This window comes from Miscanthus floridulus, unplaced genomic scaffold, assembly GCF_019320115.1.
Source record: "Miscanthus floridulus cultivar M001 unplaced genomic scaffold, ASM1932011v1 fs_313_2_3, whole genome shotgun sequence".
NCBI classification, from domain to species: domain Eukaryota; kingdom Viridiplantae; phylum Streptophyta; class Magnoliopsida; order Poales; family Poaceae; genus Miscanthus; species Miscanthus floridulus.
Window position 1 is genome coordinate 1 of NW_027096567.1, and position 60000 is coordinate 60000.

A 60000-nucleotide genomic window follows, 5' to 3' on the forward strand; every position below is an offset into this window, starting at 1 on the left:
TCACATCAAGAAACTAATTGCTGAAGGGCGTGGTCCTCAGTTTAGTATTGATGAGCAAGGGGTAGTAAGGTACAAGAATAGATTGGTGGTTCCATCAAATGAGAAGGTTAGAAGGAAGATTTTGAATGAAGCTCATCATTCCAAGTTGTCTATTCATCCTGGCAGTAACAAGATGTACCATGATTTGCGCCACTTATATTGGTGGTCCAATATGAAGCAGGATGTCACCCGGTATGTCGCGAAGTGCGACACCTACGAGAGAGTTAAGGTAGACCATATGCGTACCCCAGGATATTTGCAGCCCTTGCCCATTCCTGTTTGGAAATGGGAAGATATTTCCATGGATTTCATTGTGGGTTTACCCCGCACATCCAAGGGCTATAACTCTATTTGGATCATTGTGGACCGCCTTACCAAGTCAGCTCATTTTCTCCCAGTTGATTCTAGATATTCAGCTAGACAGTATGCCAAGATGTATTTTGACCGGATTGTGACCCTGCATGGAGTCCCTCTCACTATCATCTCTGATAGAGGGTCCATCTTTGTCTCCTGCTTTTGGGAGCAACTCTAGGAGTGTCTTGGTACTAGCCTCATTCGAAGTTCAGCCTACCATCCACAGACTGACGACCAAACCGAAAGGGTAAACCAGGTACTAGAAGATATGTTGAGAGCTTATGCCATTTCTTTTCCTGAGAAGTGGGACGAATGCTTGAAATTAGTTGAGTTTTCCTACAACAATAGTTATCAAGAAAGCATTCGTATGGCACCCTTTGAAGTTCTGTATGGAAAGAAATGTAGGATACCACTTAGCTGGGTTGAAGTGGGAGACCGTGGATATTTTGGGCCTGATTTCATCAAAGAAGCTCAAGACCAAGTCAGTATTATTCAGAGTCATTTGAAGGCAGCTCAGAGCTGATAGAAAGGTTATGTGGACAAGCGAAGAAGGCCTTTGCGGTTTGCAGTTGGGGATTATATGTACCTCAAGGTGTCTCCTATGAGAGGGGTGCACCGGTTTGGTGTCCATGGCAAGCTAGCTCCTCGATATGTGGGTCCTTACAAGGTTGTGAGGCAGTGTGGCCCGGTTGCTTATCGTCTCTAGCTCCCAGATATTTTATCAGCGGTACATAATGTGTTTCACATGTCTCAGTTGAATAAGTGTTTGTGGGTCCCTAATGAAGCTATGGAAATTGAAGGACTTCCCCTCCGGCCTGACTTGACTTATATTGAGCATCTTGTCAAGATCCTGGACGAAAAAGAAAGAGTGACCAGAAATAGTGTGGTGAAGTTCTACAAGGTTCAGTGGGAAAACCACTTGAAGGATGAAGCATTATCCCCATCTTCTCTCTGGTCACTAAGGTAGTTGCTTGCATTGAAATGTATTCGTTATCTCTTTTACCACACTAGGCACATGAAATCTCAGAACGAGATTTTGTTTTAGGGGGGTAGATTTGTAACACCCTCGGTGTTACACTGTAAATCTTTTGCTAAAACATGTCATGAGCATCATGGTTATGTGTTAATGCATGTAATATAAAGGGTAGATCATTTTTTGTAACTTGAAACGATCATCGAAAACGCAAAACGAAAGTTACATTTCATAGTCAAGTTATATCACTTAGGGTTTTAAAACCAATTTTTATTGAGCGAAAATGCTATAGAACACACATACGGAACTTTAATAGAGTTCAAAGTACAAACCTTGTAGATGACGGTGAAATACCTACGGTCGAAAAATGAATTCACTAGCTACTGTGCTAATAGCTTGGAAATCGAATTTGACGCGAATCCGATCGAGACTTAGCAAAATTCTCAAGTTGAAAGCAGTGTGACGATCCGATATTAGTGAATTAAATCTAGAAAACTTAGCTCAAGGCTTGTGCTATATTTTTGCTCAGTGGTTTGCACCTAAGTCTGTACTTCCTAATGGTAGCAAGGTTACTTTGATTAGGGCTTGACTTGATCACTAATTAATTGCATTAGAAAGCTAAAAAATAGTAACTTGGCAACCTAGCTTTAGCTCCAGATGTCAGTCGGCAATGCTAGCTTGGTAGTCTCCTATCTACCTCTCCACTTCACCTTGGTTCGAGCGGATAGGTCCTATTAGTAGCTTAATCAACCCTCTTTAGCTTCTTCGAGATGGGTAAGCTTTGGGTAGGCTAGTTGGGCCGAAATTGGAGCTTAAAAAACCATGCACACACTCATGTCTCCACCGCCTGTCTCTGGTGCATGGTCACCTTGTGCCCGTGCTCGCCGCGGTCGTCCCGGTCATGCCATGAGCACGTGGTCACGTTGCTGGTGTCTGGGCTGTCCTCGGCCTGGCCACGGCTGGCCTGTAGCTTGGCCGATCCTGGCTGTTGTCGCGCAGTGCTGTAGCTGCTCGCCATCGCGTTGTGCTGCATCCACGGTCATGTTGTGCTCTGACCGCCACTGTCGCACAGTCACTGCTACTGCTAATCTTTCATGTCTGCACGTGCATGGGCTTCCCCCGCCTACCCATTACCATCACATCCGCGTTCCCTACGATGCTACAATGCTGCCTTCCCCCAGTCCGGTGCCAGCCACTGCGACATACATGGTTGAGCCACCGTCGGCTTGTATTTATGGCAATGCGGCCAACCATTCCTGAGCACGTTTCACTGATCCCCCAACGGCCTGTAGCACGTGCGCGCTTGAACTATGAGTTGACAGCCATGTCCTACCACGGCAACGACGAGCCAAGCCATGTCTGCTCTTTCCCCTGTTTCCTCTGCCGCCATGGTCGTCGGACCCGCACCTTCAATTCGGCATGGTGGAGTCACCTTGGTCCAATTAACCTTGCCCACGGCTTTGCTCTGTAGTCAGCCAGCCACCCGACCCCATCTTGCATTGATCCTTGTCGTGACATGCTCCAATTTGGAGCTTTCTTCCCGCTGGGTCGATAAGACCATATCGACATGCGTCGGCGGCAAAGCCCCCACTCCAGAACTGCTTGCGTTCGATCTGTTGCACCGCCAGCCTTGCCTCCACCTACCCATCACCCGGCGCACCTTTGTCGAGTTGCTACCACCTCCTAGATGCCCCTAATGTGGTCTTGCCGCCGTGGTGCACCACCGCACCGTCCATGAGCACGCGGCCAGCTTGGCTTAGGCCGCCTCCGGCCGAACCACCACCTCGGCTAGGTCCGTGGTGAGTTCCTTGAGCTTACGCGCTACCCCTATTGCTCTGGTGTTGTTGTAGTTCACCGAAATGTCACCGCTTTTGCTACAGGAGTTCCGCCGCCGTGGTCTGGTTTTACTATGGCGTCCTGGCTCATGTTTTCATCGCCCAGCGTTTCGCGTTTGCACCTATGCAAGTACCGGCTCCTTAGATAGGGCTGGGTGGGTCCCGGTTGCCCGACGGGGGACGCCGTGCGCGACCAGGTTAGGGACCCCCCGATGTGAAGATAGATTGTTTCAAGGGCCGTTGTGCGTAGTCGTAGACTGAAGGAATAGTGCGCTTAGTGCTCGCGCTATTACCGGGTAGCCCGAGGGCGTTTTCGCAAAATGACCAGAGCGCGCGGGCCTCCCCGTTGCGGGCCGTCGCCGCGCTGTTGGGCCGCGCCCACGTTGACCGTGTCAGTGGATCGCACATGCGCGCGTGATGCGCGGGAGTGGGTCGCGCCGCTCGCTCGTGGGCCACGCGGGTTGAATTCAGTTTTCCTTTTTCTAGTGAATTAGTAAAGGATTATTCAATTTAGTTTTGAGCTGATCTTTGGAAAATTATAGTAAATTTTGTAGGTGTCCAAAAATAGTGAAACAAAATTTGTTAGGTTCACAAAAATGTGATCTATCGGTTGGTGTACTTGGTTTACAGTTATCTGTGATAATGATAGACTCATTAATTCATTTAGGAAAGCTTAGCATTATTTAGCTTAATATTTGTAGGAATTTTTGTGGCAAATTGGTAATAGCTTTGACCATAAATTTTTACAGTAGATTCATTGTATTATTATGTGCTCACTGTAATTTTTGTAGCCTTAGAATAGTTTGATAAATATGGTAGCTAGTACTCCTTGTTTTAGTATATATATAGTAAATCGGTATTAAGAGTAAGAATGCCTTTAGTTGCTAAGTTAATACATGCAATATTTCATACCTGTTTAGTGGAAATGATAGGCAACTTAGCGTCTTAGTCGGTAGAGCTAATTTAGTAGCTTGATAGATGCATTTTATTTTAAGAGTTGTTGTTGCCGTATTACTAAATGTTGCATCATCATTTCATGTATGTAGATAACGAGTTGGTAGAGTTCGTGCCTGCGGACGAACAGAAGTATGAGGAGATCATTGAAGAGTACGAGGAGGAGATTCTCGTTTAGGAGGAAGCCCCGGAGCCATCAGTTGCTGACTTTGTGGACGCCTTGCCTGCCCAAGTCAAACCCCTATGCATAACCCTTATTTTGAAGGATCACTAAATATATATATATGATGTGCATTTACGTTACAGGCATTTTATGAAAACTACATGCATAGATATACCTACCTATGAGTCCTACTAGTATAGGTCGAGTAGCTGCTATGCTCAGGATTTTGGTAGCGTGAGTAACCTGTCGTTACTCACAATAGGTGATTATTAAGATCACTCATGATAAAATGGTGGAAAGGAAAATAGAGACCGGACAGGGATATGGTTTAGGTATTGGTGGGTGTAAGAGGTTGTGTCCTACGGCCAATGGGGCATAGCTTGGTTACACTTTTTCTCTGTCTGTGTCAGTTAAGGACCGATCGTTGCATTGGACTCTAGGCAAGTCACAGACTTATTATCCTCAGCACATACTTGTGTATGAGCGCAGGGAAGGCTTGTTGCTCTCTTGTCGTGGGTTCCGGCTCTTTCCGGACCGACTGATTGGAGGCGGGCATGGTGGAGGTCTAAGCACCGCACTGAGTCCGGGATTTAGGAGCGGGGGCTTGGAGTCCAAGTTTGGACGGGGACCTAGACCCCTTGACAGGAGAGTGGTGGGTTGGTTCTGCTTGTGCCTGGGGTATAAGCGGGGCGTGTGTTTCGGGGTACACAGCTGGGCACATTGATTCATGAATCGTCGGGCGATCTGATACGACTTGTCTACACTCTAGCACCGTAGTAAGAACTGAAATAGGAAAGGTGGTGAAATAGAACTATTTGCTAAACTCTTGCTTGAAAGTAGAACATGTGCTTACATAGAATGGCTAGATAATAAAATAATCATGACTTCTATTAATAAACTTACATAAGGATGCACTATTAGTATTGCTTCCTACAAAAAGTAAACCAGTAAACCATAAAGCTTATCATATTTCTTGGAGTCGAGAAATTATTTCCACTAGTCGGATAAGTCTTGCGAGTACATTGTGTACTCAGGGTTTATTTACCTCTGTTGTAGGTACTGCTTGAGGAGTAGCCGTTGTGTGAAGGATTCTTCTGGTGGGCACAGACGGATCCTTGTATATTATCGATGGATGTTTCTTTTCATTCCGCTGTTAATTTTCGTACTCTGAATTTGGTCCTGTAATAATGTATTTCTAAGAACTCTGGATGTATGAAATAGACTAACTAATGTAAACTCGTTCTTATTATTGGGTTCTTGTGGATAAATGTGGATTATTCGGGCTCTCCCTTGGGGTGTGCTCGACGGAACCCGTCCGATGTAGCTTGCTGTCGGGGTGCTTAGTGTCTGGTGGAAGACGAGTGCCTCCGAAGGTGTGTTATTTCGGGCGGTTCTGCCACAAAACGCATGCTGCAAGCGTATGTTCCAAGTGTTTCAGAGGTATGTTGCAAGTGTTTTAGATGGATGTTGTAAAAGTAGATCGGGATGTTTCATATGTTACAATGGTTATACACGTATATTGCAATCGTCTGTTCCGAATGTTTCATCATTGTTTTCAGACATTTACTATAAGTGTGTTTATCTGGATGTTGCATTTGTTTTCACACATATGTTGCAAGTGCTTTTATATGAATGTTGCGTATATTTGCAAGGGTTTTCAATTGTCTTTCAGGTGTTTTTTTTCAAGTGTTTCACAAGCATATTTGAAGTGTTTTATCTGTCTTCAAACGTATGTTGTAAGTATTGCATCTACATGTTTCAAAAATAGATCAGGTATTGCACATGGGATGTCCGTGGAAAGCGAGAGGGGGTGCGAGGGGTCCCCGCGCACAGTTTGGTGGCGCGAGCGACGTCTGGGCAGCGCGAGCCCCATGTGGGCATGCGGCGTGTTGGCGCGAGCATGGGTGTGGAGCGCGGCATGTGCGGGAAACGAAGTGCAGGCGTCTGGACATCTGGGCGCTAACACTACGGATCTAAAAGTTGGTTAAAATTAGCTCTAGTGTATCCAAACAAGAGTGCTAATGATAGATGACTAATTTTTAACTAAATCTTCAACTAGTTGCTAGCTAACTGGCTAGCTAACTATAACTAATTTAAACTAAGTTTTAGCCGTAACTAATAACCAGTCATTTGTATCATGCATGGCCTGTATATACTCCATATCTATCGATGGACCTAACTGTTGCACGTGTGCAAGAGCAGCCGGCCTGAAGAATACTCCCACTTGGGCGCGACCGCGCGAGAAAAAGAGGGAGCAGAGTCCTAGTCGGATACATACAACCTCTACACGTCAGTCACAGCCTCACAGATTCTGGGCCAGTAGGGTCATGCATGACGTGCACATTCCTAAAGGATGATTGTTTATTACCGTAATTGGAGAATTTTGACTGTCTCTGTATCTCCATCCAAGCGCGTCCGGATACTTCATCGGTCAAGTCACGAGATATCCCCACGTTCGGTCAGCCCACGTGCCAGTAACAACATCTCGGTGTGGAGTAACATGAGACGATCCTCTTTTTAATAATAATTACAAACACCAATGCTACAGCCGCACGTAGTAGAAAAAACGATGCTTCGGATTGTCTCTCTCCTCGTATAGCATCGAATTTGCTATATTGTAGCTACCGATGTTTGGTTAGAAAAGCATCGAGGTTTCAATATGCATCGATATGTTCAGTCCTTTGAGCAAATAATAGTGTTCCCTTCATTTCAGATTTTAAAACGTTTTAGTTCTTCTAGATGCATAGTTTTTACAATCCACTTACGTATACACTGTGTTTAAATAAATAGTAAAAACAGTGTACTTTAAAAGTTAAAACGTTTTATATATAATTTAAAATAGGGGAATTTTTCTAGTACACGATGGAGAACGAGAAAGAGAGAGGGAGGGATTTCTGGTTCACACGCGAAGGAAATACGAGGGATGGGGTCCTTGGCCACGAGTGAAGGCTCCACGTGGGTCTGGGCATTGACGCCCCATTCTGCGATTTCGGGCATTGTGTGTAGACGTGGAGGTTGAAAGAATATTTCAAACCTTGGCACACTGCGGGCGCTCTGTTTTAACTTTTTCTAGTTATATATCGTGCCTCCTTGATTCTAAATTGTAATTCACTATGGTTTTATTCTAAATCCTGTTTCCTTTTTGCAAATCATAGTGTAGCTACAGACACTTGTACATACACACACTCATCCCTTGAAACACATTTGTACATCTACACCTATGAGTACATTTGATAGACTAGATTAATTAAATTAATTTATTGAAAAGATACAAAACAATATATCTAGAATATCAAAAAAAATTGTGAATATCTAGAATATCAATTTAGTTTTACTAAATTGTTCATTACACATATGTTTTGACAGAGCAACCATAGTTTAAAATAAATGAATTATGCCAAATTTCTAAAACATGCACATGCGTGAACCTAAGCTGTTCCACGTAGTTTTTTTTTAATAATTGTCTGAATTAAACCGCCTTTTGAGACGGTTAGAAAGTTTGAATCTAGCTAAACATTTATATGACTGGTTTCTTATGGCAACCACATCTAATAATTGTCATAGCCACCTCTATATTATATGACAGGTTTTTTATGTCAACCGCGTCTAAAATTGTCATAGCCGCCTCTATAAAAAAAAATCAGTTTTCTGTGATGTGTTTCTCGCTCTTACCTTACCCCACAATTTACGGGATCAGAGGAAAATGTAGGGAAAGTTGCTCAGACGTTGTCCTAACTCATAGCCACATTTGTCAACAGAGCTACTTACAAATACACATTTACACCAGCAGACGGGGGCTTCCGAATTGTGAAAGCCAACAAGAGAACACTGCTATTCTGCTAAGTTCTAAACACAAGAAGCAAATGGACGCAAAGAAGAAACGCGTGGCGATCGTCGGAGCCGGCCCAAGCGGCCTGGCGGCATGCAAGCACGCGCTGGCCAAGGGCTTCCGCCCCGTGGTCTTCGAGTCCGGCACCGCCGTCGGCGGCGTGTGGAACCGGACGCTGGCCTCCACGAGGCTGCAGACGACGGCGTCCGCCTACCGGTTCTCCGACTTCCCCTGGCCGCCTGCGTCCGCGGACGACGAGGGGCTCTCCTTCCCGCGCCACGACCAGGTGGCGGAGTACATGACCGCGTACGCGCGGCGCTTCGGCGTGCTGGAGCGCGTCCGGTTCGGCTACAGGGTGCTCGGCGCCAGCTACGTCGGGGCGACGGAGCAGGAGGTGGCGGCGTGGGAACGCTGGTCCGGGAATGGCGAGGCGTTCGGCGACGGCACGGGCGAGTGGCACCTCACCGTGCGGCACGGCGATGGCGACGGCGACGGCGAGGGCGAGTCGGAGGGCGGCAGCACTCAGGTATGTCGAATGGCTAAGACGCTAAGGCCATGTTTAGTTTGCAAAAATTTCTGTCTCCTACGGTAAAAGAGCATGTTTGGACATATGCATTGAGTACTAAATGTAGACGAAAAAAATAATAATTGCACAGTTTTCGGCGAAATCGCGAGACGAATCTTTTAAGCCTAATTAGTCCATGAAAAGCCTTAAGTGCTATAGTAACCCACATGTGCTAATGACCGATTAATTAGTATCATTAGATTCGTCTCGTAGTTTCCTGATGGGTTCTGTAATTTATTTTTTTATTAGTATTCAAAAACCCCTCCCGATATCCTTCCGACACCTCCGATGTGACACCTAAAAATTTTCGCCTCCCCAACTAAACACACCCTAAGTCAATCATTGCCAGAGATGAAATGTGGTGGTAGGTGTTGCACGGTCGGGGATAGTGTACGTTTGCTTTCGTCTGGACGTATCCATCGACTATCGACCAGCCAGCAGAGAATCCCGAATTTTGGTATATTGGTCTCCTTACCATCCAAATGACGATTGAGACCGAGAGTTTCCGTCCCAATGCAAGGTACTCTTCTAAAGGAAAACTTTTTATCCACTCACTGCATGCCCACATGGATTGGTCACTGATCCAATAATCCGCCATGCGCTACACTAAAAAAGCATTATGTCTTTATTCGACTTTTTTTTTTTTTGCGAACTTAAGCTTTGCATTGCACTACTGCCGAACCAGTTTTTGCAGACGGGCAGAATTGATTTTCCGAGGCTCAAATCCTTCGCTTGTGTTAATCCCAATTTTGGAAGGCAAGCACCATGCCGGCTTGTGCTAATCACAATTTTTGGAGGCAGGCATTGTAACCGTCTGCGAAAATAAATCACACAAAATTAAAAAAAAAAAAAGCTCACTGGCGAACCCGAGCCCACCAGCGCCTCCGCCGACTACCTCGCCGGATCCGCTGATGCCGCCGGCTTCCACGAACCACCACCTCGCGCTTGGATCTCGCTGTCGTCTTCACACGCTCGGAAGGCCGCACGGCTGCTGAAACGGAGACCGCCACGCCACCGTGAGAAACCCTAGCATGCCGTGAGGGAGGCCGTCGCGCCGCCGTCTTCACGCCGCCACGAGAAACCCTAGTGCGCCACTGCGAGGCCGATTAGATCTCGCCACGCCGCCGTGTCAGGCCGCCTCGCCGCCTCAAGGCCGCCACCCCCTCCGCGAGTCTGATTTTAGCAGAGAAGAGAGATGGATGCGAGAGAGTGAAGGAAACCCTAAAGTCCCTCTTCATATATAAACCCGGTAAGGTGGAATGGGTCGCGACTTCCATGGGTTTGGTTGGTCCTTGGTCTACTAACGGAGGCGGGCCTCTTAAGTGGGCCGCCTATGAAAATAGAGAGGCCCGCCTACGTAAATCGATTTTATAAGACGAGCAATTATGACCGCCTCCGTAAATAAAATGTCCGCCTCTGTAAATCCATTTGGCGAGGCGGTCAAATAAGATGTCCGCCTCCGAAAATCCTCAGGTATTTTAGAAGGCACCTACTGTACATTTTGTGACTGCCTCCATTAATCAAACAACTTGTCTCCTAAAATCAATTTTTTAGTATTGTTACCATATTAGATAGTCGACTTTGATAGTTATTACTTTCCATAGTTTTATATCAACGAAAACTAAAAGCATTTTAAAAGCCAAATAACCATATACTCCCTTCATCACTGAATAAATCAATTTCTAGAATTGTTCTAAATCAAACTTTCTAAATTTGATCAGAGTGCAAAGATTTATAACATGAAATTAGTGACATTAGACTATACAACATAAATATATTTTCATAACATGCTTACTTGTTTTCATAAATATTTGTGTTTTAAATATGAAAAAAAAACTTAAGATAACTTTAGAATTTGATTTATCCAGGGACAAATGTAGTATATATGACTATAAGAGCCAAGTGTAGTATACGACTATAAGAGCCAGTTGCCAGTTGGAGCTTTCACCATAGGGTGATGCTAGGCTTGAGTTACCTAAAAACCGTTTCTGTTTGGAGACAGGATTGGACTAAAATAAAGAGCTAACTCTTCCAAACATCCTCACCATGTTCACTTATCGTATCAGCCATGCTTATCAGTCATGATACAGTGTTTTTCTCTCACAACAAAACAGCATCAGCCGACTTATAAGCCACAGAAACGATCAAGCGAACAGGGAGTTAAAAGGCTAAATCTAAAATAGGTCAGCTAAGTTATTGCCACACTCTCTATAGCCAAAATGTTGCTGGGAGCAATTCCAAGAGACTCTATATCCCTCCTAATTTAGATGAATTGAAATTTTGGTGAAAAATACACTCCAACCGCTTTTTTAATTGGATCTCCAAATATAGGCATCATTCCGGATTTCTCAATAACGAAAGATGGAGAGTGAGGATGTGATTGTCTAAAGTACACACAAGATATCGAAAAGCTATTAAAGGGTACAAATATATAGAAAACGATTTTTTTCTCAAATGACTCAAAACGATGATTTAGAGAGTAAATTTTAGAAAGATTCTTGGAGATAGATGCTCTAATTATTAGCTACTATATGTAAACAACCCAACTATTAGCACAACGACAAAAAAAATATTATATTAGCTCTCTCACTCTCACCTAGCAAAATTTGCAAGCAAACACGTCTTAGCCGATGAACGAACAGCGGCCATCCGTTTGTAATTATCAACAATCCAGAATGAGTGTTTACTATTTATATGTATTCATTCGTCACTGCCGGCCTCTCCTCGCATAAAGAACGCGCTACTTGCCAGTGCCGGCAGGCTCCTATCCTTGTCAATGTCCCCTCCTAGGTCCTAGCTGCCTCTCCTTTCTTGAAGCATCTCCCATGCTGTTCATCTCGTATGACCAGCAGCCATCATTTGCATGCGACCCGCGCGCTTCGTCGCTTCGCTTGTCACTATCGCGAGGCTAGCTGCCTCCCGAACCAATTAATTGATGAAAAAAAATGGCGCATTCCAATCTTGGTGCTCTGTTCCATAGATCTACAGGTTCGATTTCCTAATCCTCTGTATCGGGAGGTATGGCGTGGCGAAGCTCCCGACGTTTGCTGACGGAAGAGGCCCCGAGGTGTTCCGCGGGCGAGTGCTCCATTCCATGGAGTACTCAGCCATGGCGCACGCGGACGCCGCCGAGCTGGTCAGGGGCAAGCGTGTCGCCGTGGTTGGCGCCGGCAAGTCGGCCATGGACATCGTCGCGCAGTGCGCCGAGGCAAACGGTGAGATCGATACGATCGGACTGATGCTTTTGCATTGCCTGCCTGCTGCTTCTACGTCTTTGCAAATTACTAAAGCACATCATTTGCGTTTGACAGGTAGCAGGTACCCGTGCACAATGGTCTACAGAAGCGCCCATTGGATGCTGGATCCTAAACTTGCTATCACCACCTCGGCTCGATGGACCGAGTTGATGGTTCACAAGCCCGGAGAGGGGTTCGCGCTCAGCCTTCTCGCCACGGCACTCACTCCACTGGTAACACTCACTAGCAGTCTATGTCTAGCACTAGCTCATGTCATGCAAACACACACTGTGACACTGATCGATCGACTCCATCCATCCTGCTGCAGCGATGGCTTATCTCGAAGTTGGCCGAAGTCTACTACAAGAGGACCATCCCGATGCAGGAGTACGGGATGGTCCCGGACGGCAGCTTCTCGCAGGGGAGCCTGGGCTGGCGGATAGGCGTACTCCCGGAGGGGTTCTACGACCGGGTGGACGACGGCAGCGTGGCGCTCACGAGGTGCCGCGGCTCCGTCGGCTTCTGCGCGGACGGCCTCGTCGTCCTGGACGACGACGACGACGGCGTCGTGGTGGGCGCCGACGTGGTCATCCTCTCCACGGGCTTCCACATCGACCGGCCGCTGCGGGACGTGTTCGCCTCCCCCAGGTTCGGCGAGATGGTCGCGCCGGACGACGGCGGCGCGGCCGCGGTGCTCCCGCTCTACAGGCACTGCGTGCACCCGCGGGTCCCGCAGATGGCCGTCGTCGGGTACGTCGAGAGCGGCTCCAGCATCTACCCCTACGAGATGATGGCCAAGTGGGTGGCGCACCTGCTCGACGGCGCGGTCCGGTTGCCGCCCGTCCGCGACATGGAGCGCGACGTGGCGGAGTGGGCGCGGTGGGGCCGGTGGGCGAGGCGCGCGTGCGGGGGATTCTTCCTCAAGTCGTGCATCGCCTCCGTCACCACGTGGTACCACGACCAGCTCTGCCGGGACATGGGCCACCGGCCTAGGAGGAAGGCCGGCCTCCTCGCGGAGTGGCTACAGCCGTACGGCCCAACGGACTACGCCGGCATCCAGTGAAAGCTGTACTGTACTGTACGAAGGATAAGGATCCAATCTTTGATCTAACTTCAAGCTGGGCTACCAAATTACGTACTCATTTGAATACGCTAGGCCCATATTCTTTACTCCAATTGGGCCCACTTATGCTGCTACCATAAGAAAGAAAAATTCATGAAAATACGGCGGCGTGAGTTTGTATTATAATGACAATTTTCCTTATGTTTATTTGATCGGACGCCTTTACTCATGATTACTTTAGAATCACAACACAAGATGTAGACATTCACACATACTATAAACGTTCGTACGCACATCCTACGTATTTCTATGAGCATTTCTAAATAATTGAGCTGTTAGATTTCAGGCACCTATATCTATATCCACATGTTTTGACTCTGAAAGAAAGTTGAAGTGACTTATAATTTAGAATAGAGATAGTACTATTTATAAAATATTAAATAGCCAAAAAAATCCTCAAAATGTCCTCGTGTTGCATTTAGCGGACGTACCACATTCCGTTGCAACGCACGACCACGTTTGCTACTAAATATATATTCATGAAAGTATGAGATTGAACTTTTAGATTTCAAGCACCTCGTTTGCCAGCGAAAGAATAAGGATGCTAAATTTTATAATACACCGATGATGCGAGTGGGCAGATTAACCGCTAAACTAAGCCTAGTTCGCTTAACCGTAGACCATTTCCTGGTAAAGACAGCCGATGAAAGGCTAGCCTGGAGGATCTTTCTCTTTGAGTTATTTTAGCGTAGACGCTGAATTTAACTAGTTTGACGTACGTACTCATTCAGCTACTTTAGTTTAAACCAGAACATACAAATTACGCTCCAAAAGTTACCCCGTACGTCAACAAGTGCCGGGAAATTATATTCCAGGGGAAATTAGGCCAATTACTGTCAGCTTGTCATAGGGCTTGAAAAGGCACGGCCGATTTTTTTTTTGGCGTGTGTTCCCGTGCTGCACGCTTGGGAGGCTGAGAATTTCGTGCAAGCTTCGTCTCCCGGTAGTAATAACAATAGATAAAACTGGAGATGGTAGGCCAATTCTTTCCAAATTGCATGTAACAACTCATCTCTTTTTTTTTCCACACGAGATACAAAAGGGAGTTTTTTTTTTTTCTCAGATGTACGGTTTTTTTTCAATCTATGAACAGTACCATGGGGTTAATTAGGATCCAACCTTCTCTATGCAGTTCCGTGTCTTGGCTTCGTCTGCCTATGGTCGTCCCCTGCAGCTTACTTGCCACGGCCATGCAGCCGCTGCCCAAGGGCCTGGTTCATTGGCACGAGAGACTGGGGATTAAACTGTAGTCCCATACGTTGTTTGGTTTAAGGGACTAATCTGTTGTACAAAGACCATGATACCTCTATTCAATACACAAATCAGCTAGGGGTTGTACCCCTGTTCCCGCGCTGCTTTTTCTGGTGGTGGTGGTGGTGGTGCTGGCCGCGCTGCTTTGATTTGCCTTGCCGCGCTCCTGGCAGGCTTTCCTCTCCCCAAATCATTCATATATTGAAAAGAGTGTTCGTGCAGTTCATAAATATTCAATATTACAAATCATCATACCTACGATCTCCTAAATAAACCATCAGCTATCCAATCCCGAAACTGATTCATATTTCGATCTTCGTCCCCTTGACGTATGTCTATTTCCTTGGGAAGAAGATGATGCTTCGACCATTGGAACGTAGTTTTCATCCTGATCACACATATCAAAGTCCGTATCCGCTAAAGCACTCTCTCGAATGAAAATTATGAACGGCCATACAAGCCATAATTATTTGGCTTTGCTTTGGCATTGGATAACTCGACAAATCTAACAATATCCTCCACTTCATCTTTAAAACTTCAAAAGACCGCTCGATGACATTTCGAAGTGAAGAATGCGAATAATTAAAGAGCTCCTTTTTACCTCTTGGCATTGGTCCTTGCCGAAACTCTTGGAGATGATACTTCGTTCCCTTGTGCAGTGCAAGATGACCCATTTGGTTCGGGTAACCCAAGTCGACAAGATAAAACTTCCCTACGTAACCATAATTTTTTTAAGTAACATGGAATTAAGACATAAATGCAGTTGCAAAGGCAATCCAAAATGTGTTCAAGTTCCCTAATAAACAGCAGTAAGTAAATCAAACAAGTCAATGGCTAATGGACATGTCACAGCTTAAGTTGCCTAATAAACAGCAATAAGTAAATCAAACAACTCAATGGCCAATGGACATATCAGCTTAAGTTCCCTAATAAACAGCTATAAATAAATCATACGAGTCAATGGCCAGTGGACATGTCACCGCTCAAGTTCAGCAGCAATATATTGCGCAGAATCAACCACTAGCTCACGCAGTCACATTCCTTCCTTTCTCGCCACTGGAAGCACGCTGCTCCTGCAGGCAGTGATGCCCCATCTATGAAAGCAAGCACGTTGCTCCTGTATGCAGTAGACAGCGATGCCCACATCTTCTACTAGGCAGGTTCTTTTCACTCTCCCGTCATCTATAAATGGTTCTGTGCAGGATTCCAATCAAAGTTTCTTCACCTTAGTACAATCAGTTTCAAGTAAACTAATCATAGTGGATTGCTGTTTGGAGTAGAGATTATGCAAATTTATCTATTTGGCATATGTAAATCAGTCGAATAAGAACATGCATTGCTCATTTCTACAATTGGTCATACACTACTAATATTCACTAACATGTTCTTTTAGGTGGTTGCAAGCATGATCAGAACTTTACCATGTCCTTTAAGCAACATCTAAAGGTTGTTGTCACGACTCATTTCACTGTAAAAGGTTCTGGTAATTATTTTTCTTAAAAAATAATAATGTTGTTAAGGTGTAGGATCTGTGTTGTTCTTTCAAAAAACATCTAGAACTGCACAGAAGCAGCTTCATTTCATAAATAGCACTCCTCTACACTTATACAACTCTTTGTTGTTAATCAGTAACAGTGCATGAGAAGTAGGTTAACTGAGAGAAGAGCGAAACCTATGTAGTAGTGCCAGATATAGTTTGAGTGTGTGTAATGGCTAATTATCTTAGATGTAGTGCCTAATATAGCTGGAGTGTCTGTAATTGGCAGTTATATTTCAATATCATTTCAGCTCATGTATTTTTGAAATATTAGCTATTTGCATGGCTACCGGTAAGATTGCAACCACACCACAATATCTACTGCATCACTAGCACACATATTGAACCACGGGTAAGCATTGCACTTGCATGGACTAAACCTACATAAAAAGATCCGCCGAGAGTAACAGTGGCTAACACAACCTAGGTGAAACATGAAAAGATCCGCCCCGCGCTGCTTTCTTCTCCGGCTTTGGCGCGTCGGATGTTGTGACCAGCGTGCACAAGCTGCTCCTCTATCGCGGGGGCGCGCGGGTGCCGACGTGCCGTGGCCTACTGGCCTCGGGCGAATAGGATGCAGTCATCGATGCGTTCTGCAAGACTTCGGCGTCACCGTGTACCGCCCCGTTCATTTGGCAGATAAGCCATGGCTAAAAGTACAGTTAGTTGATTTGGTGTGAGAGAAAAATACCCGCATGCGTTGGCGGCTGGGTGCCAATATCCATTGGATGTCCAAAGTTTGACTCATCTGGGATCCAAAATCCAAGTTTCGTTTGTACTCAGAGGCATGTGTGGATGTCCAAATCCAAACGCATTCTGTTGGACAGAGTCCAAGGAAGAAAAAAATCAATTGGATGTTAAACGAATCTTGCACCCTGAACATTGGCCCCTCGTTCTGCGAGGTAATGGCCACATCATCCCAAATTTCCGGCCGTGGATCTCCGGCTGCTTTCGCAAACCGTCAGGCCAGAAGCAATTCCAGACCCTTCTCCTCCTCGCATCCAGCCCACCGCCGTTCCTCCTCCCGCTCCCCTCCGTGCGCCTCGTACCGTCGTCGTTCCTCCTTCTCCCTCCGTCCGGCTCTCACCGCCGCCCGCGGCTTTCTCCGCCTGCTGCGGATCCACGGTCTCCCTCCACCAGGCCCTTTCTCGGGAGCTGCGAGCGCATCCGTTCCTTTGGGCTGTGGCTGCTCCGACCTCCGACCGTCGGGGTCGAGGACATCCCAGACCCGCCGTCCGGACGCACTCCCCTGTCTCCTACAGCGTCTCTGTTGCGAAGGCCCGAGAGCCGCAGCCTCCATCTCGCCGCACCGGCGGCTGACAACCCAAGACGAAGGGGATGACGGCCACGACATTCTGGCTACCTACAACGACCTTAGCCGCAATGTCGCACCGGCAGCACCCACCCACTGACTCCTACGCAGCTGCGCTGGACTCGACGTCGGCATGGATGTCGTACATGATCTGTTCGACTGAATGCTCATGAGATAAACTGTAAACAGCCGCATGTTTTGCTTGTATGGCTGTGCCGACACCTGTCTTCCATGTTTATGTCATAAATGATGCTTACCAGTTTGAGCTTGACTGTTTGATGCATGCTTGTTGTAAGCTCGAAATGTGGCCAAGCTCAAGATGGTTGATGGTACATATTCTACATACTCAAATGGATTTCAATTTTGTTTGTTATGTATTCATGTCCATGCATACCAGCTGTTCGATAATAGCCTTCGCATACCAGCTAAATGCATCCAACTATCATTTTTTTTAAATCACTCTGCTTGGATCCAATGTCCCATAATAGCCTTCGGATAGACATTCATGCTAATTCCACTTGCCACATTATATGATCTCTAATTTACACGACGTCAAATTATTTCTAAGTAGTTTAAAAAAATTATTTTTAAGTGATAAACAAGCAAATAATCAGCTTTATCTGTGGCTAAACTAAATTTCAACTTGAAACTTTCTAATTTTGGAGTTCATTTGGCAATATAAATCACTGCATGTAGAAATAATTTGAGCATCGCCAATTGTTTTTTCAGAGAGCCATTATAAGTAAAACATCTATCATATTATCGAACTACACATGAAACTGTTTACTTTTGCTGCTGCTATAAGAATACATAAACGTTGCAAGGTAAAACTTCTGTACAAAACATGATCCCATTTTCAAAAATCATCGACATGTTTGAAATAGTTTTTGATATTATGATGATCAAAGTGTAGATATCTCCCTTTGTAAAAGGCATGGTCTACCAGGCCAGCCGATGGCGCCCGTGCCTCAGGCAGATAACGGCAGCACAGCCCATATCTTGCGCTCCTGCGACGGGCAAGGAGATGGTGACGGCGGTTGAGTCTAAGGAGGGCAGTAGCAGTGCCAACGGGTGTCCCCTAACCGGCCGCACCATCTCATGCACAGCTCGATGCTGACATCATCGAAACATCCTGCTAAACGATCATACCTCCTACCCTTCAAGGTAATGTTCATTGTCTGATATCTTCAGTTATGTACCTCTGTTATATCGCTTAGCAGGATGTATGTGTTGACTACCATCTCGGCTTGTTTTTTTATTCTTTCGAGGAGCTCATATGTCCCCCCTTATCTCGTCACAAGATGGATACTGATAGAAATTATCTCATGTTCAGTTATTTGGCTCAGGATTCATGCCATCAAATCGGTGAGCAACTGAGCACCTTAACCTGTGATAAAGATGTTGTCGTTTCTATTTCTGTGAAACTGGTTTCCATGATCTTTTATTCTGGATATGTTTACTTTAGTTTTCTCTCAATTGTCTACAATTTGGAAATTTTGTTGATTGCTAGTTGTTACCTAAGAGCTGATCATGTCATATATACTTAAATTAATGGTAATAACTACACCATACCTCCTTTCCAGTTTTCCTCTCTCTCTCTCTCTCTCTCTCTCTCTCTCTCTCTCTCTCTCTCTCTATATATATATATATATATATATATATATATATATATATATATATATATATATATATATATATATATATATATATATATATATATAATTATATTTTACTTTATGCAACAGAATGAGAGAGCCATATATTATTTTTTGTAGCTTTCGAACAACCCAACTATGCTAATTTGAAATGCAAGAAGTACAGCCCTCACTTTGTGCCAAATGCCAAGACGCTATAAAACATGCTGTGTAACAATCATCGCCATACATGTGCGAAGTGAATAATAAGTCAGCTTAAACTCTCGGCGCGTTCGGCCGGCTGGGGCTGGGCTGGCCAGCGCACTCACAGCGACACTGTTCATATGAATACTGTTTACAGACAGAACAATATTTTTTCCTCACAACAATTAACCAGAACAGTATTTTGGCTTATTTTTCAGTGTGCCGAACAGCTTGTCTAAACTAAGATAATTCTGTTATTTGAGTAAAGTCCTTAGTTCAAAAATGAAAAAATTATCATATTAAAACATATATATGCTTACTGAACTTCACTTGTTCTATTTTTCTTTTATGTGAAGCTTAAAATATCATTAGAAGATTATTAGGGAGCATTGGTTGTCAAATTACTTTCTAGATTTAGGAGGTATACCCCAAGGAGACATTCATGGACCAAGGAAGGTAGCTATATATTTGCTATCTACTGACAAAAATGACATGGCTACGTGAAATCAACTGACCAGCACTCCGGTACGGCACAGCAAGGCCCGAAGACCGGCACGCTACAGGGCTGATAAGCCAAGGCCAAATATTCGTGTGGGTCACATGCCGCACCCACATCTTGCGGGCTGAGGAGAGGGCCGGCATGCCATCCCAACTCCAACGGAAAAAGGGCCCGACCTCCGTTACTTGCAGAATCCTTTGCCCACACGGGATCCTGGTCCACCTCAGCACCACCGCCTCTATCCCTTGTGCGCCACCGCCAGCCCCTGTCAACTTGTGTAGTAGTACTATCTCCTAGGACTTTATATTTTTTAAAGAAAAGAAGATTGCAATGTTTTTTTTTCTTGAAAATAGCCATTCGATGGTGCAAATAAGAGAAAACAATACATTTTATAACAAAGAAAATACCAGTCAACATCAAGTAAATACTACCTCCGTCCACAAAAGAATGCAATTCTCGGATTTTGATGAGTCAAACAGTTTAAACTTTAACTAAATTTATATAAAAAAGTACAAACATATTTTTATACAAAATAAGTACAATTAGATTAGTTATAGAATATTTTTTTTTCTAATAAATTTATTTAGAGACATAAATGCTAATACTATTTGCCATAAACTTAGTTAAACTTGATCTCAATTGATCGGCACGATACCATAATTGTATTCTTTTGCGGACAGAGAGAGTATGATCTTCGTGTATTTTGGCCTTGAGTTATTGGGAGTCATGCAGAAGTAAAAGACATACTTGCCTGATAAGCCTCATGGTCCATTGATGTTCAGAGAGAGAGAGAGAGATCCATTGATGCTGAGAGAGAGAGAGAGTTAATTCAACAAGAACGTCTTCTGATATAAGCTCCGTTCGTGTCGCTAAAAAAATAAGTCAAAACACTATTTTGGTTGAAAAAATAAATTGAAAAAGATGGATTATAAAAGAAGCGAACAGGGTCACGAGATCAACTTTGAATGACATCTCTCTTCTTCCTTATACTCGTAGATGCTTATTAAAAAAAGAAAGTTGCATTGATTTATCAGGCTGCTTCAATCGTAAGTTGATTCTTTGTTTTATCCAAGAAATTAATCCGAAGTTGACTAGTGTATACTTAAGTTCACCTAACTAAACTATTCAAGAAAATTTACCAAAATATATTGGTCACTCAAAGACTGCAGTCTGCAGCCGACAGGTGCTAGTCTAAAACTAAATGTGTGTTTTGGGATCATTTTTTGGTTACGGGGAGGGTGATTTCCGTTCTTTGCTTGGCTTGTAGGATTTGGGACGGTAGACATGGATGGTAGTCAGCCGGTTCGCTTGGTCATAAATGATCGTAAATTTTTAGTTAGAATAGTATTTTTCTCTTCCACCAAACCAGCCAGCAGTAATAATTCACGATCGTATATGATCATATCAGCACTAGCCGAAGAGGTTGAGTATTTACAACGTTAGCTCCGATAGTGGTAGACTGGTGGGACCTATTTTTAGTCACAAATATAATTTCTTTCACCTCCGTAAGAGCAACTCCAACTCCAGCAGCAGCCCTTAAAATCAGATCCTCTACTTTTGGTTTGAGAGCTTGCCCCTCATTTTTAAGGGTTGAATTTTTTTCACTCCAACTAAAGCTGCTATGGTACAATATTTTTCTCTCACAACAAATCAGCTTCAACCGGCTTATCTGCCGTAGAAACCATCAACCGAACTGCCCCAGTTGTCAAGTCCCTCAAACCTTCACTATATGCAATGACACATGAGACCCAGTTGTCAGGTTCTCGTCCACTGAGCTACCGTTACCCATCGGGAAAAACCACCGAGATGAACGACATCTGAGTGTCGGGGTTGAGGAGCGGCTACTTGCCACTCAGGATCCGAAAGGAGGAGCGGCCGCTCGCCGCCGGGAGGAAGGGGAGCCGTGACGGGGAGAGCGCGTGGCAGCCGCACGTGGGGAAGAAGGGCGCCACAAGGAAAAGCGGGTCGCCCTTCCTCGAGACCTCGACCCCAGCACCACGCCGCCCTTCCTCACACCCTCCCCCACCGTGTCCTTCTCCTTCGTCTCCCCCACCCTCATCCGCCGTCCTCACCGCGCCGCCCTCCCTCAACCCCCCCCCCCCCCCACCGCGCCGCCCTGCTTGCGCAATATACGTCCTGTTTGTTTGGCTGATAAGCTATGGCTCCGTTGACTAGTTTATTGTGAGAGAAAAATACTGTTCGTTAGCTGAAAAAATACGGCTTATAAGTATTGATAGCCCGGTGACGGACTGACGGGGAGGAACTGCGCCGGCACGAACTTGGGTGGGACGGGAAGAGAACTGCGCCGCGCCGCGCCGTGCCGTCACCCGCCAGGCCACCATCATCAAAACGGTGTCCAGTTCTAACCCGATTGGAATCCGACGTGGCTGGCCCCATCGGACAGTGGCACAGACTTCCTTTGCGCGCGCATAAATACGCGGTTTCCCAGGGTGACCGACGCAAGTAGCGATAACTCTGCCCCTGTCCGCAGGGTCTAATACGAAAAAGGCGATTTGTTATCAATCGAACCAAGCAACTATCGCTTCCGTCGCCGGCGAGCCTCCTCCTCCTCCTCTCTAACCGCCGACGCCGACGCCGACGCCGCCGCGGAAGGGGAAGCGATGGGGTTTTTGGACGGCCTCCGTCTCGACACGCTGCTGAAGCGCGTCTGCAAGTCGCTGCTCAAGAAGCGGCTTGGGGATCTGATCCTCGGCGACCTCGACCTCGATCAGTTCGACATCCAGCTTGGCCGCGGCACGCTGCAGCTCAACGACCTCGCCCTCAACGCCGAGTTCATCAACCGTAAGGTGCGTTTTCTTCCGCGCCCTTCCCGCCTGCTCTCGCGGCTCCCGCGTCTTGTTCTCCCTCCCATGTGTATTGGAGCCGTCGCAGTTCGCTTCCGATTAGGCGCAGAGGGAGGTTAGGTTTTGTGATGGTTCCATCGCCGACTGCCGCTCGCCTGTTTTCTGGGTGATCGAATTGTGGCGTGTGGAAGTTAAGAACTTGGTACTGAAGTTAGGAATAATTTGATTTGATTCCCGGGTGGGTTTAGTTGTTTCGTTTTAAATCCTGATCGTGATTGGCCACTGTTTTGTGGCGCGAATTCTAGTTGGTATTGAGGCAGGGGTTTTGGCTATTTTCGTGCTGGACCTGAAGGCTGGTGGGGAAAAGAAGTGGAGCTGTAGAAATTTTTTTGATTGATGTCTGTGTCAATTTTGGTCAATCTCAATTTGTTGTTCTATTGTATACTTCAGTAGTTTTTATTAGTTTAGTTTGTACATGCAAGTTTATGGAATAGCTGCAAAATCTGATCTTGGGGGCAGGAGAAGAGGCTATGCACCTTTGTTGCAGTGCATTCATACGAAGCATCCTAAATTAAAATACATTACAATGTAAAGCGTGTACACACCGAAATGCTAAGGGTGGCTAGTGTTAAATTCAATTTAACAGAAAGTATCATGTGGCCAGTTAGTCTATGATTTTACTTGCTGTTATCTGTAGGTTCAATACTCTTTGTTCACTATTTTTCTTCTCATTTGATTCATTGTGGTACTTAGCATACCACAATCATCTCTTATTCGAATGCCAAAAAAAAGTTGTGGAACCTGCAGAAGTTAAATTGTTTGCTTCCTGTCTTAAAGTGAAATAATCAGTTAATTTTCTGTATTATTTCAGTTATCAGGATCTCCTATTACGCTGAAAGAAGGATCGATAAAATCCCTGTTAGTTAGATTCTCTGCTAGCTGCAAGATTGTTGTTGAAGAATTGGAGCTTCTGCTTGCTCCATCTGTTGCAAGTGAAGCTGATGATGTGCATACTGAATGCTCTGTCTCTGGTAGTACTAGTGACACACAGACACTAGTCAAGACCCAAAGAAATGAATCTGATAGTAATCAGTGTTCCACTTCTGTATCTCGAGATGTGGATGAAGGTGTAAAGAGAATTGCCAGTGCGGTCAAATGGTTTCTGACAAGCTTTAATATCAAGTTAAAGAATGTCTATGTCGTATTTGATCCTCAAATCAGTTTGAATAGTAGACTCCCAGAAACTAGTCGATCTCTAGTTTTCCGAATTAAAGAGGTGGAATTTGGAACCCAACTTGGTCTATTTAAACTGGACAACTTTTTAACTTTCCATGAGGCGGTCATTGAGTTTTTGAAGATGGATGATGTCGATGCAGTGCTTCAAAATGATCCAATTAGAGGAACAGCTGACATTTCGGCACGTCATAGTACTACTGCAGTATTAACTGGTCCCATTGGTGGCTTCTCCGGTAAACTCAACTTAAGCATCCCATGGAATAAGGGGTGCTTGAACTTTGAGAAAATTGATGCAGATGTATCAGTTGATTCATTAGAATTACGGTTACAATTCAGCAGCATCCAGTGGATCATGAATGTATGGGATTCTCTCCAAAGAAAGCCAGTAGACGAACAGAGTTGTGTTCATAATATTGCAGATATCTCTATTAGTTCTTCCAGCTCTGCCTTCTGTCCACCTGCTTCAAGCTCTTTGAAGCCAGGTTCAGATTCTGTGATAGCCACCAGTGAATACTTGGCACAGAGCACATTTTATCAAAGCAAGCAGGATAAAATTCAGGATTCTTTCCTTACAAGGGCACATGTGATAACAGACTGGATGGAGCCTGTTGCCCGTAAGGATCTAGGCGACCCTGATTCAGATTGTGATGAAAGGTTTGTTTCTGCCCTACATTTCATTCCTTGAAATTCTAATTAACTCTCATAGTGCACCTTGGAATTAATTTTGCCATATTATTGTCAATGTTGCTATACCACAATTTGCTTCTGTTTCTATATTTTGTGAATATTAGACCAGCTATAAGGTCTTCAAAATTAGTCCATTGGTCTGTGCATGCTTTCCATCTGTAAACACTAAACAGCTTTTCTTTCATTTCTTTTCATTTATGGCCACCACAGAACACACTTATTGCTATCTTCTTTCTCGAATTGTTCTTTACTGCATTCTTTGAAGCCCTGTATTAATAATTTATATAAAACAGGGCAATTTGCAGAGGGCCATTGGCATTATTTGCTTGAGTATTTCTCTGCACCTTTGATATATAGCCAGGAGTTTTAGTGGTCAAATGTGCTAGTTCTCTTCTTTGGCTTTAGCATAAATTTCCCTTTGCTTTGGCACTTAAGTAATTCTTCCATAAGAATTTCTTTCTGTTTTCAAAGTTTCATTTATTTTTATTGTTGTGGGAAGCATGCTATTTTTTTAAAAGAAGTTGTTTTTGGGATGTTCTAATTACTAATCCCTTGTTATTTCTGACAGCATTGATCAGTTCTTTGAATGTTTTGAGGAATTGAGGAACTCCCAGTCAAGTTTAGGAAACAGTGGTATATGGGACTGGACGTGTTCAGTGTTCAATGCCATAAGTTTTGCATCCACTTTAGCTTCTGGATCTGATCAAGTTCCTAAAGGTATTCATTCCAACTTTGGTGTATTACTTTCAGTTTACTAATGCTTATGCCATACCTTCCACTCTTCTTGGTTTTGGTTATGAATGAATAATGTGGCTTCTTCATCTGCCATTTTCTTTGACTCTTGAAACTATCCATGTTAAATAGATTGTTTTTCTTAGGAAAAAAAGTGGCATCCTTTACATGGACAGTCTCCAAAACACAGCTTTTCCTGAACCAATAAATTATGATATCATGAAAGTATTTATCAAGCTGAATCTGTACATGCTAAACTTTAAACATTCATCGAGATATTGTTGGTCAAGCTTAAAGTTCATTTACTGCTTGTGTCCCAATAGGGCAACTTTTTTTTCTTGTGACTGGAATATGTATCAGACTGTCAGCACCTAAGTATATCGATGAATGATGGAACATGCTCTGGACCTCTGATTCAATTGATGGTATTGTTAAAAAACGTTTTTTCTTTTCAAATTAGTATTAGAAATTGAAAAAACGGATTTTAATTAACAGAGTAAAGTAGTTGACTGAATGTACTGAAAAAACACCCTTAACATTCGACGCAGTTCTCAATTCATGCAAAAACACAGTGTTTCATCAAAAGCTTATATACCATGTTCTAAGTTTGCCCATTATGATGTTGATCGCACTTCTTTATTATGAATAGCAACAGACGTGACTTAAGAATAATAGCTTACTGACACTATCATGGTCATCTGTTAGTACCACAGGCATGAACAAAACCGTTGCATTTATTTCAATTATGGAACCATGTGGTTGTAGTATTTTACTTTTGCCACTGAAATGATCAGATCATCCATATATATGACTACTTATTTTACTTTTCATTCGGTAACAGAACCAGTTGTGGAGAGGACCTTACGAGCCTCCATCACTGAGGTATCTGTTCTTCTTTTGTTCAGTGATGACACAGATATCGAAAATTCCAGTGTTCCTGTCAGTGCATTGGATGATATGAGAAATTCTGAAATGTTTTCAAGCTGCCTTTCCTCTGAGCATTTTGAGAAATCAATTATATCTCCTGCTAAAGCTTCCAGCTTAAATATGCATCATCTCAAAGCCAAGTGTGAGAACATTCACCTTGATCTACAGGTATTCATTTTGTCTGTACTGGTACAGCAGTGCTTCTTAATCCATGCATCATTTTAGTTTCACCAAGCTTGGTGTTTAATATTTTTTTCTTATTGATATCTGCAGACTTATCCAAAAAATGTAAGGTTCAAGGCATCAATTGCCCAAATTAAGCTTGATGAATACTACCGTGCCGGAAACAATAATTCAGATGATTCAAACCTTGGTAACCACTTCTTGAACAATAACTTGCGGCAAGGAGTTCAAGCTTCCCTCCCTCAGTGCTTGTTTGCTGCTGGAGATCACTCGGTGGAAACCTATGAATTTTGTGGCAACAGTTCAAGTGAATTGAGTCAATTGACTAAAGTTGAATTGCTAAAAACTTTTGGCGAGTGCACATTCTATTATGATGTCAGTACCAAAGATCAAGATGGCAATTTAGTAAGCTCAACTTCTATGTCGATCCGTTTGGCTCCTTTGCTTTTATGGGTGCACTTCCATACAATATACATGCTACTGAGTTTTGTAAGTAAAGTTGAGTCTGATTTGTCACATGGAGAGCATAAAATTCAAAAGCATGGTGACGAAAAAGGAAGCAGATTGACTACCAGCACAAACATGTCCTCAAGTGGAAGTCTAAAAGTTCAGATATCCCTATCACCGGCAAGAATCGTCCTGTGCTTTCCATCTGAGTTTTCATGGGATTTGAGCCACCCATCTGTCCTGGATAAGTTCCTGGTGATCGACCACACTTCATGTCTGAACATGGTAGGAAACCCTCAAAATGAAATGCAAAATGAGGTTCATCTTAGCAAGCCGTGTACCTCAATCCATTTGGCTCTAGGGAACATAGACGTATATTTGGTCAAGCCAGTCAATAATGTATTGGTTGGTAGAATCTGTTCTTCAAGTAGGCAAACTTTCTCTACGATGAAGATTCTTTCTGTTACTGGAGCCAGTTATAATGACTCTGGCATCACACTGATCAGGAGAAAGTATCCTGTAACTGGCCCTGAGATTTTGAACAATGCTTGGAGTTTGCCAAAGCTGCATGATGAAAAGATTACTAAAAAACAGAACAGCAAATGGGCTGGCATTTCCCCTTCTTCAACACATGATCTTGCAGAGACAGGATCCAGTATGCGCCAGGAGCTCCTTAAGAGCACTGAGCTCTTATTTCATGTTCAACTTTCTTGTGTCTCAGTACAACTTAGTAAAAAGGATTGCGAGTTACTTAATAAGCTGCTAGATCATGTCATTGAGGGGATATCAAATGAACAAACAAGCATTTCTGGAAATTCCAAGGACCAATCTGTTCTGATCAATGATATCTGCATTCAAACATCTGTCCTTTTTGAATGCAGTATCTTGGAAATTTGCACTGAATTGAATGAAACAGTGGAAGTTGGTCCTTTATTACAGGCAGAACTAAAAGGATCCTGGAACTCTCTTAAGTTGAAAGTTTCAAAATTTTCTCTTTTCTCCTGTTCAAATGTTGGAGGCCTCAACAATGCCAGTTTTCTTTGGGTGAATCATGGTGAAGGTGAGCTTTGGGGTTCTGTTAGTGCTAAGAATGATAAAGTCCCTGGAGAAAGTAAAGATTTTCTTATAGTGGCTTGCAAGGACTCTGCCTGCAGGCGGGGTGATGGTGAAGGTACTAATGTGCTGTCTATTGGCGCTGCTGGCTGTTCTGTGACCCACATCAGGAACCCAAAGCTAAAAGAGAACTACACTTCTGTTGATGTTCGTTCTGGTACAATTGTAGCACCTGGTGGCCGTATGGATTGGATCAATGCGATATGCCTGCTGTTCAGTTCAGGTTCAGATAGAACTGAAAAGTCAGATGATAGTAACACAGTAAATAGCTATCAGTCTGGAGAACCTTATTCGTCATCTTTATTTATAGAGTTGGCTGATGTTGCTGTTAGCTATGAACCTCATTTTAAAAATTCCACTCTCAGTGCTGGAGCAGCCGACCGCAAGTTGTTCTCATGCCTTTTAGCTGCATCATCATTTAAGCTCCATAATAAATCTGCATCAGCCTCTGCAGCTACTGATTTTGATATCCAGTTACGTGATCTTGGGCTCCTCATTTCTCAATCATCTGGCTCAACAAATGCCACTTGCAGTTATGGTGTAGATTACCTTCGTAAAGCAGGTTATGCGAAGGTTGCCCAGAACACGTTCATTGAAGCTTCTCTAAGATTAGATTCTTCCTTTTGGAAGCTTGAAATATCTGATTCCCAATTTGATATTGGTACATGTCATGACACAACCCATGGTCTTATTGGTTTGGGATCCCAACTCCAGCAGCTATATGGTCCAGATATGCAGGATGCTTTAGATCATCTACAGTCTAGGTGGAATAGTGTTCAGCAGGCAAACAGGCAAAATATGGCCGCTGATGCATCAGACAAGTCTGATAGCAGTTTGGAGATTTCGGCAGATTCTGGGGATTACCAGTCAGATGGACTGCTTGATGATATTATTGAGAATGCTTTTTACACACAGGATTGCTTGGACAACAATTTTTGGGAGAGCAATTGCCATCACTTATGTAGTAGCAGTGAGACGGATGATGGATTTGAGCTGAATGCGGCCACTTCTTCACACGAATTTCTTAGATCTACTCCGGAAGGCAATGTTACTCAAATATCACCAGAACGGAATGCCTGTCCTGATCAAATCATTGATTCATATTATATGCCTGAATTTCATCAATCATTATCAACTCTATGTGATGAAGAGCATAAATGTACATCTGGTGACAATTCTCGTAGAACCCTGGAAAGTGAGGATGCTGGATGGTATAACAATGTTCCCTTAACAATAGTTGAGAATCATGTTTTGAAAAGGAAAAACAAGCAAGTTGAGCAAGTACTTCAACACGAAGTGGCTTCTGTTTGCAGTTTGAATCCTGATGAATATTGTAATCTGAAAGGAAAGGTTCATATTCATGATATAGATGTAAAGTGGCGGATGTATGCTGGAGATGACTGGTTATTACCTCAGAAAGATTCGACTAGCTTAACATGCACAGATGGAAGAGATAAGAGCTCTTCACTGGAATTTACCTTGAGAGGGCTCAGTATCCAAGTTGACATGTATCCAAATGGGGATATTTCTATATCTAAGCTATCCGTAGCTGCTGAGGACTTAACTCTTTGTGATCAAAGTATCCATGCTCCGTGGAAACTGGTATTTCTATATTTCCAAGTTATTATATTTACAAACTAGCTTTAGTTCCATGGCTAATGATTTGTAATCATTCTCATCCTTTTAAAAAGGTTCTTGGATGTTACAACTCAAAGGATTACCCAAGAGAGTCTTGCTCCAGTGCATTCAGGTTAGAACTGGAGTCTGTGAGGCCTGAGCCACAGGCACCTTTGGAAGACTACAGGTAAATGAAGTATTACATTTCGACATAAGATTGGATTCATATGATGAAAAAAGACCCTTAGCTTGTTTCTGTTAATCCATACTGAGTTTTGCCATACTCAATTGATTCAAAAGATTATTTATGCCATTCATACTTATAGGAAAACATTCTTTGGTTAGGTAGATTGTAGTTGAAAAACATATGTAGTGGCTGCAGATCAGTTATGAAATAAGGCAGGATGCACTTGCTAATTTATCTTTTTGCATAAGTGAGTAAACATAAATGGTAGAGCCTACGCATCAGAGGCTCTAAATGTGTCCCACTGGAGTTTGAGGCATAAGGCATTTGTACCCACTACCCAGGTGACATTGATGGTACTTGGTCTGTCATGGCAAAGGGTTAGGCAAGAGGGAGGGAGGGCATAGGCATTGGAGGGTGTAGGGAGTCTTTGGGGGACCCTTTTTATTGCTTAGTCTAAAAAGTATGTTGTAGCTTAAAAAGGGAGAAAAAAAGGAGAGACATCTGAAAAGACATTGCTTGAAAGGTCGACAAAAGGCCACCCAAAAGCCAGCTCTCACCTGTACAGGTGCATTGTTGCCACAAGCCAGGTCTTAACCCATACTTACCAGGGTTCGAGCCCTGATTCGTAGCCTCACAACTGGAGAACTTACCACCATCCTACAAGCATGTTTTCAGTGCTCTTATTTAAGAGGGCTCTTCATAGAAACAATATGAAATACTCTTTCTCACCTTGTGCTCTCTTGATGATATTATAATTACAATTGATTCTCTTCTGTCGCGCTATCCTAATTTTTGCAGGCTCCATCTCGAGATTTTGCCTCTACAGTTGCATCTTGATCAAGAGCAACTTAACTTCCTAATCAATTTCTTCAAGAATGATTCATGTAACAATGACCCTCATTTGCATTGCGAAAATGAGACTGTTGATGTGAAGAGCACAAGCAATGGAAGCAATACAGTTGTGGATGAGGCATTACTTCCTTTCTTTCAGGTATTTCATGCTCATCATCACTTTAACAGACAGCTCAGCGAACTACAAACACAATCATCGGATTTTGTCGTATTTGTTACGGGCTCTTTGAATTAAAATCTAGGCGACTAGGCCATTAGACGATCTTAAAATCTAGCAGTGTTGGTGGAAGGAACGACATATGGAAGATACGCTCCTGCTTTTAATATTATTAATTATATATATATTATTATTGTTATTATTATTAGATTGCACTCAATGAACTGAAACCTGAGTGTAACACTAGCACACAATCATGTTGTCACATAAGTATTCTTTTAAGTTAAACATTTCGGGTGAAGCAAGGACAAAAGGCCAAGCAAGTGCTAATTTTGTTTGCTTCATGTGACAAACATCAATCATATATCATTTCATTGTAAGCCGCAGGGCCTATTTGTCTTCAGTATATAACATTGTGATCTGTTTTTTCCTCTCTGATGCCAGAAATTTGATGTAAAGCCACTTGTTCTGCACATTAATTATATACCCCGTCAGTTTGACCCGATTGCACTAGGCAAGGGAAATTACGCAGAACTTCTCAACATTCTTCCATGGAAGGTAAACTCTAGTGAAAGAAACACATTTAGCAGCAAAGAAACTTTCTGATGATTATGTATAACAGCCCTGATATGAGATTTCTTGCACAGGGAATTGATTTGAAGCTTAAGCATGTTTCTGCAATGGGTGTTTACGGATGGAACAGCATAGGTGACACAGTAGCTGCGGAATGGTTGGAGGACATTTCTAAAAATCAGGTCCTTATCTCCCCTTGTGTACCTGTACTCTCAGACATGACTTGATAGCAGGAAAAGTCTACAAGAAATAGAGATAATATTTAGATTTGCTTGTGCAAATACATAGAAAATACTAAATCTGCACTTGATTTATATAAATCCCCCTGTAGTCTGAACTGAAGTATCTGTTGTCTAGGTGCACAAATTGCTAAAAGGACTTCCTCCAATAAGATCACTAGTTGCTGTTGGTTCAGGGACCAGAAAGTTGGTCTCTTTGCCCATCAAAAGCTACAAGAAGGATCGGAAATTGCTCAAGGGAGTGCAAAGAGGTAAAGATACAAATTATGTCAGCTAGTATTTCTGCTGGAATTGTGATTATGCAGTGGTACTATGAACTGCTTGATGGTGACACCATCCTCCATTACCACTAACAATGACAGTTTCATTTCTTGTTTGACAGGCGCAGTTGCTTTTATTAGAAGTGTTACCATTGAAGCAGTAGGACTTGGAGTCCATTTGGCTGCAGGAGCTCATGATATGCTTGTGAAGACAGAACACGCCCTTACAACTGTTCCACCACCTTTAGCCTCATGTGAAGCAAAACGAACAAAACACAACATTAGAGCTAACCAACCTGAAAGTGCACAACAAGGAATGAAACAGGTACTGAGTTCCTCTGCCTTGCATAACAATTAGGATCTTTGATAATTACTTACATTGCTGTTCTTGTTTGGGGAAGGGCGGGCCTGGTGCAAGCGGTAGAGTCTTACCGCCTGTGACCGGAAGGTCCCGGGTTCGAGTCGCGGTCTCCTCGCATTGCACAGGCGAGGGTAAGGCTTGTCACTGACACCCTTCCCCAGACCCCGCACAGAGCGGGAGCTCTCTGCACTGGGTACGCTGTTCTTGTTTGGGACTGCTTTTAACTCTTTGCATCACTTAGAACTATAATTTATGATTTGGAACTAAGTTTGAAATATATTCCCAATGACTGAAGTCTGGTCATTGAACAGCCCTGAGGCCTAACAACTACTACACCTTTCATGTAGTGCTTTAGTGTTATTAACATTAGTTAAAAATTTTGCAGGCATATGAAAGTTTAACTGATGGGTTTGGAAGGACTGCCTCTGCTCTCATTGGCAATCCTATTAAAGTTTATAACCGAGGGGCTGGTGTCGGATCAGTTCTGGCTACTGCAATCTGTGGAGCACCAGCTGCTGCAGTAGCTCCAGTCTCGGCATCTGCTCGTGCTTTACATTATGCACTTCTTGGGCTAAGGAACAGGTCAGTTTTTGCACATTCTGAACTCATTCTAAAGTATTTGTGCTATTGTTATTTGTACACTATGCCTTAAATCATCGATAGAATTTTATCCACGTAATACGTGAGTACCAAAGAGCTTGGATCTGTCAGCGGAGATTTTAAACACCGCACAAGAAATTACTTTTCCAGGTCATATAAACTTGATATTCTACTTTTAGTCTGTTAAATAATCCAGGAGCAGAAAATAATTTTGATGTCTGTCAGCAGTCGGACTTAGTCACTAATTCAACGAAGTGGAGTAATTTTGATGTTTTTTTGTTGTAATCTGGCTAGAGAAACATATTTTTGAAGGATCAATTGTGCCTTCACTTAGTGAAGGAATCATGTCTTTGCTGCTAATTTGTGTTAGCAAAACTTTTTTTACACATTTGCAGCCTTGATCCTGAGCACAAGAAAGAATCCATGTACAAATACCAGGGACCCTCTCAAGCATAGACGTCATTGAGAAGATGAGTTGGGTGGTCAGTTCATTCTTTGGCGCGCCTTACACCATCTCTCTGAAGCAATTGGTTTAGGAGCTCCTGTGCCAGTCTCGTCCAATGGTGAGGTGCAAACTTTACAGTGTAAGCGAGATTGCTATTGCAGAACTTTAATGCTTTTGAAAGACAGCATTGTCTATGTGTTCTTACAGACGTTTTGATCCATCTGCGCAGGTGTGTACAGATCGTAGGACAGATTATATGTGGCATCAAAACCTTACACTATGTAAATTAACACATATAAGGGTTTAATTACCACTCATCTTTTCCACCACGCAGGCACGTGGAAGTTTTGTAATCCCTCTTCGCTTAGTTTATGAAGATACCCTAGGGCTTGCATGAATGTCTCCGATGTACATAATGTGGTTGCTCTGTGAGTTGTGCGGGTGTAAATATATCTCTTTTGCTTTGGTTGTGTGTGCGCGCGCCTCTGGTCCGCTGACAATAAGTTCTCACGATTTGCAAGTGTAAATATTACCATCAATGTTTTGATCTGTTGCTGGTGTCATTTGTCGCTTTGTGAGCAAAAATATCGTGCGTTAGCATTACTATTGCGCATGCCAATATCTGGGCACATATGGTAAATGTTAATCCCTCCATTCCAAATTATGTCATTCCAATTTTTTGAAAGTCAAACCATCTCAAGTTTGTGTAACACCCGAAAATTTGCTTTTTCTGAAATAAAGTTAGAATGATTCAATTATGTATTTTTGTGCTCATAAAATATAGAAAATAATAATTTTTTATTAAAATAAAATTCATCATAGGGTTTAGAAACATATTTGAGCATACATGTCATTGCATTTGATTTATTAAGATGAGTTGTTTTGCTTCAAAAAGAAATTCAAAATTTGTTGAAATGCTTTTTGAAATGAGAATTTAAAAAAGGTTTGGAAATGAAAAGAAAAAAAAAAGGAAGAACCTTTCCCTCTCTATTTTCGGGCTGGTGCCCAGCCAGCGCAGCCGCGCAGGCCTAGCACCACTCCATCCTTTCCGTAGGCCGACTCCCTCCATCCCTCGTGTGGCCTAGTTGCCGCGGTCGAAGCCCAAGCGCGCGCTCCGTCTCTGCGGCCCGCTCTGCTCCGGCCCAGTTGTGCGCCCACTCCTTTGTCTCTTGTTGTGACTGACCGCCGGGTTTCGTGCGCTCTCTTGCCGACAGGTTGGCCCGCCCTGTCAGCCGTGCCTTCTTCCCGTGGCCGAGCCAGACTCTGCCACCAGGAGTCCACCTTCGCGCCGTCATCACCGGTCGGTGTACGCCCCACGCCTCGTGGCCCCATAAAAAGAGCTCTTGTGCCGTGCCACACCCATCGAGCCAAGTCACAGCCGCAGCTAGCCCTAACCCCATGCCGTGCGCATGCTAGGGATCTTGTCGGGTTCAAGGTCACCGACCGCTGCTTCTTGAGCCGGGCGCTGCCTCCCCGACGTCAAGAATCGGTCGCCGAGCTTCGCTAAGAGGTAAGCAAGTAGACGGTGCCTTGCTTGCTCCCTCTCTCGCCGTTTGTCACTCTCGCACCGCCGCGCCGCCGAACTGTTGCTGCCACCCCGTTTAGCCTAGCGTCGTCGCTGAGCCATCACTGTCCCAGGGAAGTGGCCAGGTGAGTTCGCCGCACCCCGAGCTAACTCCCCGTGCTTTCCCCGTGGAGAACCGAGGCGCCTACGCCGTTTTAGGCTTGCGCCAGTGAGCTTCCGAGTTTCCGACCATGGCCTCCGCCGACGGGATCACTGTGCCGATGACCTAATTCTCCCCAGCCATCCGTTCATCGATGTGTGGTCCAGATTAGATCGGGGCATACCCCTTCATAACCGGTCCACTGTGGACCATGGACCTAGTCCACGGTGCCACGCCAGCCGGTCCACCAAGGACCCACCAACCCGCAGCCGCCATGTGGCCTCCACATGGACGAGGACCAGGTCAACCCGCTGGCTGCTGCATTTTTACAGAAGCACCCTGTAGTTCTTAAAAATCAACCCGCGGTCCCTCGGCTGATTCAAAATCTCGATTTTGATTTATTTTATTTCAAAAATAAGTTTCAGCTATTTATAGTCTTACTGAGGCCATACAATATTCGTTTTAACTCCGTTTTGATCCATTTAAGTTGCGTTAGATTCGTAATTGAGTAATCTACATGCTCATCCTACTATTAAATATATTTTCAACTTTTGAAATTTGAGGTTAGATTTAATCTATTATTTTATTAAAGGAAATCTTGTTTAATTCATAACTTTTTTGTTATAGCTCCGATTAGAGTGTTTTTCGCGTCTGTGTGTTCGTAGCGAGACGTAGATTCATTTTACAAACTTTTTCATCTTGATTTTATGTTTGATGTACTGTATTAATTTAGATCTATTGTTTGCTTCGTGTATGATTGCATGGATGCTTGTGTGGTGCTTTATGATCATGTCCAGTTGGTGAGCTTTGCGTTGGTGATATAAAAGAAGTTGGTGATCCAGAAGAAGTCCTTTGGAGGTTACAATTCAATAGAAGAAGGATATGAGTTTAAGGCAAGTATAGCATGTGATTTTTCTTGTTGTCCTATTTACCTTAATACCATTTTAATCATATGCATGTGCCTACCTTGACAACCGTAGTGATTTTCTTAGCTATTTGATATTTTGGATTTCTTGATACCTATGAGGTATTGCATTGGGTAGTATGATGCTAGTGCTCAACTAAAGTCATGATCTTGTACCTTGACTAATGAATTATGCAATAAACACTAAAAGATGCTTTTTAGCAATATGGAATAAGGGGGCTAGAGCATTGGGCTGTTTTTATGGTGCTCTAGATTTCTCTCCCTAAGGACTTATCTGTAAGTGATCATCTGGGACTTACAGTATAACTGTGAGAGCTATATGGCTCTGGCTTTAGCTCAGTATGAGGACCTTTTCTAGCTTGTTAGAGGTTACCTTTATGGCGCAAGAGGGGTGTATTTTGGGTTGGATATAGTGCGGTCTTTGTCCGTTAGTGTATAGGCTGCGCGTCATTGTGCCTGTCGGAAGGGGAGCCCTACATTCGTAGGGCACAGAAACCTAGCGACCTTAACTTGTTAGACGAATCTTTGAAAGGCTTCATAGTGAACCCTGCCGACCTTCCTTGGTAGTGGGTTAAGAGGCTCACGACCTCGGGCGAAAGGGTAAATCACGACTCATAGTGAAAGTGTACAACCTCTGCAGAGTGTAAAACTGTTATAACAGCCGTGCTCACGGTCACGAGCGACCTTGAAACCCTTACGGAATAGATGGACACTGATGATACTGATGATGAAAATGCTCACTAATGATTACTGTTTATGCTTTTTATTATTCATGTTTACCTGATCATGTGTTTATGGGCTTATGATAACTTTATTGCCACCCTATTGCTAAAATTATGACTCAATAAAAGCTAATCGTAGTTAACTAGTGTCAACCTTTTGAGCCTCATGGACCCCATATTATATTTGTTGAATACGACATGTATTTACTCTTGCTTTACATTTTAAATCTTTGGAAAAATCTCGGATGGGTACCAGATTGCTAGTCTGGAGGAGTTAGGCTTGTGATCAACCAGTCAGTTGTCCCTATGGATTGGAGTCTTCACCCAAAGATCAGAGTTGTCCTTCTGCTATTTGCTGTCTAAAGTTATATCATTTATACTAAGTACATTATATATTGAACATTGTCTTTTGATATTACCCTTATTTATAGCTATATGTGAGGTTTGACTTCCTAGGCTCACATATGGTGTGTATCTGGTTTTATTCTTAAAACCGGGTGCTACAAAGTGGTATCAGAGCAATGCTGACTATAGGACGTAAGCCTAGTAGAAACTAGTCATTTTAAGGTTTAGAAGTTGCAACAAAAATCCTTACTCTATGAACCTTGATATTTTCTTCTCTACTATATCTCTACCCTTGCTATTCATCTCTACCTTAGTGCTTATTTTCAAGTCTTTTGTTCTCATCTTCACTCCTTGATTTGACATGCTTTTAGAACTGTTCCTCACCACATTCTTGCGTAATCAGAAAGATGAGTCATAGGATTGTTACCCCTAGTACAATGAGGACGATAGTATCGCAAGTTGAGTCAATGATTGAGTTGTGCACCTTTATTGCTTTGTTGATTTGCCATTAAGCTTATGATTGTTTTGCATCTTTGTAATGACTGTAATGATCTTATTGGGTGTTCCCACAATTTTATTTAGTTTATAGGCCTAAGGTATAAGGATTAATTAAATAAATAGTTGGGTTATGGTTTTCTTCTATTTTCCTTATCCTGTCTTTTGAAGTAGTCTGTCCTCTTTGGCTTATATCTCTGATTTTGGATGATCAGAAATCATGAGAGAATTCTGGACAATAGTAGATTTTGATATCTTTTTGTGACCGCAAGAACCACCCCCATATCTGTTTTGGTTATGGAGTTATGAAAATCACAAGACGATGCAACTGCGTTGTCTAAAATCTAGAGTAGTTTCTGTTGTGCACTATTTTTTACTGCCTGAACTACGGAATTTGGGAAAATGTTCTATAAGGAAGTTGTGGAGAATTTTATAAGATTTCCAACGGTATAAGCTACAACTTCATTGGATTAACAGAATGGGAGTTATAGTAGTTTTACTGCACTGTTGTTTTTTTGCTCACGAGGAATTCTAGATTTCTTATTCTTGCCCATACACGAGAGTATCATTGGGATGTCAGAACATCTTGATACTAGTTAGCTCATCTAGAAGAAGTTGCATGCTACCCTTCTTATGTCTCCTAGTTGATCTTTTCTTAACGAGGTAGCCAAGTTGAAGGATTTGCAAGATGAAGTTTCATACGTTCTAGTTATTCATTTGGAAGCATCGATTATCTCGGTGGTGGGGTCTTGTCTTGTCTCTCCTATCTTGCCCTATCTTGAAGCTACATATAAGAATGCTATGAATGATTGAGTCCTAATTCATACATGTTGAAAACAGATGGTTGCTACCAGGAGAAGTGCTTCACATGGTGCTGGAAGGAATCTTGCCCATTCTAATCCACCGCCATCAAATCCCCCATCTATAGAGCAAGCTATGATGATGCAGACTCAGTTATTATAGACTATTGCTCAAAGAGTGTTGAACAACCCACATCAAGCGTCACCTATTGACAAGCGTGGTGAATTTATGAAGGGACATCCACTGACATTCTCTCATATAAGCGAACCACTAGAAGCTGATGATTGGCTTAGAGCTGTGGAGAGACAATTGAATATAGTTTAGTGTGATGACCATGAGAAGGTGCTTTTTGTGTCTGGCTAACTCCAGGGCGTAGCACAAGACTGGTGGGAGTTTTACCAGTATGGACGTCTCAGCAATGTTGGACAGATCACCTAGATGGAGTTTAGCAAGAGCTTTAGGTCGTACCACATACCCACAGGTGTGGTAGAACTCAAGCCAGATGAGTTTCGGGCTCTCAAGCAAGGATCTATGACTATGTGTGAGTATCATGACATGTTCACTCAGTTGTCGTGCTATGCTCCAGAAGAAGTGGATAACGATGTTAAGAAACAGAAATGCTTTTTGAAAGGACTGAATGATGGAGTTCAGTTGCAGTTGATGACTGTTGTGTATCCTGATCTCAAAACATTGGTAGACATGGCAATTCTAATTGAGAACAAGCGTCGAGGGATGGAAGAAAAGAAGAGAAAGTGTGACCTTCAACGCCAGTTAAGAAACACTCATCTCTATTTTACTACACAACTAGAATGTCAGTCACCCCCTATGAATCTACTTGGAAGTAATAATCAAGATCGGTATCATCAACTTAATGATGAAGTGCGGTATTTTAGTTCTCAGGAGCCATGTCTGTCATCTCTCACTATCACCTTGATAACGACAAATATTTCTACTAGTAAGGAAAGTTATGATTGTGGTGAGATTGAACCCTATAAGAACGATTGTCTTGAGAAGCTTGCTGAAAGTAATCAAAGCCAGAGTCAACAACAACAGGAGTCAGAATAGAATGTCCATAAGGAGTAGGTGCAAGGAAATAAGTTAAAGCGAAACTACATTCAAGGCAGGTTGAACAATGTGGATCCGATTACCACTCATGGAGCTAAGGAGGTCGTTTAAGGTTTGATAGCAGTAAGCTCAAACACTGCTATGGTGTTGTTCGACCCCAATGCGTCACATTCATTCCTCTCTAGGGAATGTGTAGAAGATCATAAGATAACTATGCTTTCGATGAGAAAACCCCTAATAGTTAACTCTCTAGGAGGAGAAAAGAAGGCAAACTGCATATGCCCAAAAGTTAGTCTAAACATAAAAGGGAAGAACTTCGAGGCAAACCTTATAGTTTTGGAGTTAATGGACATTGATGTTATCCTTGGAAAGGGATGGTTATATGCTTGTAAAGGAGTAATTAAGTATGCTCAACGTTCGGTGTTACTAACAACACCGTCAGAGGAAAGAATTAAGTATGAGGGTATTCAACCTGCACCTAAGGAAGACGAGAATGACCTATTAGAAGGTGTGTCATGTGAGGATACTAAAGTGGACTGTGAGTTTTCAGATGGCAATGTAGAGGAACAAACACCTTGGGGAGGAGATATGAGACATCTATAGTTGGTTTTATGTGGACTTAGAATTGTATTTGAGAGTTGAGCAATTTGATCTGAGCATATAAAGTCATTAATGTTTTAAAGTTGGTTATAGAACCTACTTTGGATCAAGAAAGTAAGAAGGCTCTGTTGGAAGGTGAACATATGAAGAAAGAAGTCTAACAAGTATGGACTAAAAAGGAAAGGTGGCCTAGTGATTGGAGTTACCTAAGAGTTGCTCAAGGTGCCTGTTAAAATCTTGGAATTAGTTAAGCTATCAGGGTATGCAAAGTAAAGCGGAAGGTTTACCAAGAAGGTGGAGTTACTCAAGGATGTGAAGAAGATCTAAAGGCAAAATACCCATATCTCTTTTGTCACCATCTCCGCAAATCTTGGGGACGAGATTCATCTTAAGGGAGTAGAATTGTAACACCCAAAAATTTGTTTTTCCTGAAATAAAGTTAGAACGATTCAATTATGTATTTTTGTGCTCATAAAATATAGGAAATAATAATTTTTCATTAAAATAAAATTCATCATATGGTTTAGAAACATGTTTGAGCACATGTCATTGCATTTGATTTATTAAGATGAGTCGTGACATTCCATCCTGCCCCGGCTGGTGGCGTGGCGACCCAGCGTGCTGACCAGTGACCACACTGGGAGTAGGCAGCACAGTGACCACGTGTCCATCACTGTGGGCGATGTGAGTCTCCTAGAATGACATGTCACGGGGATGGGTCATGTGGAGACATGACTGCTCCCTACATGACACTAGAAGTTTGACCTTGGGTTGTACTTTCTGGCCCATAGTGGTTGGCAGCGACGTGAGCTTCCATCAGGAGCCGTGCCCGAGGGATCGGGCGAGGCGGAGCTAGCCCTCAGACATCGAGCGAGGTAGAGCCAGTCCTCAGACGTCGAGCGAGGTGGAGCCAGCTCTCAGACGTTGGATGAGGTGGAGCTTGCCCTCAAATGTCGGTCGAGGCGGAGCCAGCCCTTGGACTCGGTCGAGGCGCATTCAGCCCTTAGACGTCGGGCGAGGCGGAGCCCACCCTTAGGAGTCGAACGAGGCAGAGCTAGCCCTCAAACATCGAATGAGGCAGAGCCCGTCCTCAAACGTCGGAAGAGATGGTGCCCGCCCTCGGAGGTCGGACGAGGCGAAGCCCGTCCTCAGAGGTTGGATGAGGCAAATCCCAACCCTCAGGGGAATCAACGTTGATGGTTATTAGCTCGTTCTCTTTGGGTATCCTAGTATTGGTCCCCAATAGTAGCTCTTGTGCGATTCGGGTAGAATCACGTGGGGGATTTTTTGACTTGCCAGTGGGTGCGCATGAGCGTACCCGGTGGGTGTAGCCCATGATCCTACGAAGGAGTAGAATACTCCTTCAGAGGTTTTTCTGAAAGGGAGGACTCTGAGGGCCTTGGCCTTCTTTTGTCATCCATGTCATGGAAGGTGATTCCTTCTTACCGAGGTGGGACCCTTCGTAGGTATAGTCGTGAGATTTGGTGGTTCATTAGCTGGATAGTTCGATTGGGGGTCCCAACATCCCATTCACCAGGATCTAGCTAGGGTCAGCCTAGTTGAGCTTCGATCATGGGCCGAGATGCCCGTGGCGCTCATGCACCTGGGTACTGGCCACTTACGGGCCCATCCTTTGAACTACTAGGCCTAGACTGTGCGTAGAGGTGTTTTTATCCGAATTCCTCTTATTTGTGACGAGTCATGACCCATGTGGAGAGGCAAAACATCCGATGAGTTTTCCAAAGGAAAGGATAGGGATTGCATGCGCATATCTAGTGGTGTGATGTTGTGGTAGATTGTGGTAGGTGTAGAGATCTAGGAGGACGGTTGGTTTCCTTGCATCCGTTGCTCCTATAAAACCAAAAGGGTCCGCCCCCAGGGTTTCATACCTTGCCTTCTTGCCTTCTTGCCTTCATATCTACAACTGCCGCCGCCAATCGCCTAGGCTTCCTGCATTCGCGTCCCAGCCACCATCGAGCTCATATCCACCCACCCCCATCTTCTAATGGATCTGTGGTGTCACTCTGACATCACCTTCCAGTGTATGGAGGGCCTCATCCATCGCGACCTTCTTCGTGTGTGGACCTTGGCCGAGGAGTGGTTGCTGCTCGATGAGGAGGAGATGCCATCGCTGCCCGATGGCTATGTGGTGTCTTTCACGCACTTCCATTAGCGTGGGTTCACTACCCCCGCTCAAAGATTTCTCTGGGGGCTGCTGTACTACTACAAGATCGAGTTGCAGCACCTCAATCCCAACTAGATCTAGTACATGGTGGCGTTCGTTGCCCTGTGTGAGGGATTCCTAGAGATCAGTCCCCACTTCAATCTATGGTGGCATTTCTTCGCCATCACCCTCTATAAGAAGAGGGAGAAGGGAGACGGGCAGTAGCTGCATACGCTGATTGGATGCGTTGACATCCACCTCCGGAACAACTGGGTCGGTGAGTACCCGTCGATGCGGCTGTCGACCTCCAACAAGGGGTGACATTCGTAGTGGTTCTATCTCAAGAATGACACCGATGCCCCCTTGTCAGAGTTCATTGGGTGCCTAATCGAGGAGGCCCTAGAATCGTGGAGGAAGTGGGGTGTCCTAGAGAAGGACAAGAAGAAGATCTAGGACCACCTCATCACCATCCACGTCCTAAAGGAGAGTGGATTGAAGGGGTCATGCATCATTGGGGCCTACCACGTGAGGAGAGTGGTGCCGTTGATGAGGCGGACGCTTCTGCTGTATGCGATGGCGCCCGTGGCGTCATTCGATAGGACAACGCTCACCGAGGGAGCGCTCTCCCCCTCCAAAGTCATGCAATGCATTAAGGAGGCGATGGAGCCTTCACGGGACGATGTGGGTGCCCCCCTTGACTTCATGTACTTGGTGTTGGGGCATCATCTAATGCGGTCGAAACTAGGCTACGTCGTCTTCATAAGTTTCTGCTCCTCATGCCTCCTCTTCAATTGATCACTTGACCTCTTGATACTAACATTGAGATGTGGGGACAAGCTGAGGGACCTCGTCCTCATGGATCACCCAGCTCCATTGTTGAGGGCATTTGTCCATGAGGGTGGCAAATCACGTCGAGGGCGAGCGACTTAGGAAGGCGAAGGAGGACAAGAGGAAGAAGAGGTAGAGGAAGCTATAGGCATGGGAGCGAGGGGAGGACACCAAGAGCGATGGCGATGATGATGAAGAAGACAACAATGAGGTAGTCAACGACATCGAGTGTGATGACCTAGAGAATGAGGATGTGCTGACAGGTATCCACTTGTCCTTGTAGGAGTCAGGACCCTTCCCTTTCTATGGAGGGGAGGGTGCGTCTATGGGTCCAATGGAGATGGGCTAGACCATTGGCTTGCCCTAGGAGCCAACAGGGGTGGGCGGATCTATCGCCATGCCCAAGGTGCCAGCGGAGGTGGGTGGCTCCGCCGTCGCTCTCCAAGATGCAAGGGGAGCGAGCCCCTCTGCTCGGGAGCAGGGGGCGGGCTCGAAATGGCCTCGCCCTAATGAGGTGGAGCAGAGGTCTAGGGTTCGCCCCCAAATGTAGCTACCGCCCAACAGTGCTAATGTAAGTCATTAGTTCCTCTATTTTTTCTCTATTTTCTCTGTGACTTATGCTTTTTGTTCCTTGCAGCGCCGTGAGGCGGCGTAATCCTTTGGTGCTAGTGCCAAAGAAGAGTGTCGCCCTTCAAGCAGGATGGTAGCCATTGGTTGGTGTCATACCTATTTTGGGTAGGAGCGGCGCTGGTGTGACCATGTCACCGGCCGGTCAGGCGCTACCCATGGTGGCGCCCGTGCCCTCGGCGGGATAAGCGGGCGCAGGGGCTCAAGGGATGCCTTCAGAGGTCGCTGAGCAGCCAATGATGGAGGTGATATCGCTGCCGATGATGGGGCGAACAGAGCTGCCTTCTGTGCTCGTGGTGCTGGCCGCGGTGGGTGCGACACAGCTGATCGAGGCCCCACCGACACAAGTGGAGGTGGCGGCGGCTATGATAGGCGGACCACAGCCGAACGCAACCATGGTGGTGCCTGAGGTAGCGGAGTGACCCATGCCACCAACAGCCCAAGCGACGGTGCCTGACGTGGGGCGAATGGAGGGGGATATGGCCGAGGGGTCCCTAGACATCATGGTGGTGGGAAAGCGGTCGACGCTCGTACCACTGACCCCTTCCATCGCCAGAGGGGGCGTCTCGGTGGGAACATCATGGCGAGAGGGCTCAACGACGCTTGGAGTCGGTGGGGAGTCATCTCTAGCCCTAGCATCGGTGGGCGGCGACTTGCTTGCGTAGGGCGAACCCCTACTCTGGTGGACAAATCTAGAGGACCCGGCGTCGATGCTCTTCACCCTCGATGATGCCGCTGAGAGCATGGAGCGGGGGAGCCTCAACATGGGAGTCGCATCCATGCTCAAAGCTCTAGACCATGCTCGGGGTGCTTTGGCCGATGTTGTCGTTCCCACTGGCTGGGTACTTGCTTGATCCTACTTCTCACTTTTTCCTTTCTCTGTATATTTTTATATTCTGACCATCATCTTCTTTCAGTCCCTCATCGCTTATAGCCGAGGGAAATGGTGGTTCCTTCATGAGTAGAAGGGAACCTAGGACCGCCTCATCAAGGAGGCATGGCTGCATGGGGATGCGATGTCTCAGCTTGCTACCGCCCAGCAGAAGGTGGTTGAGCTGACTCCCCTTGCTGAGGAGGTGGGCAGACTTCGATCATAGGTGGCCAAGGCCCGTTGGCATGCTGACGAGGCTAAGAGGGCATTCGAGGCCTTATCAATGAGGTCATGGAAAGATGATGAGGAGACCGCCATGGTAAGGAGGGAGTGGGATGAGCTGCTCTAGAAGGATGTTGAGACCCACTGGTAGATCCTTGACCTTCTGGCTGAGGTTGAGAAGGAGCGGAAGCTGAAGCTAGGAGCCGAGGAGAAGCTCATGGCCCTAGAGAAGTAGACAAGTCTAGACACTACGGTGGTCGCTCGGCTGCTCAAGGAGCAGGATGAGCTGCTCCAAACCACGAAGAGGCTTTACTCGGGGCATGGCGCGGCTCATGAGGAGCATGACCAGGCCCTCTAAGAGCATGATGACGCACAACAGAAGATCAGCTCCCTCTATGCCGAGCTTGGAACCACGATGACCCAGAGGCTGGAGGTTGAGGGCATCTCTGCTGGGCTAGCCACGAACCTCACTGAGGTGAGGAGGAACATTTAGGCGGAAAGCAATGAGCTCGGTATCCTGAGTGCCGCCCTCGGAGTGGTCTGCGATGACCTAGAGGTAGTGCGGTCGGAGGGGACCAGTTCGCTCGTGGCCCATGCTGTCGAGATCATGGCATGAGTGCACTAGCTTGAGAAGAATGCCCTTTGTGCTAGGGTCAACCAATCCTTCATGATTGCTCGTTTTCATTATGTCGCAGAACCGACCAATTTATAAGAGTACAAATACAATGGCAGCCCGCAAGCGGTCGCACTGTCATACTTGAACCCATATAAACCTAGAAGTCCGTTAAGTACCACGACGGGTCTCGATAAACGATTTACAACAACCAAGATCACACATGATTCAACATACATGCCACATATTACATAAAGTTCACAGATACATTTCATCATCAGAGTACAAATAAAAGTTATTACAAACCGAGTTTGATAGAATAAAGCGGAAGCAATTAAGTTCAAAAATAAAGTTTCCAATATAGTTTGATACAGTGCCAAGTAGGATCACGGTCCACAAAAGCAAAGATAGGGATTAATAAAGAATCATGCCCAAGGCTTACTCCTCATCCACGGTGGGATAGAAGCAACTCTTGCAATAACCATGATATACAGTGCCATCTGCAACAATGGGAAATAAAACCCTGAGTATAAGAAGGTACTCAGCTAGACTTACCCGTCATGAACCAGAAATGAAATGACTCCAAGGATTATGCAAGGCTGTATAAGTGGACGTAACTTGACAATATTTTGCGTAAAAGGCAATTGACTCATTGTACAATTACGATTCCTTTATCAAGTTAATTATAACTATCCATTTCTAGATTAGCAACTATCCTGTGCCAAACATGTGGTATATCAATTTAAAAGCATACAATAGTAACCATAGCAGGTATTGTAATTCCATATTCATCCGAACCATCCTGTTTCATAACACAGTTACTACGATGTTGGGACTAGCCAAATTTCTCACTATTCAGGAGAGACGGTGATTCGAATCGATTTCAACCAGCTGGGAATTTATTCCTAACACAAACCCAGGTCTACCAGCCACGATAGCCTTAGGTCACCTTTGGTACAGCTCAGGTACACATTTCATGGGTCCGTACCGCGCCGCACAATCTGGAACACCAGATGCCAGGACATTTAGGCCTAGCCTGCCCTTGGGCTTAGTCTGATCGTTCCTCGGAAGGAGCGCACAACAGAACGGGTCCCGGCCTGAGTTGAATTACTCGGCTTCGCGGTCGGAACGAGTTATCTGGCCAGCTAAGTGAGAGGCATGCATTCAATCTTGTTAGAAGCGCCAACAATGGTACGGTCCTTAATCGACATAGACGGGGATAGATCCACACCCAAGACCTCTATGTCTTGTTGCTTCTCTATCGACCTCCCGCCTGGTCTCGATTTTCTTTTACCCCATGGTTCTGTTCCACGATAGCAAATATAGCCAACCGTGCTCCGGTATCCACCTATATCTCACAGGTGATAGAACATCACCCGACTTCTACCGGTCTAAGCATGGCTAAGCATATATTCGATTCTGGACCTATACCGGTTAGAGGTGTAATATCTGGACAAGGAATTTATATGCATCAAGTGGTTCCATTCAACTCTTATAACCTAATGCATCAATCATAAGTACTTAAGTAAACATTTGTAAAATACTGGGAGACTTAGAATGCTCTGGGGCTTGCCTCGCAGAAAAGATGTAGGGCGGTGGTCAGGGCACTCCAGAAGCTCTTCAGGATTCTGCTCCACGCCTTCGGGAGCTGCGGCTTGCGGATTCTCCTGCGGGTCCCCTTCCTCTGCTTCTTCGAAGTCTAACAACGTTATCTCTTCCTCCGATCCTAGAAGCATGAATATGGCATATGTATTATGAATGCATATATGTTAACAAGTGCCTCATGTTTATTGAGTAGGTGCATATCTCTTCTCGATTATTTAATTAACTACTTCCACAATGCATCGACTATATCACAAAACAACAACTACTTGTTTCATTCATAACTGGAGTTCTACTAATCCAAATACAGTGATCTTGGACTTTCTGGAAAGCTTATCAAATTATCTACAACTTTGTTATTAAGCATTTTACAGCAAACATCATCCCTATCATGCAACTTATCCAACTACAGAATCTGTCTGGAAACTAATCTAATTCGCATTATAATGTAACAATACTTCTACTTCATGTAATCATTCAAAGTTTGACAACACGAAGTCTACCAACAGTTTAAGCATACCAAATACATCCAAGAAAATATAATGGTGAAGCCTAAACTATTTCTTTATATGCCTTTATTATTTTATTTGGATACATAGGTTAAATAATAAATATATATCAAATGTGCATAAAAAATTCTTAAAAATTTACAGTGCCCTACTAATGCTATCAAAGGACTACTGTAAAAGTTTCATGCCATTTTATTTAATAAAACACTCTATACAAAAATGACAAGATAGAAAGGCTTACAATAGCAAAAATAGAAAACCCTAGTGAAAAGTGTCAAGCAACAGATTTCCTATTTTTCTTAGCATCCTTATGGTACTAGGATTACCTCCAACAAATTTCATGAATTTTGGATTCATAAATAATTTATAAAAATTCATACAAGGATTAACTATTTATAAAAGAAAAATCTATAACTATAAATCTACACATGCACTAATCCTCAAATTTTTACCAGAGTTCATATATGACAAGAATAGCTTACCACAAAAATTTCATAATTTTTGGAGCACAGGAACTCTAGATATAAAATAAACAAATTTGCATGTATTCAAAACACATTTCAAATCTCTATTTAAATCTCCAAAAATTTCTACTATAAATGCCAAGAACATATTTTTCCTAAATACTACACTTCCTAAGGAACACTACACAATTTATTGCACAATTTTTGAAGCTACCAAACTAAAGATATAAAAATCACAAAAGAATTTAAAAACTGGAATCAAATGAACTGTCCCACACTCTAACTGTCGCTGACCGGTGGGACCCGCTGGTCAGGGGACCCCACATGTCATCGAGACAAAAACAGAGCCGGCAGCGCTACTCTACTGGCGCGGCCAGAGCTCAACGACGGTGAGTTCACCGGCGGTGAGGTCTTCACCGCGTGACCTACATGACCTAGCGCACCGGTTGAGCTACTCGGTGGGACCTCTTGTCGGGGCTATGCACGGCGGCGGCGCTCATGGCGGAGCGGTGGCGCTGGATGACGGTGGCATGCCAGAGGAGGCTACGGCGGCTCAAACCAATGCTACGACGAGCATCACAGAGCTATGGTGGACCTAGCTAGCGCCCTATCGTGGCCTGGGGTGGACGGTGGCGATGTGGCCACGGTGACGGGGCTAGCGGCGGAGCTCCGGCGAGCTCGTGCGCGTTGCTGTGGCTTACCAAGCGCGGTCAGTGAGCGCAGGTGGAGGCGATGAGTCACAGGGGCACTGGTGGAGGCGTTGCAGTGGTGGAGAAGCGACGAGGGCGAGCTGGCATTGGCGACAGCGGAGGCTCTCGGTGCTGCGGAAGCTCGGTGGCTGCATGCAAGGACGAAGGAGGAGCCGAGGAAATGAAAAACAGAGCGTGGGATGGGTCGGGCGGGCACTGGCGGTGTTAAAGCCGTGCTCTGGCTCGTCACTACCGCGTTGGGCAGAACGCCGGTGACGCGCGGCCAGCCACGACATCCACACGGCACGCGACGACTGACACCGGTCGGCCACTGAAGCCAGCGTTTCAGATTTGATTCAGTTCGTCAGAAAACACGATGGCCTCCTGACAGCGTGTTTTCACGTCGATCAAACTCCTAATCCGTGGAGTATTAGCTCACACCGTCTAAACCAAAATTGTAGCTCAATGTAACAGCTACAACTCTTATTCAAAGATCCTGCTCTAATTCGCAACCGAATTCAAGTTAGATCACCCCCAAGATCGGCTGTCAGCACGGTTAGGGTACAAAACTTAGAAAAAAATTTCTTAAGTGTTGAAATCTTGATTTTGCTGATTTTTGTGGGACCAATTCAAGCATGTTAGAAGCTAAATCAGTCAATGACCCAAAAATAAAAGTTGTTCCTTATGTCAAATACTACAACTTTGCTTTAGTGAGCTCCTCCATGCAAGGTCTCTAACACCTAGTTCAAACTTGGTCAAACATGTCACATTTAAATGATGATACACATCAAAGCATGGCTTAATGACCTTTTTACCCCTAACCATGAATATCAAAGTTGTTCATAATGATACTCTAAACATGTTTAAGCAATTTGCAAGGTCATTTAATCATTTCATGCAGTAGTCACTCATAGGGCTAGCTAGTGTAATCACATGAAACTTAAGTGCTGGTTCATGAAATATGACCATTAACAAAGTCCTATTTGCTAACCTAGGTGTTGCTATATGTTTGTGTGACTCACATCCACCAAGTACCTGTGTCCACTCATGATCATATGTATAGACACATGGAGACATGAAATAATGAGAAACGTTGCATATGTTTAAGAAACATGCGATAACAAGCACACGTTGCAGATGTTTCAATCCAATGTTTCAATGGTAAATGCTTGTTTATGAATGCTTGATGATCATGCTCATGTTATGCAAGTCAAGTTATGCAAGGCTAACACCCGAGGTGTTATAGCCCCTCCCCCTTATAAAAATCTCATCCTGAGATTTGCAAGACCTACCATTCTTGGAAAAAGGCGGGATACACTTCTCGTAAATAATCTTCTCTTTCCCACGTAGCATCTTGTTCACTATGATTGTTCCACACCACCTTATAGAACTTAATAATCTTACTCTGTGTCACTCTCTCTGTAACATCCTGGCCCAGGGCTTAACAGGATTAATAGGATACTCATACCAATAAGTTGCAACTTCTTTTCTGGAAGCCCATCTGCAAATAACTTCGAGGTTAAGCGTGCTTGGCCTGGAGCGATGGGTGACCGACCGGGAAGTTCTTTCCGGGTGCGCACGAGTGAGGACAAAGTGCGCAGAAAAGACCTGTGTTGGTCTGTGAGGGCAGTCTATATCCTAGAGAAGCTGCCAGATGTAAGCAGGCCCGGCCTCGGAGAGGTGGGACATTACAGAATGGTATCAGAGCAAGATTAAGCATAATACTGTCATGTACATTGTTTTAAAAACAAAGTTTTGGTTTTAAAAAGCCTATTTTAACTAAAACTTTAGCTACAGGCAAATTTGTCAAAAACTAATTTGCAAAACTATGCTAGCGACATCCTCCTTTATGCCCAGTTAAGGACTATTAGGTGGCTATCTAAGTACTAACCTGGGGGTTTTTACTTTCGTCGTCCATACGGCGTGCTATTGTATGGATGCCATTCGCTTGAATGGTAATGTATGGATCAATTGTCTCTACGCCCAGGTAAGTGTGAGTTGTGAGAGCATGACCGTCCAACTGTCGGTCTAGGGGAAAGTTAGCTGTGGTTACTGGAATATTTACATGTCACACACATGTATATATGAAGGTACTTAATTGTGGGTATATTTATCGGGTAGCTATAGATATCGAAGTATATACATTTGGGAATGTATATATGGAGAGTATCTTAGTTTACTGCTTTCATTGTGTGCTTATTTATCTCTTGTGGGGATGGGCTGCAATGAATTTGCCTACAGGTACACTAACCACGAATGCGTAGATCGAATGTAGCTGACGACTAGCTATATATCGAGAGAGTACGTGTTATGCCACCGACATAGAATGGGATTGCCACCTTAGGCTGGCAATTTTGTGAGGACGAATAGGACGAGCATGCATCATGATTGTGCTTGTGCATAATTATGCTTTCCTCACCTTGTTCTAATGCTAAGTAACTTGTGATCAATGTGATGTCACTATTTTCTCTGTGTGAAGCTAGCAAAAATGCCTTGTCCCATGCTGCTTGAATAGCTATGCTTGAAGTTAGTGTGTGATTAGCTTTTGTCTCGTATGTTGGCTTCCAAAGGAAATAGATGACGAGTTAATAGTTAACAAAAAGTTCACCCCTTTGAAAACTAAATTGCTAAATGTAAGTAAAACTTGTTTTGTAGAGATATCCACCTACTCAGTAAAAAGGAAACAAAAGATAACAGTGCCTTACCACCATGTTTTGCCTGATATGTGTTGTGGTGTTACTGTAGGTGACTGCTTATTATGTACGAGCTTTGTGCTTAGTAATAGTCGCTTAAGCTAATTGGATTGAGTGTTTCAAAATGCTCGCTTAAGACCATTATGTAGGCGTGGATGCTCATTATCTTGGTAGTGCCGTAGTTGTCACCCTTTTGTCCTCGGTAAGCACATGAGTGTGGAAGAGCGCTATCCTGGAGCAGCGTCCATGTTTTGATAATCTCATGGTTGTCATTTCCAATTAAGTTCTCTCTTAGGAGCTGAGCTTGTACACGTGGTCGCTAGCCTTGAACGTTGTGCTACGAAGACTTTATCTATGCCTTTGCTTGACCTTAGGTCCAAGCTTAGTTCCCTTGAATGTTTGCATGTTTCGTGGTTGTCCCACTCCTGTGTGGGAGGACCCTGCTCAAAAATCCTTGTTAGATCTTATTGCTCCTTCGTTTATAGACGATCTAGTGAAACACTAATCGCTATCTACCCTGGCTTTGGAACCTTTTCCTCATAGATCATGTCATTGCTTTATCGACTGAATCCCTTGTTAGTGCAATGGCTCTGTCCCTCAAATCTCGTGTATTTTGTCTCTAACTCTTTCAAGTCTCTAGATGTTTATCAGTCTTGATCTCATGTTGTTGCTCGACAAGACCAAATCTCATGTTAATCTTTATCTGGTAATCACTTTGGTGGACATGAGACATTTATGGAAATTAAGCAAGAGTCTCCTGCTTAGTTGCCTTTGGCAATTAGGCTATGTTCTTTAGCGCTGTGTTTTGATCTTCTGATCGCCTCCTTGTTGATTCCTAACCTTGTGACTATCCTTGTTTGCCATCGCTCTTTTGCACAATGCTTGTTCTTACAATCTAATTGGTGCCACTGGAAATTTCACTTTGGTTGTATGTCCAGTAATGGTGCCACGATTAGCGATCTACGGTGCCGCGACGGAACCTAGAGCCTCCTTGTGGGCGGCCGACGCATGGTTGTGCTGCTGGGTGCGTGCTGGTATCGAGGTTTCTAGTCATGATCCATTGCCGAACTGTACCGATGTGTTATTTTTGCGTGAGCTCTTCCTTGGTTATCTATCCATATCTTATCAAAGATCCATATATCAGACCGAAAGTAGTAGAGCTTCCTTTTGAGTCACAAAAAGGATATCCTTTGAAGAACTGGTCACTGACATAAATAGTAACAGACTGCAAGAGGTGGTAAACAAGCGACTCTACCTAACTGTCCCTGTAATGACGTCGATCATCTGATGAGCAACTTATGTTATCCCTGTTGGATCAGAAAGGTACCCAACACTTAATGTTGGACAAGTTATCAATCTAATGATAATGGATGGCGATATCATGTGGTGTAACAGGTCACCGGGTGCTAATGAACCTCCCGTTCAAGTTCTTGATCTGTAGGTGCATGATGGTCATACAGTTGAAATCAACCATCTCTAGTGTGACTCCTTATTTGCAGACTTCGATGACGACCGTCTGTTTGTGCCTTGATTGCAATTATTGTTGTGGTCAAGAGTCAGAATTTGGAACTTTGAGTGTTGAGAGACAACTGATTAGTTACCCATAGTAAGGTTAATCTCTAGCTAGGTAACAACTTGTGGTAACTACGAAGGCCAGATCTCACAGAATAATGCTAAGCAAAGAAACAGCAAAACCGGTTATCTTCAAGCCGGCGATTAGTGACTCAAAAAAAAAAATCGGATTGACTCCAAACTTGGTGATCTCATTCCTTGCTTAGGACCCTTCCATGTCTTAAGTTGGTTTGAGTATTGGTTGCGTAAAACATCGGATTTGAGAGATATCTTCTTGGCTCGGTTTGCTGCCAAGTCAGAACAGAGCAGTTTTGGTAGATGAATTGTTTGGATGGTCAAACGGTGTCCGGTGGAGTTAAATTTTGGTGAGTAGTTAGAAGACCCATGGATCTACATGCCCACCAAAATTTGTGCATATTGGAGCAGTAGTTTGTGAGATATGAATAGAAAACAAAAGGGTACAGAATCTGCAATTTCGCTGTGACTGCGATCATCCTTTGCATTAGACGGTTGTGTTTGTAATTCATACCGAGAAATTACAACTTGTAGATGTCTTGCTGTTAGACAACCCTCCATACTCTTGAGAAGACGATTTGCACCCCTATGCGCATTGCTTTTGCCCTCTTAGATCAGAATGCTTGGTAGTGAACTAGTCCCTAATTTTGTGATTACTTGCAACTTGTGTTGCCCTCCAAGCCTCGCTAACATCCTTCTGCATCAACGGTTCTTCAATGCTGACATGCCTTTGGTACCTTATATGTGTTTTACCCAATAGGTTGCATCAGATTCAACCCAGATCACTGTTGCAACTTAGATCCAAAGGTTCCCTAAGGAATGATCATCGGGAACGTTAAGCTGACTGAGTCAGCTATTACGTTACCACTCACTCAACAGACTCAGATAATACAGTGTTGTTATCAGGGAAAGAGCACTGCACACATGGAACATTATGTAGCTTTCCATCAGTTGACATATGAGTGAGTGCACCGCTACAACCAGTTTGGATATTGATTAACTAGCTTCTCATACCCTCAAAGGATGTTTACCCTGTCTTTGATCACATCCTTTACAAAAAGTTGTGCTCAAGCCACTTGAGTAGAGAACTGCTTTTCAGACCTTAGGAGCCAATATAACCCCGTTGTAAGGAATATGCGTCAACCGACTGCGATCTAGTGCAAAGTCCATCTGTCTATGTTATATCCACTAGGGAAGTAGATGTTACAAGTATTTAGTCTATGCTTGTATCACTTTTCGTACATCGTGGACAAAGTATGCAGGACAGTGCTATCTTGGATTCCTTCCAATGTAACGATGCTTTATGGACGCCAACGAAGGAAATTCTTCAGACAATAGCTTATGACGAAGAGCAAGTATCAGAAAGTGTCGTGACCAAATTAGCCTCTCTGATACTCCAAAGTTAAGTAGCCTAATGCTATCACTGATGTTGGAAACTAGATGACATGTTTCTCTTCCCTTAAAAGTCTTTCGCACAGAATCTCGGGACGCGATTCCTTTAAGGGGGGAGGGCTGTAACACCCCAGGTGTTTGTCACCAGTTAAGCAATGGGTTTGAGCTCAAACGTGACATGTCAAGTGTTAATCAAGGTGTCAAGATCAAATCTACATGATGGAGCTCCAACTTAAACTTGGGCCACGCACAATTGCTTACATATGGACCCTTGTTAAGATTATGCAAGAGTAATGTTAAACATGCTTATTACATGTACATTACATCCCCATGCATCCATCTAGACCCATGGAAAAGTTTCATGAAGTTTGGAATCAAAAAGTCACATGAAATGATAAGTCATATCTTTGCATGTATTGCTTTATCAAGTGACTGGAAACATATGAAGTCAACCAAACCTTGTAACCTTGCTCAAACAACTCTAATTGAACTCTACAACAAAAGTTATGAAGGGTTCGTGTTGAGCGAAGGTGGAGGAAATGTCCGAAAATAATGGAAACCCTATATTTTGTAGCAGAAAGGACTTTGCGTTGACCGAGAAATGAAGTTGACTTCTGGACTAGATATGAGGTTTGACCAAAAATGAAAGTTGAAGAAAAGTTTGAGTATAACAAACTTTGTTAAAGGACCAAGTCATGATTTAGCTTCAAAATAGATCAAAACAATGCTCAAAGTATAAGAGAAAAAGCTGAAATCAACCCGACCATGTTTGCAGTCCGGATTTCACCGACATCGACGTTGACATCCCGCGTTCTCCAAATTTTGCTAAGCAACTTGAGTTAGTCCAAAAATAAAAGTTCAAGGTTATGTTATGGAGAAGAGAATGCAAAAAGTTGCACTAAGTTTGATCGAGTTTTGACCTCCGAAAGTGAGTTTCCGTGATCGCTGTTAACATATTGACACTATCATCTTGGAGCTTAATTATCCGCTGTTACTGAGCTCAAATGGCTGGGCACCTTAAATAAGAAACGTAGAGCAGGCATGGTGCGCATGGCTGGTGTGGATCTGGTGTGGTCACACAGCACGGCACATGCACTGGCTCTGGACACACGGACGTGGCCAAGAGAGGACGCTCCTGGCTTGGGATTGATCGACGAGGACGTCGATCTCTTAAGAGGGTGAGGATGTAACATCCTGGCCTAGGGCTTAACAGGATTAATAGGATACTTATACCAATAAGTTGCAACTTCTTTTCTGGAAGCCCATCTGCAAATAACTTCGAGGTTAAGCGTGCTTGGCCTGGAGCGATGGGTGACCGACCCGGAAGTTCTTTCCGGGTGCGCACGAGTGAGGACAAAGTGCGTAGAAAAGACCTGTGTTGGTCTGTGAGGGCAGTCTATATCCTAGAGAAGCTGCCAGATGTAAGCAGGCCCGGCCTCGGAGAGGTGGGACATTACACTCTCCATCTCCTCTAATACTCGAATTAACTTTTCTTCATAGGTCAAATCCGATTGAAGCTGCACGTTGGTGGGTGTAATAGCTTCTTCAGGTACTCGAAGACATTTCTTCAACTGAGAAACATGGAACACATCAAATATTGCACTCATCTCTAGTGGAAGTTGTAACTTATACGCAACATTTCCTTTTCGTTCCAAAATCTTGTATGGCCCTACATATCTTGGTGAAAGCTTCTTTTTCATCCCAAATCTTTTCACACCTTTCATGGGTGATACTCTCAAGTATACATAGTCACCCACTTCAAAAGTTAGTGGTCTTCTTCTTCTATTGGCATAACTCTTTTGTCTTGATTGAGCTGCCTTCATATGTTGTTGGATGTTATGTACTTGCGCTTTGGCTTCATTGACAAAGTCATTACCAAAGTATCTCCTTTCACCAGGCTCAATCCAATTCAATGGAGTTCTACATTTTCTGCCATACAAGGCTTCAAATGGAGCCATCTTGATACTCGCTTGATAACTGTTGTTATAGGAGAATTCAGCTAAAGGTAACCATTTCTCCCATGAACCTTTTGAAGATATAACACAAGCTCTAAGTAAATCTTCTAGGATTTGGTTCACTCGCTCTATCTGTCCTAAAGTTTGCGGATGGTATGCTGAACTTCTGATTAGCTTGGTCCCCAAAGCCTGGTGTAAGTGCTCCCAGAAATGAGCTATGAACTGTGGTCCTTGATCTGAGATTATAGTCCTGGGTACTCCATGCAGTCTCACGATCTGGGAAACATATATCTCAGCATATTTTCCAACTATATACCATGTGTTCACGGGTATAAAGTGTGCTGACTTGGTGAGACGATCAACAATAACCCATATTGAATCGTGACCTTGTGGCATCATTGGAAGGCCTGTGATAAAGTCCATGCTGATTTCCTCCCATTTCCATCCTGGAATAGGCAATGGCTGAAGTAGTCCGGCAGATTTCATATGGACAGCTTTAACTCTACTGTAGTTATCACACCTAGCAACATAGGCTGTGATCTCTTTTTTCATCTTTGTCCACCAAAAATGGGTTTTTAAATCTTGATACATCTTACTACTACCCGGATGAATAGACAATTTGGATGAGTGAGCTTCATCTAAAATTTGATTCCTTAGCTCATGGTCTTTTGGTACCACCAGTCAGTCCTCAAACCATAATACACCTCTTTTGTCCAATCTAAAATGTTTAGTTTCTTGCTCTTGCATTTTTCTCTTGATGTGACTTATTCCTACATCGGTCTGCTGTAGCTCTATGATTTTGCTCTCAAGTGAACAACTGATCGTGATATTGTGTAGTACAGCAGGATGTAACAAGTTGAATCCATCTTCCAACAATGCTGCCACAGTGTTGCAATGAGACTTTCAACTAAGTGCATCGGCCACTACATTAGCTTTACCCGGATGGTAATGCACTTCTAAATTGTAGTCCTTAATTAGCTCTAACCATCTTCTTTGTCTCATGTTCAGCTCTGGTTGGGTAAAGATATACTTGAGACTTTTGTGGTCAGTATATATATGACATACATTGCCCAACAAATAGTGTCTCCATATCTTTAATGCATGAACAACTGCTGCAAGTTCTAAATCATGTGTAGGGTAGTTGACTTCATGTTTTCTCAATTGCCGAGAAGCATATGCAATAACTCTTCCTTCTTGCATAAGCACACATCCCAAACCTATTCCCGATGCATCACAAAATACATCAAAAGGCTTTTCAATGTCTGGTTGTGCTAGCACAGGCGCCATAGTCAACAAAGTTCTAAGGGTGTGAAAAGCTGCTTCACATTCTGGTGTCCAATTGTACTTCTCATCTTTCTAAAGTAGTCTGGTCATAGGCTTAGCTATCTTTGAGAAGTCTGGAATGAAACGACGATAATATCCTGCTAACCCTAGAAAACTCTGAACTTCATGAACCGAAGTTGGGGCTTTCTAATCCATGACCTCTTGTACTTTTGATGGGTCTACAGAGATTCCATCCTTAGATAAGATGTGACCTAAGAAAGGTACTTTGCTCAACCAAAATTCACATTTGCTAAACTTTGCATAAAGTTTATGCTCCCTCAGTCTGGATAAAACAATCCTTAGATGTTCTTCATGATCTGTCTCATTTTCTGAATAAATCAATATATCATCGATAAACACGACCACAAACTTGTCAAGTTTGGGCATGAATACCGAGTTCATCAGGTACATGAAGTAGGCTAGAGCATTTGTTAGTCCGAAAGACATAACCAAATACTCGTATAAGCCGTACCTAGTAGAGAAAACAGTTTTTGGTATATCTTCCAGTCTGATCTTTATCTGATGGTAACCTGATCTCAGGTCAATTTTGGAGAATACCTTTGCCTTCGCTAGCTGATCGAATAAAATGTTGATGCGGGGCAACGGATATTTGTTCTTGATGGTCACAACATTGAGTGGTCTGTAATCTACACACATTCTCAATGACTTGTCCTTCTTTTTCACAAATAAGGCTGGACATCCCCACGGAGATGAGCTAGGATGGATAAGACCCTTGTCCAATAGATCTTGCAATTGAACCTTAAGTTTCGCTAACTCATTGGGTGGCATTCTATAGGGCCTTCTTGATATGGGTACCGTACCTGGCACTAACTCGATCTTAAATTCCACGTCCCTATCTGGTGGTAGACCTGGTAATTCCTCTAGAAATACATCCAGAAACTCACAAACCACTGGGATATCATAAAGTGTGGTGGTTTGGATAGCACAAGCTAAATGTTGGAGTTTGAAATTGCGGGAGAGTGGTACTAGAAAAGCATTCCCTCCTGTGGGTTCCTTCAACATAATAGTACAGGTGCTAGTGTCAATAAAAACACCATGATCCTTCATCCAATTCATGCCTAAGATTACACTTATCGATAACCTGGGCAATATTATCAAATCCGTTGTGTACTCCCTCCCTTATATAGAGATGAGTACATTTTTGACTATCTTTTTGGTAGCAACAGTACCCCCTGCTGAACTTATGTTATAACCCCCTTTACTTACTTCAATTATTTCTTGATCATGTCTAGATGCAAATGCTTGACTCATAAATGAATGAGAAGCTCCCAAATCAAATAAAACAACAGCAGGATGCTTGTTGACGAGAAATATACCAGCCGTGACAACTTCTCCGGCGGACACTTCTTCAACAGCGGTATAATGCATGTGTCCCTGACGTGCCCTGGCATTCGCCTGCCTCTGATTGTTCTGATTCTAGTTGCCATTCTTCTTAGGGTGGGGGCATTCCTTGGACCAATGACCTAGTTGGTTGCAGTTGAAACATGGTTGATTATTTCTGAATCCTGTGGAGCTATCCTGACTGCCATTTCCTTTTGGTAAGGCAATAGTGAACGCCTTACGGAATGGTTTCTGTGGCCTATTATTCTGGGCTTTAGGTGGTGGATGCCTAAACTTGGGTGCAGGTGGATGAAATTGTGGCCTAGCTGTGATAGGCGCTTTTGACTGGAAAGATCCAGAGGCACCGGCCTCATATGCCCTCTTGCGACCCTTAGCAACTGCATGCATGCTGTTGTGGTTTTCTTGGGTCAAGGCATCACTAATAAACTCATTGTACATGGCACACCTAGAATTGGCCATGGTCTTCATCAGTTTGGTACCCAGACCTCGTTTGAAACTCTCTATCTTTTTCTCCTCAGTATCCACAAAACCTGGAGCGTATCTAGACAAGTTGTTGAATGTGTGCATATATTCTGTGAGAGTCTTTGTTCCTTGAATGAGCCTCATAAATTCAGCCGCTTTCATGCGCATCAGGCCCAGGGGAATATGGTGTCCCCTAAAAGCCAGCTTGAACTGTTCCTAGGTCACTCGCACGTTAGCAGGCAAAGACGACAGGAAATGTGTCCACCAGATCCCTGCTGGTCCTTGCAATTGATGAGAAGCATACTCAGCTTTCAGATGCTCTGTGACCCTCAGCAGACAAAATTTATGCTCAATGGTATTTAGCCACTCGTCAACCTGCAGTGGTTCCTCAGCCACCTTGAAGATTGGAGGCTTCATATCCAGAAACTCCTTGAATGTACTGTGCTGATTTGGCTCGGCCCCTGGTTGATGTGGGTGGCCACGAGCAGTGTTTTGCGCGATGAGGCGCAAAGCTTCTTCCATTGTCCTTTGGCTCCCTAAGAACTGGGTAAAGAACTCTTGAGCGGACAGCGGCGGTGGGGGTGGCAAGTCGTCATGGTTGCCATCCTAGCTACCACCAGCTCCAGCATGGGTGCACGTCATCTACAAAGTTGCAACAATAAGCGATTATTGGTTGATGCTAAGAGATTGCAGATGAATCATAATCATGCCAAACTAAAATTACTAGAGAAAATTCTCAAATTCACAACAACAACAGAGGCATAACAATTCATTCTCTCAACATGACATCACTAATTTGACCACTTATCGTGCTCATAACGCATGCAAATTTAAATCATGATTACCAACAAAGGACTGGAATTGCATTGATGTTCAACCAAACGTGCGATAGTCGTGTGATTAACGATATTACATGATAGTCGGATTACTAATGCCAAATTCGAACTATAGGTCCATTACATGAATAAAGGTGATACATTAGCCCTTCCACTAAGTACTAAGCGATCTAATCCTCATCATGATCACTATCAAGGTCAGACGTAGGATCATCTCCTTCCTTAGGCTCCACTTCTTCCTCTTCCTCATCCTCCT

The 60000-nt window shown here is 43.9% G+C and overlaps 2 protein-coding genes across 3 annotated transcripts; both read left to right on the forward strand.

Moving 5' to 3' along the window:
- Nucleotides 1-8100: 8100 nt before the first annotated feature.
- On the forward strand, nt 8101-13216 carry LOC136531278 (probable flavin-containing monooxygenase 1). The gene is made up of 4 exons (XM_066523945.1): nt 8101-8673; nt 11693-11927; nt 12024-12181; nt 12277-13216. Exons 1-4 carry the CDS (start codon nt 8182-8184, stop codon nt 13009-13011), a joined length of 1620 nt encoding a protein of 539 aa, XP_066380042.1. The 5' UTR covers nt 8101-8181; the 3' UTR covers nt 13012-13216.
- An 8771-nt stretch (nt 13217-21987) lies between these two features.
- Nucleotides 21988-33477, forward strand: LOC136531277 (autophagy-related protein 2-like). 2 transcript variants are annotated; one of them, XM_066523943.1, is made up of 14 exons: nt 21988-22315; nt 23184-24202; nt 24804-24952; nt 25809-26062; nt 26168-29239; nt 29329-29441; nt 30240-30432; nt 30895-31008; nt 31098-31205; nt 31381-31513; nt 31645-31847; nt 32269-32465; nt 32879-33067; nt 33158-33477. In XM_066523943.1, the coding sequence occupies exons 1-13, from the start codon at nt 22130-22132 to the stop codon at nt 32937-32939; spliced, it is 5802 nt and encodes a 1933-aa protein (XP_066380040.1). In that variant the 5' UTR covers nt 21988-22129; the 3' UTR covers nt 32940-33067; nt 33158-33477. The 2 variants fall into 2 exon arrangements, with proteins under 2 accessions (XP_066380040.1, XP_066380041.1); XM_066523944.1 differs by having other exon boundaries at nt 32879-33046.
- Nucleotides 33478-60000: the final 26523 nt, after the last annotated feature.

Excerpts from the sequence above, each read along its gene's own strand:
- LOC136531278 (XM_066523945.1), top strand. The coding sequence starts at position 8,182 with ATGGACGCAAAGAAGAAACGCGTGGCGATCGTCGGAGCCGGCCCAAGC. Across the intron at positions 8,674-11,692 it reads CGGAGGGCGGCAGCACTCAG|ATCTACAGGTTCGATTTCCT; the intron begins GTATGTCGAATG and ends TCTGTTCCATAG. Across the intron at positions 12,182-12,276 it reads CCACGGCACTCACTCCACTG|CGATGGCTTATCTCGAAGTT; the intron begins GTAACACTCACT and ends ATCCTGCTGCAG.
- LOC136531277 (XM_066523943.1), top strand. The coding sequence starts at position 22,130 with ATGGGGTTTTTGGACGGCCTCCGTCTCGACACGCTGCTGAAGCGCGTC. Across the intron at positions 22,316-23,183 it reads CCGAGTTCATCAACCGTAAG|TTATCAGGATCTCCTATTAC; the intron begins GTGCGTTTTCTT and ends GTATTATTTCAG. Across the intron at positions 31,848-32,268 it reads CACAACAAGGAATGAAACAG|GCATATGAAAGTTTAACTGA; the intron begins GTACTGAGTTCC and ends AAAATTTTGCAG.